Source organism: Zalophus californianus, chromosome 10 (genome assembly GCF_009762305.2).
Source record: "Zalophus californianus isolate mZalCal1 chromosome 10, mZalCal1.pri.v2, whole genome shotgun sequence".
Lineage (NCBI taxonomy): Eukaryota > Metazoa > Chordata > Mammalia > Carnivora > Otariidae > Zalophus > Zalophus californianus.
The window spans coordinates 20,819,682-20,891,770 of NC_045604.1; the positions used below are offsets into that span (position 1 = coordinate 20,819,682).

Consider the following 72,089-nt stretch of genomic DNA (forward strand, 5'->3'; position numbering starts at 1 on the left):
ACACGTGATACAAGGACAGAACTATGTACCATGTATAAAAATGTCAATTTTCTCATTTCTAAATATGTTTGTTTGTTTGTTTGTTTATTTATTTATTTATTTATTTATTTATTTATTTATTTATTTATTTTTAGAGTGGGGACGAGCAGAGGGAGAGGGAGAATCTTAAGGAGGCTCACCTCCCAGCATGGAGCTCAATACCGGGCTCGATCTCACCACCCTGAGATCATGACCTGAGCCAAAATGAAGAGTCAGATGCTTAACTGACTGAGCCACCTAGGTGCCCCTCAGTTTTCTCATTTTGATATCATGCTATAATTTTGTAAGATGCAACCACTGAGAAAGACTTAGGAATATATGGGACCTCTCTGTCCTATTTTTATGATTTCCTGTGAATCTATAATTATGTCAATATAAAAAAGCTTTAAAAAAGGTAAATAAAGCATATTGTATGGCTTAAAATATAAGTCAACATTATATCATTAATTCTGTGATAAAAATGAATTTGTTTGACATATGGCTCTTTAACACATTGTGGTTATAAAAAGATGGACTCCCTGTATATATAACACTGTCTTTGGGTCCGCATGTCCTTTGCTAAGCTAGGAAATATTTTAAGATTCATCAAAATATAGTAGAAAGCATGTTTGGATTTAGAGAGATCTGAGCTTCACTCCAAGGTCCAGAAGTTGTTAATTTAAGAAATTTACTAGCTATGTAATCATAAGTAAAAATCTTAATGCATTTTCTGAGCTTCAGTTTATCATCTTTAAAGTGAAGATAATAAATAGCGATTGTACGGGCGCCTGGGTGGCTCAGTCGTTAAGCGTCTGCGTTCAGTTCAGGCCATGATCCCAGGGTCCTGGAATCGAGGCCCGCATCAGGCTCCTTGCTTGGCGGAAAGCCTGCTTCTCCCTCTCCCACTCCCCTGCTTGTGTTCCCTCTCTCATGGTCTCTCTCTCTGTCAAATAAATAAATAAAAAATCTTTAATAAAAATAAATAAAGAGCGATTGTATAGTGTTGTGGTCAAGATAAAAGACAATTTATAAAGTGATTTCTACCAACATTCTTCCATTTTAGTTTTAGAATTGAAGTTGTCTATATTAGAAGGAACTTACATCCCTTCACAGAACAATGAGTGTAACCTACTTTTATAATTGTATCATGACAGGCCACTTAACATATTAGACATATAACATATGTCTAATTTAGAAACTTCATGAAATAAAGAGAATAAGCAATGTCTAAATTCTGCTGGAATATTTGTAGGAAACTGAGGATTCCCCAAAAATTCAGGGAAAGACAAATGCTGAAGAAGAGGAGATGGAATAAAAATGGAGTTGCAAACAGATACTAGGGAATAATAATGTGGTGCTTATGTGTGTGCATTTAGCTTGCAAAGAGATCCCATGCAATTAAGGGCATAAAGTACGTGAAATCATACTGTAAAATTTGCAAAAGAAAAAAAATTTGCAAAAGAATATGTGGTCTATCCACCCCCTCTTCACTTTGAGATATACAAGACTTGTCTCTGTCCCGGACAAGAAAATAAGACTGGCACACAGTGTCACCATAGGAAACAGGTGATTAATAACATTGCAGTGCCACTCACTGAAGGTCATTGGTAGTATGGTCCTTTGGAGAACAGCAAAGATTCCTAAGAAATAACTTTTAAGCTATGCTTTCAAGGTATTTCAGAAGACAAAAAAAAAAAAAAAAACGGGTAGAGAATTCCAAGTAGAAAAAAAAATCCATGAACAAGATAGTTCAAATAGTTTCCATACTGTCATGCTAAGGATTTTGGACATACCGACTAAACAATGGGAAACCAGTGAAGACTTTTGTTGTTCGGGAAAGTACACACTGTAAGACTATCTAGGTTAACAACTTTGTATAATATCCTTCTGTGAAAAGCATATTCCCTAAAAATCAATTGATTGAAAATTAATGTATATAAGACATTTCTGAATTTCCTGTGGCCAGTCTATAAGTCAAACCTAAGCACCGCAGATCAGAAGATTAAAAGGCTCAAATAGTCAAAGAATGACAATGATAAATTCAATGGGAGACAGTGCTTCTGTCTGCTTCCTGGCAATGCACGTATTCGATGACTTCCTGCCTTCTTTATAATGTTGAAAAGAGAGTTCTTAAAGCAGTAATCTACAAATTAAGAGAAACTCATTCAGCCTGTCAAAAAATTAAATGGTTGAATGTCCCTAAGTATCTAGCCAGATATTTTACAAATACTTGCTATAAAGAGTGAAGAGTTTTTCATTGCCTTTTTTCCTCCTCCATTCTAGAAAAATAATTTTGCAAGTTTGAGTTGCATATGTATTTATTTATTTATAATATATATGTTCATATCTATGAAAACAAAATTATTGAGCAAGGGTAAATGCCTTGTTATGAAGAAAAGAAATGAAAATAATCTTGTCATGTATTAAGGAAGAAAGGTAATTGGCTTGGTGAAAATTTTATTTGCCTTTTTTGTTTTCCATTCTGGATAACTAAAAAAGTAGAGAGGGCCAAGTTGTCCCTAGCTGGAGTTTGGATTTGGTTGAAATAATATAATTAATATTCTTTAATTTGTATCATGGCTTGGATAATTGATTCTAGTAATACATAATAAAATAAATAGAGCTATTTTTTTATAAAATAGTAAAGAATACTGTATGCTATGCTTGAAATATATTTGGGCGTAACAGAGAACTTCAATTTAGACACACATCATGTGAATTGTGTTTCATCCATTCTTTTTAGGGATTAGTGTCCTCAAATACATGGAGCACCTTAGCATCTTCTCTCTGTTGTATGTTTTAAAAACCTCCAATGTCCAGAGAACTATTCAACTCAATATTTCAAAATTCCACTCCTCAGACTGTGGTATTTATTACCTATGAAAATGTCTTGAATATTCTCCTGGGCTACAAAAAGTGAACAAAATATTTTTGGCCAAAGCTGTATATAGATTCCAGTTGCAATTGTGTTCTATAAATCATATTACTAATTTTATTAATATCTCTCATGACAGCTATGTTGCCTCACATGTTTTTGCACTGAATAGGGAATGCTACCAGATAGTAAAGCAAAGAAGTTTAGCACCGGAAAAAGGTCAAATAGTTGCTGTTTGTACAAGATAGAAACACAGAAATTTGATCGATGGGGGAGAAAAGTCAATTAAATGGTTATTTACCTCTATGTTGTTAAAAATCTCAGCTGGAGTAAAGAAAAACTGCAAGGAATCAATGAACAGATATTATGAAGACTATGAGATTATAATGTGGATTTAAATATTCTTTACTAAAAAAAAAAAGAGAGAGAAAAGCTGATCTTTTGATTTAGATAACACTTTTAGAGCCAGTCATTTCAAACTATCCAAATTTAATCCTAATTAATTAATTTAAGTATATGAATCCATTAAAATGTAAATTGGTATTTAATTTTTAAAACATAAGAAAAACATTTTTGCTTGCATCGGAAAGATTGTTAAACTTCTAAACTACTTCACTTTACTGAAGCAGATGTTTCTTTGACTATCAGTGACTTGGTATTCTAAGATAACACAAAGAAAGTACATTCAGGACATACAACATGAGATGTGACTAGCAAGTAATGTGACTGATTTGTCAACAAGCATACTAAGGCCTAACATCCAAATGAACATTATATTTCTAAGCAGACACTTTGGGAGATCAGACACATTTCAGTGGTGTTGCCATTGCTCAAAACATTTCAAACTTCTCCTTTAGAATGCTCTCAGAAATAATTTATGAACCATACAAACTCAGGCTCATTGCTTTATAAATTGCACCTCATACAGCAGTAACTTGAAGCAAAGCAGAATTGAAAAATATAATTTTCTCTTTTGTTTACAAAAAGAAACTTACGGGTGCCTGGGTGGCTTAGTTGGTTAAGAGACTGACTTCGGCTCATGTCATGATCCTGGAGTCCCAGGATCGAGTCCCGCATCGGGCTCCCTGCTCGGCAGGGAGTCTGCTTCTCCCTCTGACCTTCTTCCCTTTCATGCTCTCTCTCTACTATTCTCTCTCTCTCAATAAATAAATAAAAATCTTTAAAAAAAAAAAGAAACTTACATTGTAAAGTAGTCCCCAAAGAAACTGTTTTTATATAAATCCATAAAACAATTGGAAAAGTAATAATAATAATAATAATAATAATAATATAATTCTTCCTTTTTCCTTATAATTTGAATAGAAACATAATATGGACTAAGAATCAATGCAACTTGGGGCGCCTGGGTGGTTCTGTCGGTTAAGTGGCTGCCTTCAGCTCAGGTCATGATCTCAGGGTCCTGGGGGTCAGGCTCCCTGCTCAGCTGGGAGCCTGCTTCTCCTTCTGCCCCTCCCCCTGCTCATGTTCTCCCTCTCTTTCTCGCTCTCAAATAAATAAATCAAATTTATTTTATTAAAAAAAAAAAGAATTGGGGCGCCTGGGTGGCTCAGTCGTTAAGCGCCTGCCTTCAGCTCAGGTCATGATCCCAGGGTCCTGGGATGGAGCCCCGCATCGGGCTCCCTGCTCGGCAGGGAGCCTGCTTCTCCCTCTCCCCCTCCCTCTACTTGTGTTCCCTCTCTCGCTGCGTCTCCCTCTCTCTCTGTCAAATAAATAAATAAAATATTTTTAAAAAATAAATAAATAAATAAAATAAAAAAAGAATCAATGCAACTTTGTTGTGAAGTATCATCCATCTAATCTCAACTTTGTAGATCCTGTTTGTTTTTTCAGTGACCACCTTGGCAAATTTTCTCTTTCCTCATTCTTCTTAACCTCCCTTAGCTATTGACCCTCGGGATCAGCCTTTCTTTTTCCCAAAATGCTATGAACAGTGTTCTTAAAGGAAATTCCACACCACTCTATATCCTTAGCCTTTTCTGAACTCACTGAGCAGTCTTCTTTCCCCATTCAGGTCTAAGCATTACTCTATGTACAGAAGTTACTAACATATTTAAATACTTATTGAATAAATAAATAAGCAAACCCTTGGTTCTCTGCTCTATTTTCCTGTGCTATTTCTCTTGTTAAACTAAATATCACAGGTGTGACTATCACCAATGCTCAAATATCAAGTCCCCCCATTCCACCTCTCTCTCCCCACCACTCTCCAACTGTGCAAATGTAAGCAAGTTTAACCTCTCCGAGTTTCAAGTTTCCTCGTATGTAAAATGGTGACAAAGTTATTGTCTCTCTCATAAAATAATGCCCAGAGAGATAGTGCTTAAGAAGTTTCTCATACATTTTAAGTGTTCAATTATTGGGTTTTTTTTTTATAAAGATTTTATTTATTTGAGAGGGAGAGAAAAGAGCACCAGTGGGGGGAGGGGAAAGGGAGAAGCGGTGTACATGACACAAATGACGAGTGGGTGTTGTGTGGAAGGATGTATGAGAAAGAGCATGCTTGCAACAGCATTGAACTCAAAATAGAAATTTACAATTTTTGTTTTAAAGTTTTAATATAAAATAAGCCTACTCTTGGCTTGTATTTCTTACAGACTTAGTATGGCTTTTACCAAGAGGGTCTTTAAATTTTGACAGTTAATTTTTCTAAAATGTACATGTTCAAATATATATTTTAAAGTTAGTACTTCATTATACCCCCTCAGCAAAACAAAAAGTCTAAATATGCTTAATGATTCAGTTTTTGCATAACATAAGAACATTACTTAATGGTGCTTGAATTAACAAAATGAATTGAGCTACTTGATGACATCCCTTCTTAATGATACACTGACTTTCTGAGTCATCTCTTCTACTTCCGTCAGTCTCATTAGCCCAGGGCCACTTGCCTAGTAGGTGCCCTCTGTCATTTCTATAGATCAACTAAATGGGCCTGCTTCAGTGCTAAGTCAGGGAGAAGCAGATTTTCTGTGGTCTTCTGACTCCTTTCTTTCTCTCACCCTGAAAATCATCAATCTTTCAGGAGTGTTAAATTTGCTTTGAGGGTCATAAATATATACTGGTGGAATTTTACTACTGAAGAACTCTGTTATATTGAGATAAAAGCTTGAGGAAGCATGGGGTTACCTGTACAAAACTTTGACTCCAAATAAAAACACCAATATACAGAATTTATTTCAATAAATATATTCAAGCATTATTACCCTCAACATCAGCATTGCAAAAAGAAACATTGCCATGAGATTCATTGTTAAATAGAGAAATGTGTGTTATTAAGCTATAAAAAGTGCATACATTTTGAGAAAATATAATGTCTTGTACTAGAACATTTTTGTCCACGAGTAAAATTGTGAAAATAATTAAACACACATAGTTGTTGAAGATAAGTGTATTAACAGTAGACTTTTCCTTAGACTTTCTGAAAAATCAAAGAACAAAGGGGAAAAAATGATCTTTTAAACAGACAAAAGACCTAAAGGTGAATATTAAATTTTATATACTTTTCTTTCTGAGTTGATTTAACCTCCTGTGAACAATACTTGTCTGGTAAATGGATGTATATGAACTTTAGAAACCAAACTTTCAAAAAGAATTTATTTCAGTTATGCCACAGACTCCGAGAAATGTCACATTTATTCCAAGAGTTATTTTGTTACTTAGAAGTTTAAGTGTTTTGACCAGTGAAAAGTTAACAACAAAACGAAAAAAGCTGAGCATAGCATGATTTAAAGAATGCCAATTTGTAACCCAGGGGATAGGTATTTGCATACTAATTGTAATGTTCCTGCTGTCACATTACCTTCAGCTTGAAGATCAGTCAGAAAAAGAAATTCGGCATCATCTGTGACAGACAGTGGAAAGAAAAATGCCAGTGAAGTGAGTTGCTGTTTAAAGCTATTTTTAATCTCAGAGGATGTACAAATGAAATACTTGAGCCTTCATTAGTCTCGATGTTTTGTTTCCTTCATTTATGATAAATATGCTAATTTTTGTCTTTCTTGCTGATTATTTTTCCCCCTTTCTCTATTGATTTCTTCTTTTCTAAAATATGTCAACAATTCATGACTTGCTTTTGCAGTTAATTCTTTATATTTGCCAAGATAAAGAAAGGTTATGCAGGGGAGAAAAAAACAGTGGTGGTTTTTTTTTTATGTGAAGCTTTTCAAAATTATTAAGTGTTAAAATTTGAGACAAAATATATATATGATCCTTTTTTTTAAGATGCTTTTTTTTAACCATACATTACATCATTAGTTTTTGATGTAGTGTTCCATGATTCATTGTTTGCGTATAACACCCAGTGCCCCATGCAGAACGTGCCCTCTTTAATACCCATCACCAGGCTAACCCATCCCCCCCTCCCCCTCCCTTCTAGAACCCTCAGTTTGTTTCTGAGTCCATCGTCTCTCATGGTTGGTCTCCCCCACTGATTTCCCCCCCTTCATTTCTCCTTGCAAAATTACTCATTATTGCAATATTTATTAAGAAATTTGAAAACAGATATTGAATGCTGGGTAAGGAAGCAGCTATCATTTCCTGGGGCACATGGACCCCTTGCTTGAATTTCCCATTCTCCAGCACACTGCTAATTGAGTGTGAACAGCTAAGTTGTTGGATTCCACATTTCTTAATGCAATACAACTCGTTCTAGCTGGCACAATTAGCAAGATCACTGGTAGCTTTCATGCCGTTCCCATCTGGCCTGGCTCTTCTCCGGACACATAATATCGGGACTGCTGGCCTTAATGGCACTCGCTTAATGAAGGAAACAGAAAGGAAATCAGCCAAAACCCCATGAAACACTAAGTGCAATTTTGGCTCCAGATACATGGTGAATTTTCATGGCAAATCACACACATATGAAAAGTTCCTCTGATTATGCCTCACAATTATACAGGAAATGTACACACAGTCACAAATGAGAAGAGTCAGACAAAAGCTTTCTCAGAGTTACAACTAAAATCAAACAAAAAGAAAGAGAAAGAAATGATAGAGTGGTACATTATCCATTTACTTAAGGTAAAACATACCAGGTAAAATTTAACCAAGTCAGTACATTTTTAAGTCAGCCACCTTCTTCTCCCCCCCATTTGAATTCAGTAGTTTCTTTCTTAACATTTGTATAACTGCATTTTTTTAAAACATGAAACATATTTCTCACTCACATCTAACATGAGAAGTGTCCTATTTTTCCTTGAAAACGTATGAGATTTAAGAATCTATCTTCTGAAAACTTTCTATTGAGTACTCGATTACTGCAATTTAGCTATTATTTACAGGAAATATTTGTATGAAATGCAATAAACTCTATTACAGAAAAAGCATTTTCAAAGTATTTATTATAAATTTTCCAAAACATGAGCAAAGTATGAGCATATGTGTATTGTCTCATTCATCCTAGGAAGGATTGTAAGAAGAGTTTGGATTATAAAGAGACACACCTGTGTTTGAATTCTAACTGCCCATTAGTACTTGCAAGATATTACACCAGTCATTAGCATCTCTGAGGCTCCTTATCCACTGGTAGTGTAGAATTAAAACAGACTGTCATTTACAAGATTAAATAAGGCAAAGTAGATGACATGCCTAGCACAGTGTGGTATAGATTGTGAACATTCAATGCATTGTTGAACATTTTGATGCTGGTAAAAATATTATTTCAGCTCATTCATATATAACAATAATTTACTCTTCCACAGAATTATAAATATACAATCAACCCAGAATTTAAAAATTTACACAGCAAATTAAGAACATTATTCCTTTAAATAGTTGCATCTTGCCTAGCTCCGGAAAAGAGATTACTTATTCCCACCGGCCCTCCCATCATATTAGGTAGTCAAAATTGAACCTTTCAAGTCAAACTTGAAATTGGTTAGAAAATAGTGAGCCGAGAGCATCCTGGGATCTATCACACACCAGCAGGGGTATTTCTTCAGAGAGCTGAAGGGCAGGTTTTCCTTTTATAATAATGAGGCATTTGGTGGACCTTAAGTAATACTGGACTATCCAAGTATCTCTAATTCTATTACCTATAATATTCTCTATCCTTAGAAAATAATATTCTAGTATATCTCTCTAATTCAAAACATTAAAATTTTTCTTTTGTCCTTGGTTTTACACCATTCCTCAGACTTTGTTCTCTTCCTTTGTTTGTACAGTTTTCCTACATTAATGAAGGTAACAAGAATAGCTACCATTTATTTAAATACTTCCATTCCTCAAAGACCCCTTTACATCTGATAAGATTTTCACTGAATATTCCCTTTTGCTTTTGGCGTAAGCAAAACCTGGCTCTCCCTAAATGACATGACTAGCCTTGATGCCTTCTAGAATGGATGTTATCCATTTTCTCCAATTTCATATCCCTCAGGGATGAGAGTGAGGACAGTGGTCTGTCGCTCCCCCGTGATGCTTTCACATCATGTCTCCTCTTCCTTCCACCATTAATTACACCCTTTGAAGCTAATGCAATTCAGTTCTCACTCTCAATAGCCTTCTTATCACTATCACCTGCCAGCATCTTGAAAGCCATTGATCTGCTCCCATTGAAAGTTTTTTAATACCTGCCACTATTTAGGGTTTGGTCATTCATTCATTATTTGATTATATGTTCAACAAACATTTTTGGACCAGAAGTACTGTTCTTGGTAGTGGAAGATAACAGTATTTATTCCTATCATCAGAGACCTTACACAACAGGGAAGTGTATGTTCATCCCTGAATGCTTTTTGCCTACATTGTTTCTCGGGGGTTTTTGTTTGGTTTGGTTTTTCTGTGTGCTTTTTTTTTTTTTTTTTGGTGACTGTTCCTTATTCAAAATGGCTGTAGTGTGTAGCCAGGCTTGGGCTCAAAACTCCTCACTGCCCTGTTCACTAACATATATTTCACTCATACTAGGTGGTTTGCAATCTGAATACTCTATTAACCACCAAATATCAATCTTCAAATAGAGAAAGTTATTTAAATGTCCATTTGAATGAAAAACCACTATTTCAAAATGATTTCACAGAAAATCTTACATCCCTAAGATTTAGTACATCAAGGGAGAAAGGAAAATCAGCTGTCCACCATCAGGGAAGAAAATTTCGGACAAGAAATGTAAGTAATGGAAGAGAGTAAAATGAATCTCCAGTCACAGAGCCCCCTCTATGTATCCTCTATAAGCAGAACCATTATTATCTGAAAACACAATCACATCTGCAACAGCAGAAAGGAGCACAATCAATCCCAACACAAATAATAAAAACAACAGCAAATGACAAGAAGTAATACAATATAAAAGCATAGAGATCGCTTCACATAACACATTTAAGATCACCTTGATATGCAAAGGTAAAATTTTATAAGAATGACTAAATATGAGACTCTATTTTATCATCATTTTAATAAAAAAATTTAAATTAGCTCATCTCTTTCTGTAAGTAAGTCATTTGCATACCACAGCTACATAATCTAAGATTTTTTTTTTCCTGGGTAGCAGATGCTTTCTATGGATGGGAGCTTATCTCATCAGGATCTTAGTTTATTAAGTGGAATAATGCATGATATATTTGCATCTCAGAAACTTTATATCTTAAACCTGATTTACTATTTCTACGTCACATCCCCAAAAGTATTCTTCTTCAGACTTAAGTCTATAAATTTTTTGACTGCTTTGGAAAAGATATTACTCTGTCCTGACAGATTCCTAGATTTAAATAAATCATCCCAGAACTGGAAGCATACCAGTCTAAGGAGAAATAAAGGCTGATTCAGAGTGGGGCAAAGGCTTCTCAAAATACTATAAATAAATACTTTTAAGATCATCACATGTTAGAAATCTTTATCTGAAACTTTTTTTTAACTTTTTTGAGAAACCTAATTATGACATGGATAATTTCATATACTGTGAAAACTTAGAAAATAATTCATTCATCACTATCGCTATCATGATAACTTTTTGGGAATAGACCAGAGTAATGCCACATAAATTAACAATCAATATATTTATAGTTGAGAAGAAATTAACTATACTTCATAGAACCATGAGCAATATCTCTCTTGTGCCTTTATTAGAATGTAACAATTTGCAAATATTAATAACACTGTAAGCTAGATTAATAAATAATTGCTGATGTCAAATTATATCCCAGTCCATGTTGCTATTGCTGTGCACCGTGGAAAACATTATACAATTTTTGTTGACCTTTTGCAGTTTGATTAATGGTGCAAAACTCTTTTAAATTATGTAATTCAACAAATACGCATAACTCAAATATTACTATAGGTCATAGACGAAAAAGATCACAATGCTATTGTCAAGGGTAGATGTTGTTTTTACAGGTCACCAACAACAGAAACAATGGCGTGGTCTGAAAATATGGACACACTTTTAACCAACCAAGGTAAGATCGGACTAAGTTTAAAAATATAATGATTAAAAGTAAATCATTAAATTCTGAAAGTTGTAGTTATTATAAAATATGAGTTTGATTAATATTTGAAGCATAAGATTCCCAACAGTCACACTAATCTAAACGGAATACAGGTCCCAAATCTCAATGGAATTAGGTTGGACCTAAAATATGACATGATTATAGCAATCCAAACATTAGCACAAAAAGAAAATCCCAAACAGGAACTAAGAAATTTGTCATTTTCTTAGACTCATTATCATTTGATGTATATATATATATTGCCTATTCTTGTTACAAGTTGAAAGAAACATACAAACTATTGAAAAGTTGAAAATTTAAATAAATCACTTAAATAAATCACTTAAAACAGGTCTCCAGAGGCTGAAAACAGTTTTAAGTATTTATTTCAACTGAAATTCTAATTTTTAGTGAAAACAAAAATATATTTAAATGTATTAATATGTACATGAGTGGATATGTATTTATATTATTTAATATTAGCTCAATAAGGTAATTTGATTTTCAATAATTAAAATACCCCATAACTTGATTCAAAGTAGTCATTTGGAACTTCTGTTTCTGTTATAGACAATTCTGTTTTGCAGCAGTTTTATCTCAGTTGTATCTCATACAGGAAAAAAAATGGCTCTACAGAGACATGTATTAAACCATGTTTAATAATTAATATTGTTGGTACTAATCAAATGGAATTTCTACTTTAAATTTGTAAAATAAATATCAGAATATTAGAAAAGTTTAAAACATAATAAAGTTGGGGGAATTCTTCATAGCCGTTTATTCATATGAAAAATTAGATTGAATTAGACAAAATTATTCTGATTTCATGATTCTTAAAGAATTAATTCCTAAGGCATAGACATAAAATAATCCACATCACTCCTAGAATCCAACTAAGGACATATACTAAAGACATAAAAGACATGGAATTGCAATTTTTTAAGTTGTGAATGACATGTTTCTTTTTCTTAAGTGTATAACCAGTGGGACAGATCAGGTTTACTAGAAGCCGAGAAAGTATCTCTGCAGGTGGTGAGTTGGTTGGCTGGAGTAGGGGAGTTCTAGGGGACAGCACCACAGAACAGAGGCATGGAAGATGTTGAGCTGAAGGCAAATGCTTTCATCTGCATATCTCCTGAGATTTTCTATTTCATGCCCACATAAAGTAGAAGAGTTGTAGATTCATTTGAGCAGATGTTTGGTTTTTGCTTTTTATAATGCCAGAAAAATAACTTGGAAATAGAAAATGCTTTTTAATGTTTTAAACAGCTAAATGACTCACCAAGTTATCTGTTTTGTCAACTTGGGGACATGTCTTGCAGGTACTGTGCGTTGGCTCTCATGTAAGTTTCGACAACTAGTGTTTATTCCATTTGTCAGCCCCTGTTAAGCTTAACCAGTAGCCATTCCATTCTGTAGAGAGTGCCCTCAGAGAATATCATTTTAACTGTATGTAACATATTATTCCAAAATCACATGACATCTTTTGATCGTTCAAATTGTATGTAGAGAATAGAAGCATATTTCAGTAAAATAGTGTGTCCAAGACAGAGATAACTAGCTCATTTTAGCTCTTTATTCTGTTTCATTGTGTCCCAAACTTGAGTGTTAGGAGAGGGAAAAAAGACAATAGTTATTATCTCCGAGTAGTCCTTCATTAAAATTGCAGGATGTGAGAAAATAGTTAAGTTTCCTGATCTCTAACTTCCCATCCCTCAGGGATACATTTAGGTAATCCTCAGTGGGAGGAAGCCTCATATGCCTTTAATGACACATATATAAAATATTGCAAGACAGGAATCTACAACATTCTTTCAATATCATTAAAGTACAGTTTATCCTCCCTATAAAATAGATTTTATCATAAATTCTGTTTTGAACCCTCAGATTCATCATTGTTCAGACAAAACTCATGGAAATTTTAATTGAATGTTACTAAGAGGATTTTTATAACCTAAATTTGTGTCACAGAAGCTTCGTGGATGTATTTTTAAATGCAATAAATGTGTAGTTAATTGAATTTTTTATAGTGCTCACATATTAACGACATCCACATTCTCCAATATTTCTACTGAGAATTTTAATTGGTACCTGATAACCTTTTGCAATGACTTGTTATTTCAACTGTATTTTGAAAAATAAAAAAATATTAAATCTATTTTTAATTTCCCAATGTTTTGAGATGCTTTTGTCTTGCTCCCTGAAGCCTTTTCTATTTTCTCTCACTAAAATCACTTTGCTTCCCACCTGCAGCAACCTGCAAATAGCTGACTTTGGCCCCTTTTCCATAAACTTTCTCTTACATTTTCTTTTCCACTAGTTTATTTTTCCTTTCCCCTGATTCTCCACAAGCTTTTTCATGCCTACTTTGGCACCAGAAGGATCAGATCTCTGAGTATGCAGTCAGGGAAGAGCTGCTTTGAGCAAATGCAAAGGGTTCCTCGTGGCAGATGGAAGGGAAAGTCACCAATGTTTTGGAAGGCAAATCCTTCCTGAGGCAAAAGTGCTGATGTACATTTTCCTCCTCAGAGAGATCCACAGTCTCATTTATAAACAGATACTGACCTCAGGCAGGTACAATCTGTGAAACCAAATAATATGAACTCAAGGTACTACCTTAGTCCATTCAGCTGTGGGAATGTGATAATGACCTTTCTAACCTGCTCTCTAACTAGAAGCACAATCCTTTTTTTTAAATATGTATATTTATTGCATGCAACACTCAATATTTATGCTACCAATCCCCTCAAAATTACACTATTTTAAAAATTCCTGATATTAAGTTTAATTTTCATTAGTCAAACAAAGACTGATATATATTTTTCTTTCTCAATTCTCCCCAATACCTTTTGTGTTATAAAAATAATTAGATAACCAAATCTTTTTTTTTGTCCTTTTTTGTTGGTTTGCTTTTCTTTTTTTATTTAAATACAATTAGCCAACCCTACTCATCCCTAACTCATTTAGCAAGAATTACCTTCTTCAATGAGCTCTAGATATACTAAAGAAGAATATTTCAGGGCACATTTTGATGAGGAAAATAAAGAAAGAAACAATCTTAGTCTCAAATAGGAATAATACACATGTAAATTTGGCTGAAAGTTGGGGCACCTGGGAGGCTCAGTCGTTAAGCGTCTGCCTTTGGCTCAGGTCATGATTCCACGGTCCTGGGATCGAGCCCCGCATCGGGCTCCCCACTCGGCGGGAAGCCTGCTTCTCCCTCTCCCATTCCTCCTGCTTGTGTTCCCTGTCTCGCTGTGTCTCTCTCTGTCAAATAAATAAATAAAACCTTAAAAAAATTGGCTGAAAGTCAAGTAATGGGGAGAAGTGGGACCTATGGGAATCACAGGCTGCAAGCGCTACCTGTTGTTACTAAATTTAAAAGAAATAACATACTAATTGAGGCAAAGTAAACAAGCCTGCAAGTAAGTGGTCTAAAGCTTCTGGAGAAATGCATGCTCAGGAGAATACCTGGGAGCAGAAGAAAAATACCATGCACAGGCTAAGTAAGAGCAGGTACCATGAGGGAGAATGGGGACATCAATGTTTTACTTAAGGCAACACTGGGGAAAAGCTCATTCATTTGCTTTATTGACTTAAAATTGCCTAATACCACATAAAGCGAAGAAATACCAAGTCACACCAAGTATCTTGCTCGTTATTTTCTTGGTTTAGAGATTTGAATTGGCCAATATATTCACTCAAGATTAACAAATGCCAGTCCTTCCTTCTTTGTCTTGAGCCCAAACCCACACAATCTAACCCCTCAGCATCAAATTGTTTCCTCACCAAGTCATAGCAACAAAGATATTCTTACTCTGAAGTTAGTATAACATAATTACTTGATTTGGGTTTATTTTATTGAGTGTAGAAAACTAAGTCCATGGATTTCCCATGAAGTAACTGCCATGAAGACTTTCCTCTAAACACAACTCCTTGATGTTTCAGATCTAGAAAGAAAAAGTACAGGTTAATGTGTTAATGGAGCTAATTGGAGAAATAGAGACAAGAATATCTTATGTTTATGATTACAGATCCAAAATAAGGTTTCTAAACCTAAAAACAAAAACATATAACTATATAGAGAGGGATGATAAATATTTACACTGAATACTCAATGAATGCTTATATATATATAGCATTATATATATAGTAATCTAAATATATATATATATTTATATAGAGATAGATTTTATTTGACAGAGCGGGAACACAAGCAGGGGGAGTGGGAGAGGGAGAAGCAGGCTTCCCATGGAACAGGGACCCCGATGCGGGGCTGGATCCCAGAACCCCAGGATCATGACCTGAGCCGAAGGCAGATGTTTAATGACTGAGCCACCCAGGTTCCCCAGTAAATGCTTATATTATACAATGTATTCATGTTGGTTATTTATACTGCACTGTATGATATACAAAAGTTTTTCTTTTATATTTAATAGCTGGTTTGGATGCTTTTCGAACATTTCTAAAATCAGAGTTTAGTGAAGAAAATGTTGAGTTCTGGCTTGCCTGTGAAGACTTCAAAAAAACAGAAAGTGCAGAAAAAATTGCTTCTAAAGCCAAGATGATTTATTCTGAATTCATTGAAGCTGATGCCCCTAAAGAGGTGAGTAAAATATTCCAGGATAGTGAATATTCATCTCCTAGCAAATTTGCTCCCAATTATAAGACACTTAATACATCTAAAGGGAAACTAAATTGTCGCTATGTATTCAAATAGAAATGTCTGTAAACTCCAATAGAAGTGCCTTAAGATGATCCTATTTTTTATTGACTCAACAAATCTTTTCAACGCCTACTATGTGCCAGATATGACCAATATTTTTGTTTCCTTAGCACAACATGCATACTCTTGAAAAATAGTGTCCGTTATCTTAGATTAAATCACTCTAAAATTTACCCTATAGAAATGTTACTTAAATGTGTTCTTGCATTTCAAGTTCACTTTTGTTTTCCTTTTTGTAAATCACGGTGGTCAAGATGGAATAGAATTCTAGATTAGAATAATTTATTTAAAAATTAAGAATAATATGTGGGGGGAAATAGGACTTCTAACCAACAGTATGAATTCTTCATTTTTAATATTTTGGATGTCCACATTATGGCATGTATTGTCTTAACTTTCCAAAAAAAGAGTTTGCTTACCTTTATTTCTTTGCGGGTAAAAATAGCCAAAGGTGTGAGACAATGTTTCAGGTAATCAGGATCCGCCTATGCTGCTTTAAGATCAGGAAAGGAGAAAGGGCCTTAGAGAGAAACCCAGAATGACTGATAATAGCCCCCCCTCAAAAAAAGTGTTCAATGTATTTAACAATTCATTTCTATTTGATTGCATTTCCAGAACCAAAATCATGATCAATTCCATATACCCTTTAATATTTAAAGTTTGAGGAATTTATAATTTAAAACAATTTCAGCCATGAGAGACTGTGGACTCTGAAAAACAAATTGAGGGTTTAGGGGGGAGGTGGTAGGGGGATGGGTTAGCCCGGTGATGGATATTAAGGAGGGCACATATTGCATGGAACACTGGGTGTTATACATACACAATGAATCATGGAACACTACATCAAAAACTGATGATGTATGTATGGTGACTAACATAACACAATAAAATAAAATTTAAAAATAAATAGATAAATAAAATGATTTCAGTTCCTCACTGAATATATCATATAAGCAAAGAATTTTAATGCATAAGTAATAAACAGAAAGCTACATTGAATTACTAGAACCAAACATAAACTACTAGTACAAGTCATCTTTCCTATGGAGGCAAAACACCAATTTCCTCCTAGGGGATAGTTATCATATTTTCTGATCCAAAATTAGGAGTCATGGTGTGAGAAGGGTTATTACACTTATGGGGACAAAGAACAGAATAGGTGAAATGAAAACACTTTCAGAAAATCTAGGACATAAAGTGGCTGTATCAATAGTTCAAGTTTTAATTGGACATTAATTACTACAGTGTACATTGGCTGGTATAACTTTACAGACATATGAGCTACTAAAGCATAGCCTGGAATTCATGGGGGGTGGTGAAGAGGGTGAAGAATTTTAACTGCTGTGGAGCTATTTCAACATTCATTTCCCAGTCACCATCTAAGAATCAATAAATAATTCTGGAAAATTGAAAATATAGTGTACAAGATTTGTCAAGTTGATTAATGTGTCATTCCCTAAAAGGGCTTGAAATCAGCTCTAAAGATATCCTATTTATTGTGATATTGATTTGAAAGCCAGATTTTTTTCTTCTTTATGAATTCAGCTAATTAACAGTGATTGTTTTAGAATAACATTCTCAAATATTTTGCATGAGAAGTCTTCTAATGAGAAATGCCATCTCTTAATTATAGCTAAATTCAATCTTACAATATATAATAAATTATCAATTTTGACAAAACAGTTTTGTTTACTTTCCTAATCTTTTCTTCTAAAATAAATTTGTATGGTAATAATTTATTATTTTTATTTTTATTGTTATGTTAATCACCATACATTACATCATTAATTTTTGATGTAGTGTTCTATGATTCATTGTTTGTCCATAACACCCAGTGCTCCATGCAGAACGTGCCCTCCCCAATACCCACCACCAGGCTAACCCATCTTCCCACCCCCCTCCCCTCTAGAACCCTCAGTTTGCCCCTCAGAGTCCATCGTCTCTCATGGTTCGTCTCCCCCTCCGATTTCCCCCCCTTCATTCTTCCCCTCCTGCTATCTTCTTTTTTTTTCTTAACATATATTGCATTATTTGTTTCAGAGGTACAGATCTGTGATTCAAGAGTCTTGCACAATTCACAGCGTTCACCATAGCACATACCCTCCCCAATGTCTATCACCCAGCCACCCCATCCCTCTCCCCCCACTCTAGCAACCCTCAGTTTGTTTCCTGAGATTAAGAATTCCTCATATCAGTGAGGTCATATGATACATGTCTTTCTCTGATTGACTTATTTCACTCAGCATAACACGCTCCAGTTCCATCCACGTCGTTGCAAATGGCAAGATCTCATTCCTTTTGATGGCTGCGTAATATTCCATTGTGTATATACACCACATCTTCTTTATCCATTCATCTGTTGATGGACATCTTGGCTCTTTCCACAGTTTGGCTATTGTGGACATTGCTGCTATAAACATCGGGGTGCATGTACCCCTTCGGATCCCTACATTTGTATCTTTGGGGTAAATACCCAGTAGTGCAATTGCTGGATCATATGGCAGCTCTATTTTCAACTTTTTGAGGAACCTCCATACTCCTTTCCAGAGTGGTTGCACCAGCTTGCATTCCCATATATGGTAATAATTTAAATAAATAGCACAGTTAAGCATATAAAACTTGTATGACTTTTTATACTTTGTCCATCTAATTAATTTGACTAAATAAAATATAATTAAATTTATGGCTGCTTTTCAGGTAATAATTATATTTTCTCCTTGAAGTATCTAAAAATGTTATCATCAAATATGACAAAATTCACTGAAAACAAGAAACTATATAGATATACATTTGAAAGTCATTATCTTTCTTATTATTTGCCATTAGTTGTTTCTAGTTCAACAGATTACTAAATTTCACTTCCCAAATTACTAAAGGGCATTTGCCTCTTATTATATATCAGTTACAGTTTTCAAGGTATTTCTCTGTAGTCCATCGGTTGTATGTTAAATATAATACAACTGGGAGTATGTTGACTCATTAAACTGATTTTTTGAGTGCCTGCCACCACAATGAAGTCACAAAGCAAGAGAGACTGACATGTATAAAACCAGTCAAATGCACAATAACAATATAATAATAAAGCCACATTTAAAGTTCATTATTAGCACACTGGAAAAGTGATTAAATCTGGAGAGTTAAGGGACACATTTTCAGGGTGATTCACACATGAAAAATGTATGTCATGAAAAGAGTAATATCAAGATGCAAATGAAGAAAGAATATTTCAGACTGAGGGCACAGTGATATAACATGGAGGCACAAAGCTCCCTAGTGTTTCCTAAAATTACAAACACTTTGATATTGCTAATGAGAAGTGGGGGATGAGGTTGGATAAGCAGTAGTAAAGATAAAAAGGGGTGGGAAGTATTCTAGATTTATCTAGTAGGCAGACTTAATAAGACAAGGTCATATCTTTGATATGAAAGCTGGAAAACATGATTTTCACAAGTAAAAAAATTAATTCAAGAATGAGATTTATATGAAAATATTCTCTATTTTTCCATATTCAATTATAGTTGTACAAGTGACTCATAAAGAATCAAAATTACAACTTATTTTCTTGGTAGAAAATCCTAAAGTAAAGAACAATGGCAAAGTCATGCTCTGTAGATGTCTATTAACTCATATTTATTTTCTTTTCAATTTCTCATGTCTCTATTTCCTCATCTATAAAATTGCTAGTATAACTTAATTTTTAATTGATGCAATTAGACAATTTATAATTAGACTGTACTAAATTTACTAAACAATCCCTGTTTATAAATTGGCACACTAATGGTTCTCCATTTCCTGTTCTAACAGGCAAAGACAGCACACTGAACAAAACAACAAAAATTGAAATTTTAGGTCTCGACGAGAAATGATAATAATTGTGACTAGACTTTATGCCCTCTCCCTTACAGCATTATCTTTTCTCTGGTTTCTACACTAATAGAGAGTCGATGTGATATAGTAGATAACTGGAAATTTAGAGATACCTAGACCTAAATTCAAATCCTGTAGTAATCTTGTGGTAAGCTGTTTTATCTCTCTGAGCCTCAGTTTCCCTCTAATAATTCATCTAAAAAGCAAGCACATAACAACCACAGGACACGTGAGAATGATGAATGAGATCACATGGCTATGGTTTATATCATGCAGAACAGCTTTTAGGAAACTGTAATCCTTTTAGTTTTTTTAAACAAGTCACTATAAGGGCTATAGTTTCAAACTGACAACAACCATTATAAAAAAACGTTAGCAAAGCACTAGTTTCAGATAAAAAGAGCTACTCATTGAATGGACTATACCTAGGTAGTTTCAGAAGAAAATACTGAGGGGAAAAAAAAGTATATATATAGCCAGGTATTTTAACTAAGTGATTTGAAAAAGAAAATTTTAGACAAGCAATATTTTTTACTTTTTATTTTTTTTAATTTTTAAAAATATTTTACTTATCAGCAAAAGAGAGAGATAGAACACAAGCAGAGGGAGCAGCAGGATGAGGGAGAAGCAGGCTACCTGCTGAGCAAGGAGCCCGATGCAGGGCTCCATCCCAGGACCCTGGGATCATGACCTGAGCAGAGAGCAGATGCTTAATGACTGAGCCACCCAGGCATGCTGACAAGCAATATTTTTTAAAGTGCCTCTACTTTGCACACAATAAGAACTTATAAGTGTAAAAGAAATTCTTAAACTTTTATTTATTCATCCTTCAATTTGGACCACTCATTTCATAATATTTGGAAATTTTAAGAAAATAATATTACTGGGTTTCAACAGAATGGAACTCTTCAAAATACTTCAAATAATATTTTCATATTACTGAAAACACTGACAGATTTTAAATATTCATGTTTTATTTATATCACTTATATATATTATATTTCTGTCATTCTTTTTATTGAAAAGGAAATTACTCAGAATGGAAAATATGTGATTAGAGAGAAAAATGTTTATGTTTATGTTGATTGTCATTCTGAGATAGTAGAAAATGTTCCAAATCATACAACAGTGTAATGTTTAAAATTATGTAAATTCAACTGCATATTATCACATTGGCAGTTTTTTAAGTCAAAGAATATTAGTATGAAATATTTAATTCTTAAATATATTTATTAAATGGGGCACCTGGGTGGCTCAGTCAGTTAAGCATCTGCCTTCCGCTCAGGTCATGATCCCAGAGTCCTGGGATAGAGCCCAACGTTGCTGTCATTTGGCTCCCTGCTCAGCGGGAAGTCTGCTTCTCCCTCTTCTTTTGCCTCTCCCCCCAGGCTTGTGAGTGCTCTCTCTCTCTATCTACCCAAATAGGTAAATAAAATCTTTATAAAAAAATAAAATAAAAAAGTATTTATTAAATATGAAGACACCATAACTCATAAAACAAAGAAGAAACTATAGTCATAGAGGAGAAGGTATCTTAATGGGTGTGTGCAGGACACTTTTTAAAATATCTATGTCTGTTTTTTGCTTTTATTTTTAAGTCAGTATAATGTTTTTTATTGACATATTTTATTTTACATCAGCAAATGCTTATTCTGTGTCTACTATTCACCTCCTTATAAGATAAAGTACCTCCATGAAAGGGCAGCTCAGTTTAGGCAGGAGAACAGATTAAAAAAACACTGAAGTATAATGCAATATGTTGTGTGAACTAGGCAGCTTGATAAGGAAATGCAAGAAAGTAAAATAGGTTGAAACTATGGTTTGGCTCAAAAGAAACTTTGAAGCTAGTTGGGTTAAAAAATGAAATTTATGGAATTAGGGAAAAAGAGCAAAACAACAAATGATTAAGTGCAAAAAAAAAAAATTCCAGAGGAAACTTTGCATTATACCTAGAAGGATATAATGATTGGATAGTAGTGAGACAAGATATTGAGATAAGGTCTTTATTTTAAATAAGGTTAGCTTTAAACAGAACATCAAGGAAAGGAAATAGATATATGAATTATTGGTAGAGAGAAGCCCCTGAAAATGGGCATTTGGAAGGATGTCTTGATATTACCCTCATGCCAATTTTGTATTCTCCATCTTAGATTCAAATGTTTTCTTTGCATTTTTAATGCCACTTTCCCAACATGTGGATGTTTTTGTCCGGCCCCACAAGTTGCTGCTTATCAACAGTGTCCCCCAACTCTAGAATCATCTCCAGATATAATGAGTTTGCTTATTTATTAATTTCCTAACTTTTGGTTCACTGACCACTAAGTGTCTAGTATATGCCAGGAAGCATGCTGGTGCAGATAAGAAAAAAGACAGAGTCCCTGGGTAGGTAAAGCTAACCATTTTGAGGGAAGGACTCCAGTTAAAAAGTAATTACAATAAACTTTCATGAGAGTCATGGTAGGAAACACAGGTGATGTGCAGCATGCAACAGGAAAATCCAATTCTAGGGGGATGAGAAAACGTATCTCGAAAGAAGGATTTTGTGAGCTTTGACCGGAAATGGGAGTATAGAGGGAATTAGACATAATGGGAGAGAAGGATTTGAAAGGAAGATGAAGAGGAAGTCAAGCAAAGGACCAGCCAGCACCTAGGAGGCTAGTCCCATCGTGAAGGAAGCCTAGAACGGTATGTCTCAGAAGGGAAACTGAGGTAACTGCACTTCCTGTATCCCAATAATTTCCTCCTCCTTATTTATTTCATCTTAAAATAAAGGGCCTCTGAAAACATAAGAGAGAGAGAGAGGAGAAAAGGGAGGAGATCGAGGAGGACGAGAAGGAGAAGGGGTAGGAAGAAGGGAGGTAAAAGAAGGAAAACAGAGCTAAAGAAACTGTAAGTGACATCTCTGCACAATGCTTTTACGTGGACAATCTCATCTGATCATCATGGCCGCTATCTTGGGGAGGTACTGCAATCATCCACATTGCAACTGCAATCATCCACATTGCACAGGTGAAAATGAAACTGAGCCCTAGAGAAAAAATAATGAGTCCTGCAGTCATAAAGATACAACGGGTCATAAGAGGAGAGACCCACAGCCCATGCTCTCAGGTTTCAAACTCCTTTCTCCAGATCTACTATTTATTTTAAATGTTTGTAATCTAGCCTGGGAAACTTGATGTTTATGCTAAAGGCAAAAGCATAAGATTATCTTGGCACATAGAGTCTATCTTCCTTTCTATCAAAAGCTTTATTTCTCGGGGATGGTTAAGCGTCTGCCTTCGGCTCAGGTCATGATCCCGGAGTCCTGGGACCGAGTCCCGCGTCGGGCTCCCTGCTCCTTGGGAGCCTGCTTCTCCCTCTGCCTCTCTCTCCCTCTCTCTCTCTCTGTCTTTCATGAATAAATAAATAAAATCTTTTTTAAAAAAAGCTTTATTTCTCTTCTCACATTCTCTTTGTATAACTTCTTAAACCATGAAGTTTAGATTCAGCTATGGCATTAAGATGGGAAAGAGTTGCAGGAGTACTTCTAAATAATCTGCAGTAGCATTTTTGCCCTCTGAAAAACTGGGGGCTGCATTTTAACTTGAAAAGAAAACACTTGGGTGTTTTTTGAACTTCTGTGGGTCTCTGTGCTACTGAAATTAATCTGGGATTAGCATGTTTGCGTTGGTGAATGAAACCATTCGATCAGACTCCTTCTCAGCTATTCCAGATAGCTTTTGCTCACGTACATCTATTTTTACTAATCCACATACATTATCCATCTACATTATGTCCATCTATTTTTATCAACTTATGTGATTGCATGTGTTATAATTTCTTCTGTTTCTTTTGCCCGATTTGAGATGTTAATACTAGCCCCCAACATGTGTCACTGATTTCTGTCTCTAAAACCAGTAAGAGCAAAACGATGAAGTCCTGTGCAGGGATGGATTCCTTCAAGATGTGACAGACTTTGCCATTCTCAACTTTAATAGCCACCCTTGAGAAGATATTTCAGGATATTCGTTTTCCTTTAATGATGCCAAAAATGAAGTAATACAAGAGATGTTGGTGGTGATTAAATAGAATTATGCCACCAAAACATGATTATAGGCGGCTTTAATTTGAATAGTAATTTTTAAGTTTTGTTGTGAATGAGGTCTAAAAGGCTGCCTGCTCCATTTTAGTAAGGTGTTTTACATATGCATGCACACACCCTGGGCATAATGACAGTCTCTTGCTCCACTATACATTCTAGATGAGGAAAAGGCTATCTAATTTGAATGTGAGAACACAATTGAAAACGTTTCATTCAAATTATGTAAAAATATAGAAAGCAGAGTGGAGGGTCACAGGAAAACCAGCAGGTACCCTTTAAAATGTATTCCTCCTGATAAAATAATTTGTTGAAAACCAAAAGGATTTAAAACTGCTGGTGAAGTAAAGAGGAATTTGGCTGCCATACCTTGTAGTTAACAATATCCCATGAGTATCAAAATATTCTGGGTCTTTAGAATAAAATTGTTTTTAAACAACTACCCCAAACATCATTCGGAAGGCAGTCATTTTAATGCAATGGATTGTTGTCAATGTTAACTTTGTCAAGGCCTTTTCAAAACTGACAGAATTTAAAAGCCTCTAGGTAGTTGTGATGACATCTCCACTGTCAGAGATTCGGTAAGAATCACAATTCTCCTTTTCTGAGACTGACAATGCGGTGGGCTCAGATATCTAAGAAAATTCATAATCTTTTGAAAAAATAAGCAAAGAAAATATTATATTTCTCAGAATCCTTGAAACTAAAGTGTGTATCCATACAAATAAAACGTACAGTAGCTATCATATTAGTAAGTAATGTAACTCTGTTTATTTCATTAACCGATACACTGTTCAGCCCAGGCTCTGGACCTAAGAGTTTGACTGCTCAGCGAAGTCTAAGCTTCCCTGTAACTCCCAAGACTCAACATCACACCACTGGAAAGGCTGCATATTTAGAAGGTCACTTCCTCATGAGATCTTAACCTTTGGTCTACTCCAAGCTCAATATCTCTTGTCTTACTTTTTGAGTTAGAAATTTATCCATGTATCTTCTGGTAGAATCCAGCCAAAAATCATAGTTGAGATTTACGCAAAGTTGAAGATGCAGCTCACAGACATGGCCCCAGGAGTGATTCTTTTAAAGATATCTATCTATCTCTCTACATATATTAGGCCTAACATTTTCACTTTTTTTCCGGTTACTGAAATTTCAAGGGATTTGAGAAGAAAAGAGAAGACACTTTTGATAGCCTAATTCTAATACTTCACCCAAATTGACTTCTCAGGGGGCATTTAACAAAATTGATCACTCTTTCTTAATTGAAATACTATCTTCAATTGATTTCTAGTACTTGATTTCCTCCTTCCTTACTGACTGCTATTTAGCAATTTCTTTTACTGTTCTGACTCATAACCCAACAGACACTATAATGAGGGAAGGCAATCCCCTTCATTTTCTGCTTACATTCATTCTCCCAATGATTTTCTCTGGTCCCATATTTTTATTTTTTTAAAGATTGTATTTATTTATTGGAGAGAGAGAGAGAGCACACATGAGTGGGGCAGGGTCGGGGGGAAAGCAGGCTCCCTGCAGAGCAGGGGATCATGACCTGAGCCAAAGGAAGACTTATGACCAACTGAGCCACCCAGGTGCCCAAAGTCCCATATTTTTAAAAGGGCAGCTCAAACCTAACAAATTCAAATATGAGTCCTGATTTGCTGTTCAAACCTTTCTTCTACCAGAGTCTCCTCATCTCAGTTAATGGCAGTTCTGTTCTTCTATTTGCTCTGGATAAGTAATTGGTAGTCATCCATGATTTTCTTCCACTTACGCCCCATGTCCAATCCATCAGCATTTTCTGTCGTCTCATTCTTCAGAATATTGTGAAAAGCCAGCCATTCCTCAAGATTTTGTCCCTCATCCTAGCACACTATTCAATCACAAGTTCCACGCATTCTACTTTCTAGGTATCTTTAAAATCTATGCACTTCCCATAATTCCCTATGACATTTCACAGCCAAATTCACCATCACTGCCCACCTGAATTTTTGGTAAGGTTTTCTCATTTTTCTTCCTCTTATCCACACCCAGCTAGGAGACCACATGGCATCCAGTGATACGGTGTTTTTTCAAACATGTGTTTACAACATGCCCTTACTAAAAATTCTTCCCATTGCTCTCAGGTTAAGTAAAAATTCCTTAACAAGAACTACACAAGGTCCCACATGACCTGGTTCCCTGATTCCTCTCCAGGTTCTTGCCTTTCCTCCTCTCAAAACCCACTGGGCTTCTTTTGGTTTATCCGCCCATGTGCAAGTTCCATTCTTAATCTATCTCTTCATGATAATAATTCAAAGATCTGCTTAAGATCTCATTTCCTTCAGAAAGCCTATTTTTTCCTTTGGATTACTTTTCCAAAATCTGTCTTCTGGATTGATTTTTCACTTTAATCACCTTTGTATCGTCAAATCCTTCACACAATTCCTAAGCATCTACTCAATATGATGTTTCAAAAAAATAAATTCTAGGAATGACTACAAATAAAATGCTTACTTTCTCAGATATATGTTAGCTTTTTCCCAGAAAAATGGGAATAATAATACTGTATATCATATAGTTGTGTATAGGTAACATAAAGTAACCATAGAAAGACAGTATATCAATACTAATAGTTAATAAATAATAACAATTATTATTTTCAGTTAAAATAATCATACCTAAATATCATTATGATTATTTTAGAGATAATACGAGTGTTCAGATATTTTGCCAGGGAAGAAGACAGGGTAACCAATGGAGAAAAATCTAGGATGAGACTTGGGATAGAACTGAGAGAATGCATAGCTGCTTTGCTCATATTTGAGGGGCGTGCAGAGAAAAAGGGAATTAGCAAAAGAAATAGGGAAAAGACAACAGATTAAAAACAAGTTAATTCCATGTCATGAACTATTGAATTCCCTTTGCAGTGACAAATCTTCCTTCGCTGATAATCAGATTGAGTAATTAATGCTAGCAGCAGCCTTTGTATCTAAATTTATTTAAGCAAGAAATCAAATTTCTTGATTTCTAAATCAAAATAATGTATAATGATAAGGAAATTATAGTGACTTTCTTTCTGTGGCCAAGGAAGGCTTCTCAGAGGATATTCAACTTAAGCTAAATGATAAAGGATAAGGAAAATCTGTACAGAATGAAACTGTGGGGGTGAAAGGGATTTTAGATGGTAAAAACAACATAAACAAGCTTTAGGTACAAGATTTGCTCTAGGAACAGAGAGTAGACCAGTTTTATATATACTGCTAAGGAAAGTAGAAGATTTTGAAACAACACATTGAAGTCAGAGTGTGAGGAAGCTCAAATGCCAAGGTAAGATATTGACAGTTTATGTTATAAAGAATAATGGATTTTCAGCTGAATATTCATATGCTGTATTGGTGAAATTGATACAGTTATACTTTCACATGTGCAGAAGGGAAAGACATTGTAAGAAGAGGTATCAAACTAGAAGTAAATTTCAGAATTTGGGATAGAGATTCCATTATAAAAGGCTGAACTGGAGAAATAGGAGTGAGAATGAAAAAAGCCATTGTGAAACTACAAAATAAAAGGCAAATGAGGGAAAAAATAGAGATCAGAGGAAAAAGAGGTGTCAGAGATGATTCCTATGATTCGAGCTTGAAGAACTTGGAGAAAAATAATGACATTTACACAAACATGTGGGTGTGATGTTTTGTCACTGACATTAAGCTGAATTGCCAAGACACAGCCTCATAAGACTACTAATTATCTCCTGGGATTAGTATATCTGCTCATCACTCAGCTATCATGGCTGATGTTGGCAGTTCCTTGGTCGGAAAACAGACAAGTCAGAAAAATGAGAGGGATAAATCAGAAATACAAGCTTCATCTATTTTAATAAATAACATTAATTACCGGTATATGTTGAAATGGAATAGTTCCCTTTAAAATTTAAACAACATTTTTAACAAATGTAGAAACACTTTTTCACTTTATTTATGCAGTCTATATTCATTGAATCTTTACATGGCACAAGGCATAGAGAAGGAAGCACAAAATGTAAATATGGTCTAAGTAACACAAAGTCATTTGGCGGATCCAAAAAGGAAAGAATCCACGAGTAAACTTCACAGGGTAAATATTACTTGAATGTAGCCTCAGGGCATCAAAGAATGTGAAAGACTTGGTGAGAGGAGTGACTTTCAGGTAGATAAGGATGGTATGAAAAAGATGTTCATAGGTGGGAAAAAACCAGGAACTGGAGGGGAAGTGTCTAGCTTGGTAAAAATACAGGTCACACATAGAGGAGAAAAAAAATGTGTAAGTTAGGACTCTGTTGTAAAGGCCATGAATGCCAAAATCAAGGCTTTGGACTTTTTAAATAGGAAATGGGGAGTTGTTGCAGGTGTTCAGTTCTGATTAAAATAATAATAAGCCAACACCATGGACCAGGCACACACCAGCCCTGCTGTCAGTGAATACTCCCCCGACGAATGAATGCCTCAATGAGATAAATTGCTGTATTTACTATTATGGGGGATACAAAGTTAAGCAAATTACAGATGATGCCACTTAGTAATTAACGGCACAGCTAAAGGAGAAAACAGGCAACATTTATTCTCATATCCCCACAACATAGGATAGGATTTATGAAACAGGCTACCCTAGATGTTTAAAAAACTCTGCAAGGGCTTGACAACAGCCACTATTCACTGATCCCCACTACGAGTCAGGCAATATTCTAGGTCCATACAATGTCATCATGCCACTTCCCTCCTCAAAAACCCTTCAGGGTCTTCCTATTGCTTGTAGTAGAAAAATAAGAACGCCTTCCACTGCACATAAGCCCTACAAGACTTGCAGGCAAATCTCATTACAGGTACTTTATCATACTCTATATTCCAGCCATCCAGGCATAGTGGCTCTTCAGAACATAACGAATTCTTTCTTGCATCTTTGCATTTGTTGTTTTTTCTGCTAGAAATGCTTTTCTCCCAGAGTCTTAGAGGACCAGCTTCTTCTCATCCTTCAAGTTTATTTCTAGAATAATGCTATTTATTCAGTTGTTGGTTATCATTTCCCAAGTATAGAAAGCATTTGGTACATAATACATCATCATAACTATTTGCGGAATCCATGAATGCAAGGATCATTTTATTTTAATTCTTATAAAAACTCAGTCGGGAACTACCTAGCTTAATAATGAGGAAGGATGGCTCAGAAATATTAAAGTAATTCAAGCCAGATCACCAAGGTACTAAGTGTTAGAACACAGATTAGAAAATTATCCCAAAGTCTTTCCACTGCCCTCCACCATCTTCCTTTATAAAGAAGGAGAAATTGATTCCAGATTTTGAGGCCTTCAGAGAGCTGTAGCATTTGGCCTGGAACTTTGATGGAGGAGATAAGAGGATGATCAGAGAAATAAAGGTGCAGATGTGGGATCACTGAGTAGCTGAAATCCCTTAAGAAGGAAAACATCTGTGAACAAATAGTGGCCTTTATCTGATTCTTTTCCAATTAGAAGTTTTTTCTTCTTCTCTTCTTCCTAGAATAATAATATTAAAATACTTTGATATTAAACCTCTCTCATTTAGTCCTTGAAACACTTTAAGATAGATGCTATTACTCTTCCCTATTATACCGTGGAAATCAATGATTAAAAGAAATTATAGAACTTGCTTCACCCATATGAATAGCAAGTAAATAGCTGAGGAAAAGTTTGATTATAGGTCTGCCTGCCTCTTTTAACCTCAATTCAATAAGCACGAATTGTCATTTATAGTCTTTCTTTTACCAGACCCCCAAATTATGGCATTTTTACAATTTCCCCATTTTGCCAAGAGACATTTTAATTCTCTTCAACAAATATTTATTGATTGCCTATTATGTGGCAAATACTCTGCTAAGTGCCAGAAAAGGATGAAGAAGACGTATATAGCACCTGCCTTTCTTGAGTTTTTAATTCTAAGATTCAAATCTCTTTTGCACTTCATGAATATTTTCAATTTAAATGAGACAACTTGGATGTGAAATTTTCTGCTTCGCAGAATATATCCTGGAATATGTATAGAGTTAGACAAGCATCTTCCCAAGGTTTGGGGCATTTTACAGATTTGCAGATGAATGGTGTGTTCCAATGTAATAGATCTCTCTTAGACCTTGCTGAGGATATTCGTGTATGGTAGTGGTTTGGGGTGTATACACACCTACGTGCACACACATGCACACACATATAGGTATATTCTGCGGAAGGCATGGGAGTCAGTGAAGAGGGGGATGTTATTTGGTTTATTTTGGCAAACAAAAAGAAATACAAACTAGAACAAAAAGCAATGTTGTGTGGGAAACAACATGGGGAAGTAGAGAGAATGGGAATGTGTTGGTAGAAGCCAACCTAATAAATTCCAGTTTTTGTTCTGACTTTGGAAAATATGCTATTGGTATTAGGGCTAAAGTACTAGAAAAAAGGGATTTATGGGAAAATAAATTTAAAATCATGAAATATCTTGTTTTTCACCTTTGCCATTTTTTTTATAATCTCAAAATAAGGCTTTACCTCTGTTTTCTGTCAATGCCAGCCCTCTCTACCTAGGAAAAATAATTATTTTTTAAAGAGGTTATTTATTTATTTGAAAAAGAGAGGGAGCGCAGGAGAGAGAGATAGAGATAGATAGAGCAAGGACCAGCGAGGGGAGAGGGAGAAGCAGGCTCCGCTCTGAGCAGGGAGCCCGATGTGGGACTTGATCTCAGGACCCTGGGATCATGACCTGAGCAAAAAGCAGACACTTAACCTACTGAGCCACCCAGGTTAATTTTTAGTCTCTGGTTGGTCTCTTCACATCCAGCATGCCTTAGTTTGCTGTTGGCTGCTTCCCCAAATGAGCACCTTTTTACTGTCCTCCCATTAAAAATATGAAAAGATCACAAAAAAAAAAGAAAAAGAAAAATAATTAAACCAAATACATGTTCTACATTACAGGAAAAAAAATGTATGACCTTTTCTGCTGTTGTGCATCAGATTAACTTTGTGTTTAGAAAAAGAATTCAAATAATATGTGTATCTACTAACTGTATAAACCATGTATTCCTTGACTAAACTAATGTAATGATATGCAAACTTATTTCCACAGATCAACATTGACTTCAGTACCAGAGACCTCATCTCAAAGAATATTGCAGAACCAACTCTCAAATGTTTTGATGAGGCTCAGAAGTTAATCTATAGTCTTATGGCCAAGGATTCTTTTCCTCGATTTCTAAAGTCAGAGATTTATAAGAAACTGGTAAATAGCAAACAGGTTGGAAATCATAAGAAATGGCTCCCTTTTTTGTAAGAAGTAAATGGTAAACAATAATCAGGTTGTAATTTGGGGAAAAACAAGTGACAGGAGAAATCAACTTTTAATCACTATACTCAAGGCTAAAATGTTTTAAATATACAAAAACAATATAATTTTTTAAGATTTAGAAAATATTTTTTTACTCCAGCAGAATACCTTTTTATATATATGAAGTTTGAATTTTTAAGTCTTTTGTTTAGAATTATTCATTTTATCTTTTTTAAGAGAATTTTGAGCATATATATATTATATGTATAATATATATTTTTTATTTTTTTAATTTTATTTTATTATGTTAATCACCATACTTTACATCATTAGTTTTGATGTAGTGTTCCGTGATTCATTGTTTACATATAACACCCAGGGCTCCATTCAATACGTGCCCTCTTTAATACCCATCACCAGGCTAACCCATCCCCCCACTCCCCTCCCCTCTAGAACCCTCAGTTTGCTTCTCAGAGTCCATAGTTTATCAAGTACTTAGAAATTTCCTACTGGGAGAGTACAAGGGAGTTAATAGAGATGTAATACACTCTTAAATCGTAAGTGGATATTCTCATGACATTATGAATTCAAGAAATATATATCTTCATGTTGCTGAGTGGGAGCCTGTTTAGCACTATATACATGATTTTAAATGCCATTTACATTATTCAAACCTTACTTCTGTAAAAAAAAGAAATTCTGAACCAAAACACAGCCTTCCTTTTAGTGTATTCAGCTATGTCCTTTTAATCAGGATCTGCCACATAATAATGTGGTGATTATCTAAATTGCCATGGCCCTCAGATTAATTAAAAAGAAAATTGCAAGAATGTGTGTGTGTGTGTGTGTGTGTGTGTGTGTGTGTGTGTGTGTGTGTATAATAACACCATGGATCAAAGTTTTTCAAAATATATCTCTTGGTTCAATTCAATGGCATTCAATTCTAGGCATATGCATAGAAAGGGCTCTAAGGGTGCAGAGGACTGATTTTCTTGGATTTATAAGAATGTAAGGACAGAGGAGGAATAAAATGGATAAATGGATGAATGGATGGCTAAGTCCTTATATAATGAACTGCATAGCAGTAATTGTCCCACAAAATAAAAAATTATTGCAGCATATCTACTTGAATTGGGGAGTTAAGTATCTATTCACTATTCAGTACTGGAACTTGTTTATGGAACTCAAAGAAATGTTCAAGCTGCATTTTTGAGATGTTCCTAAAATTGTTTCTTTCTATATATAAGTATGAATAATTCCATGTCAATATGAGAAGCTATAAAGATTTAACAGATCTTCCATGTTTTCATTTTATTTGTAAACATTTATTTATTTTTGTTAGTATCTCCAATTTGGGGATTAATTCAATATTTAAAAATAGAGGACAAATAACGTGGCTTACTTTGTGTTTCCACAAAGTGTTCATTTGATAGGCAAAATTTTGTCTCCCCTTTGTCATGAAAAATAAACACTTAAGCACATGCAAATGGAATATTCCCCGTACATTTGCAAATTCTTTAAAGGAAGGCATCATACCCACTGTTTGTGAAGTATTCAGTGCCACCTTAAAGGGGCACGTAGCTACATACTTTTCACCATTTACTCTAAAAGTTCCAACCTTAAGTTAGTCTCTCTTTCAATATGAAATTTAAAAATTATTCCCAGGGGGGAAAAAGGATGATTCCCAGGGATGAAAAAGAATGAAAAAGGCTTTACAAGTTAGAAGGAGACTTAGAAATTAAAATTACATCCCTCCTCTTAGGCACACAATACACGAGCTCTCAGTTCTTCCCTCCACTCTCACAGCTGGTAAGCAGCTTCCCAAGGTGCCACACTACCAAGAAGCTGGAAACCTTCTTCCAAGGTGCCACACTGCCTCTTCCCACAGCTGCTGTGTAGACTCCTTCCCAGCTAGAACCGGGCTGGACGCCTGGCAAGCTCAAGTCCTACTGATCCTCAAATACCCAGGCACTGCTCCTTTCACTGAGTATTCCGACTGATTTTTTTAATACTCCGTGTGCGGCTTTCTTCTTGGTATCCCAGAGTAAGACTTGATGTTTAATGCCTGTCTCTCAGGCTTTCTCTTAACAATGCAGGGGAAGCCACAAGTCAAACTTACACTACCTAGGAGAAGGAGATGGTTGGTAATGAGTAAAAATATGGTAGGTGTCAAAACAACTTGTTGAAAAATTGGAAGCTGGATGACCCCTAATTAAATAGCCATGCTTTCCTCCCACTTCCCTGACTCCTTTCCCCTCCCAGGCTATAGTTGTAGGTTTTCTGATTTAATAGGGCAGAAAAAAGAACAATTGCGATTTGGGGGATAAAAAAAATCAGGTTTTTGGAATACTTGGTAGTAAGGATTTTCAGTAAAATACCAGATGTATAATATACACATGTGGCTTTATTTACGTCTCTTTCACTCCATATGCTATTTGATTTTATCAGTTTTCACTGATGAGCAATCTTATGAATGGAATTTTTAAATAAAAGAGATTAGCTTGCAAAAAAATGAATAACAACATTAACATCCTTGGTAAAATATTTAAATATTCAATGAGTGTATAATGGCGTTTTCTAAAAATATGTCATTAGCTTTAAGAAATGAAGTGCTTATATTAAAAGCTAAGCTAAGCAGTAGAATAGTAATAAAATTACAAGATATTGTTGTAGATATAACCTTCAAATTATGAGTTTTTTTCAAAAATGATGTTTTCTGTTTTCTGACGGTTCCTACAGAATATATTTTAAACCAATTTGTTTGACCTCCATTAGATCAGACCTAAACAAGTTAAATTATATATTCCTTAAAAAATCTTAGCTTTTTTAACCATCCAATGAGGAACTAGGATCCATGAATTTATTCAAAACCCTTTTGAATTTATTTGAATATCAAATAGCAATAATCCATCAATAGTGATTACTTATTCTTGTAAGTTTATGCAAATATGGTTTCTTGTATTTGCCTAGAAAGGACCTATTTCAGCCTCAAAATAAAATCAACACTTTTTTTTTTTTTTACTAATACTATATTGTAAAACTCTAAGACCTTTAGGGCATTGCAAACTTTACCTTCCCAAAACTTTTTTTTTTAGTTTGTCTATATATAGAATTCACTCTACTCACCTTCAGTGTTTTACTTTTCTCTAGAGTTTTCCTAATTTTTTGTGGTGCAGTAACTATGTGTGTCTGATGAGAGTACCATTGATACAGTAAAGGCAGAGAAAATTTTTTTCTTTTTTTTCTTATATCCTTTCTTAGAAACTTAGTATCATCTTGGCTTTTAAACAACAGTAGCATCTGGCCCATAACTTTGGAGAACAGGCTAGATTTCTTTCCTGGAATTTCAAGAAAAGTTCAGATCTATTATCTTGAACTTGAAATTTAGCTTGAATTGACTTTCCTTTTGTTTAAGTGGGTGTTGGTCAGTTCATCTTCCCAATCATATATTTCCTAACATAAGCAATCAATATGAATCGTTGCAAAACCTAAAAAAAGAAAAAAGAAAAAAGGCATTCTAAAAAAAAAGATTCTTTTTGTCTTGAAAGACAAAAACAGACTATTTGGTCTCAGTATCACTAGCACATTTATGTGCTATGCAAAAATTCTATCTCTAGCTTTCCCCCACACAATTTCTATATAACAGTTTCACCCCAATTATGTCTAATGTGGTCCTGATTTGCTTCCCAACCAAACGGTCATGCAATTTATTTCATGGTGATGCCAATTAATTTAAAGTGAACACTTTTCACAACCATGTGAAAAAGGTTGGATGTTGTCACAATAGCAATCAATTATTATGACTAAAGAGTCGTTCATTCTATGTTCCTCTTATTGTTTTGTCAGACCTGCCATTTCATTTTAATGGGACATCATCGGGAAGGAATATCAAATGACAACTATTTACTTTAGCTATGTCATTTCAGAAGAATTTTTATAGTTATATACAATTACTATTTATAGTGTATGTTCGACTATAAATTGCATATATGTAATTAACTCTAACAATAAATGAACAGACATTGTTGTGTTTCCAAGTATAACAGAGGTGGGAAAATAACATTTTTTAAATGACCTCATTTCTTTAAGAAACCACATTATTTTTTCTCCTTATTTTAAGACGCAAAAACAGGATTGGATGTCTGGTAGAAGAAGAAAGAAGAACAACAAAGTTTAACCAGGTTATTGTTTAGCCATTAAATATTTATGCCTTGTGTTATGTGTTATATCTAGATTAAAACCAGCTATGAATATTTCTGAGAAAAGAAAACTGTCTTGTTCTTTTCATATTCTTTTCTTGAGTAATGATTGTGTAATTAACTATTCCTGGATATCTCACATAAAACCTTATTGCATTGACTTATATTTTTACAAATAAGAATTTTGAAGCAGTTAGTTCCTTACAAATATGATGTATTTTTTTGTTCTAATACTTTTAAATTTTTGTGCATTTAGGAAAATAAATTGTAATATTTGGATCATTAATTTTGCAAATAATGATGGCTCAGATACAAAATATGATAAATATCTGGCTCTGTTTAAAAACTGATTTAAAAAGTTAAAGTTTTCATAATGTAGATATATTAAATATTCTTGCATCTATTTCATATAGATTTTCATCACTATGTCTTATTTTTAAATTATTCTCTTAGTACTTTAAAAAGTAAATATTTTTGTTCATGATGCCTTTGAATTATTGTTTTTGGTCTACTTTCCAAAAATGTCGTGTTTACCATGAAGACATTATCATGAATTCAAAATCATAAGACTCACTTTCCTTACTTCTTATAAACAGAAAACACAGGGGGAATTCTTATTATTTAGTAGGAAAAGTGGATTTTAAAATTAATCATTCAAAGCAGCGTTTGTTTCATATCTGAACATAAATCTTTCATGGGATCATAACAAAATCTGTAATTAAAAACCAAGAGCAATTCAAGGGAGATTTAAATGTGGAATTTATGATTGATTACAAATTTGCTTTTAAAGTATTGTTTATTGTCCAACAATTCTATAGATTCTTTTAAAGTATTTTCTTTTTGCTAGAAGCCGTCTTTTAAAATGAGTAAATAAACCCTCACACTGGAAGGTTAAAGATTGATTGGAAACGTCAAACCATGAGCCCTAATTGTGTTTTAAGCCAGATAAAAAGCCATTTTCCCAAATGTTGTTTGTATATTAAGTGGTAGAAGCCAATGGAGGTAAAAAGTATCACTAGGTAGTGATTTTAAGTACATTTAGAACGTCATTGAGAAATCGAAGATTATATGACTATGTGAACATATGCATATATCCACTAAAGGAACTCTCTTTAAGTTTCTGTCCTTTGAAAGCATTAATTGCTTACTTCAATTGGTTATTTTTAAGTCCATATAAATTGTGTTTCATAATATCTCCATTTCAAATAGGAGTAAAGACTTGAAAAAAGAAAATGAAAGCAAGTGTTAATGAATTTAGAAGATTTATTTTCAAAATCAGTTACTTGGAAAAAAAGCTAAATATAAGCAAAATACATTTACTTTCTCATTCTGTAATCAATTAAAATGAAATCACTAGCCCTGAAATATGGATGAACATTTCTTAAGTCAATGTTGAAAAACTATAATTGTATATTCATGTGTTTTAATAACTATCATCTCATCGGTTGAGTTTTAAGAACTTCTCCCTGAGTTAAAAATTTTGAAGTGAGCAGTGTAGAAGACAAAAAAAATTTTAAGTCTTCAAAAAATGTGCCATAAACTGGAAAGACAGCAGATTTGTACAGCGACTCACAAAGTACTTTCACAGAGAAAAGTAATTTTTACTTTTTGTAAATTGTATAAAAGTAATTTATACAATTTGTATAATTTTGTAAATTTTATAAATTTATAATTTTATAAATTTATAAAATTTTATAAATTTTACAAATTTTGTAAATTGTATAGAAGTAATTTATACAATTAAAAGAACTACAGCATACAAGATAATTGCAGGATAACATATGTGTCTATAAATATTGATAATTAATATCATTACATATAAAATATATACAGACAAGGCTAGTTAAAATGGGGTAAGCCAAGACTTAGAAATGGAGAATCAATGTGTGAGAGATGCAGTGGCCATCCACCAGAGAAGAGCCAGAGAAAACATGAACAAAGCAGGCAACAGCATATCAAAACCATAGGTAGAGGGCCCAGTCTGACAGGGAAAGAAACTGCAAAGGAACTCCTTGGAGTGGTTCCTTGGGCCTTGGAAGAATGGAAGAATAATGCTAAAACTAATAGAAATATCTTGTTAAAAAATCAGAATCACTGAGGGAAGATCACGACTTGGGTTCACGTTAAAGGTATTCAATGTAACAATAGAGTTGTAGGGCTGCCTACGTATGCCCTGTGGTTTTGAGGAATAGAAAGGAAGTCCATGTTCCTCCTCAAGTAGCTAAAACCTCTTCCTCCCAGCTTCCAGGAACAGTTATAAACGCTCAGGTCTTCCACTTTTCATGAAAAAGCTGTCTCCACACTTAGTCCCTGCTCTGTTTCTCCCATGATGTATCCTCTTCACAACCAAGCATCAGGAAAATTTTGTCTGCGCCTCGTCTTCACCCATCCTAAAGTCATTATTTAACTTTGTACAAGTGGGGCTTTTCTTTTTGGCTCTCACTTTTCACTGAAACTGCCAGGGCTGTTTGAGACTAAATCTAGAGACCAATTTTCAGGGCTCTCATTACGGTCATGCTGAGGTATTGAACACCCTTAACCGCTTCCTTCTTAAAATCGACTCATGTGGTTTCTGTGATGCCCTTCATTCCATGGCTGCTTTTTCCAGCAGCGTCATGGACTCCTCTTTCTCTGCCTGCTCCCTTATTTTCCCAAACCAGGTTTCTGTTCTTGTTCTTGTTTTCCTGTCCCTCAGTACACTCTTCCCGGGGTATCCACACTCCCCAGTCTCCACCACGATGAGTATTTTGACTCCTGGAGTGACTCAAGACCCATGGGGTCTGACGCTTAGACAATGGAGGGAACACAGAATTCTGCATACAAAATTAGGTTTAAAAAAGTAAATACATACTTAAAACAAACAAAAAAATCATAAGGTTTGAAACGTTGAACAAGACCACAGCATTATAGAAACCAAAAAACTAATACATTTTCCTTAATTAACTGTCTGGCATGACTCTATAGTTTACTCCATTTCCATTATTTTGTAACATTATAGAAAGAATGGAAAGATACACCAGTCTTTCATCTAGCATGGTTCATCAGATGTAGTTTTTTATTGCTCATACATGGAATGCAAAATACTTGAGACTTCTCACACAGATAAACTCGTTCTATGTGGTGTTGCTATAAATTTATGTCTGACAAAGGAATTTATTTGTTTTGTTTTGTTCTTTAAGATTTAATTGATTTATTTGAGAGAGACAGAGAGAGTGTGCGTGAGAAGGAACAGAGGGGGAACAGAGGCGGAGCAGAGGGGGAGGGACAAGCAGACTCCATGCTGAGCACAGAGCCTGGCACAGGCCTCGATCCCAAGACCCCAAGACCATGACCTGAGCCAAAACCAAGAGTCGGAGGCTTAACCGACTGAGCCACCCAGGCGCCCCTCAGACAAAGTTTATTTCTTGCAATTCCTTCCCCAAAAATGAGGCATTTATAATTCTATATTTCATTATCAAATACAATCATGAAAGAAAAGAACTTCTGTTTGACCAAGCATTAGTAAGAGCCAAATTCTCCACTGAAAGTTTTATACATCTGGAAGATTAGAAGAATTTCCCACAGAACAACTTGCGGTTCCGGACATTCAGACTTTGTTTCTATTCCATGACCCACATTATTCTATACCAGGCCCCTTGGGACTCTTGGCCCTGTCTCTTCACATTATATCAGATGAGTCAGCACATGGGGAGTAGATGTGTTTCTAAAAGCCTTTCCTGATTCAGGATGGATAGCAATAACTCAGTTGTGTGGGGACATGATTATAAACATCCTAACTACTTTATCCTCAACCTAAACTATTGTATCATCATCACTTCTCAGTTGGATCCCCAAAACTCACCCAGCCATTGTCGAAGGGGGAAGAATGTGTGTGTGGGAGGGGGGAGGGAGCCAGAGTGGAAAGGAACATTAGTCTTAGAAAATTGTGGTTAAGATACCTCATTTTTGCAAATTTTACAAAAGGATATGACCATGTAAGCCTGTTATTAGGGTCCTTCCCAGAGCCATGCTAGTGAAAGGCCTAAAGTTTATCTAATCCAGATGGACCTCTCCTCCTAGCTGTTACACAAATATCTCAGCTTGCACACACTCAAAAATGATTTGGCAATCTTACCTCCAGACAACAGCACCTCTCATATCGTGTGCTATTCCTTCAGTTATCAGTCACCCATCACCTAGGTGCCTGAGTCGAACATCAGGGAATCATTTTTACAATTCTCCTTCAATCTCATATCTAAATATTTGCTAACTGGGCACCTGGCTGGCTCAATCGGAGGAACGTATGACTCTTGATCTCAGGGTCTTGAGTTCAAGCCCTACACTGGGTGTAGAGATTACTTAACTACATAAAATACAAAAACTTTAGACAATAAATAAATAATTAACTGCAACTGATTCAACTTATTTCCATCAACACCGCCATAGTTATGCCACTAGCCTAGTTCAGAGCCTCACCATTTCTTCTGCTTTTCCGACAGCCACCTAATTGGCACCCTCTGTGCCAGGCTTACCACACTGTGATTCACGTTTATATTTTGCCAGACAGAAAAAGCTTTCTGAACTGAAAATCGTATGACGTCCCTCTCTTGCCTAAACCCTAACGGACACTCATTATGCTCAACACAATTTCCAAACTTCTTAGTCTGGCATATAAAACCCTTCATAGCATAGTTTCTGCTTTTTTTTTTTTTTTTTGATCCACACCTCTCACCTATTCTCTATCTCTTGTCTCTGCACCATCCTATAGTCCGATAATATTAAAATACTGTCGTTGGTACACCATTGTCAAATATTTACATCCGTTGCTCCTTCTGCCTAAAATATCACCACCTAAAGAACTGCTTAAATTCCTCTGGTCTTTTGGAACTCTTTCCATGATGTCTTCTTTGACCACTGCTGCTCCTTCCCAGGTAAACCCATTCTGAGCCTTTATTAGGGTAAGAACAGGTATTATAACTGATGTCATTTTCATACTAAAAAATGCATTAATTGGGGCACCAGCCTGGCTCAGCTGGTAGAGCACGCAAATCTTAATCTCAGGGTCCGAAGTTCAAGCCCCACACTGGGCGTGGAGCCTGCTTAAAATAAACAGACAAATAAAAATGTCGAAGGCTTCATGATCACGGGGGAAGTGCTTAAGTGAAAAACACAGGATACAAACATTACATATAGAATTATCTCTGCTATTTAAAAAAAATGCATTAATTTGGGGGACAAGACTTTGACACCTGAAGGGTACTGTAGTGGTTTTTAGGTTTGCCATATTTGTATATGACATGTTGATATTCTGTTAAATGTTCCATGAGAGTTGAAAATAATTTAAATTTCCCACTAAGGCAGAAGCTATTAACTGTCATAAAAACTGAGATTTTTTACTCTCAGGAATCATCAAAATATCTACTCTAATATCCTTATGGGTTTGAAGTAGTACACTCTTATTTGATCATAAATCATCTTATTCAACATGATCAAGACCAATTAAAGTGAAGAATCATAAAAATAAGTAAATATATAAGAAAATAGGTATTAACTTAAGATATTTTTTTCTCTGAGTATGAATCTATTTTTTGGTTTCAGCTTTTTTACCTTTGTCTCTTGACTCCATACCCACAATCCAAATTCTTCAATTTATAGTTCCAGTTTCTTTAAAGTGAATGAGAACTTAAAGAAATAGTCTGAGTGCAGATATTCTTCCAGATTTTTATTTTCCAAATGTGGGAGCCCAGTGTAATTGTGGGGTCAGCAGTCAGACTATTTATAGTATTGCCTTACATTTTCTTAACTTGGACAAAGAGAAGAAAGAGTTCAGCTATTTAGAACAAAAGGTATACCTGCTCCTCCATGACTTCCACGTGTCTCACCAAGTGCACGCTGGGTTATAAGAGAAGAGTCTCTCTGTGACTGGGCTTTTAACCTCAATTAGCCCCAACCAACACCTAAGAAAACGTGACTACCCTGTTATCATATTAAAAAGTAGTAAACTTTCAAGTTGTTACTGTGCCACGAGGCATAAAGCTATAAAAGAGGGGCTTTACATATAGCACAGAAATTTTCAAAACTAGGCACTTCCCAACAGAGGCCTGATCATAGTCAAGCACACCAAACTTTTGCTGCTGATTCACTTACACCTAATTGCATGGCAATTATTTAGCAATTCACCCTTGTCTGGGCTTTTCAGAGCATTCAGTTTGGACTTCATCGAATCAACTCTCTCTTTCTGCACTGATTTTATTTGTGTATTATTTAATTAAATCATGTATTAACAATAATGAGTAAAACTTACATAAAGAGAAAAAGAAAAAAAAATTTCCCTGTCTTTTGATAAACATACTATTCTACTGGTAGGAGGAGATGAGCACTAGCTACGAGGATTCAATGTTGCAAAACTCAAACAGTATGTTAAAAAAAAACATGGAGGGGGCACCCGGGTGGCTCAGTCAGTTACGTGTCTGCCTTCGGCTCAAGTCATGATGCCAGGGTCCTGGGATCGAGTCCCACACTGGGCTCTTTGCTCAGCAGGGAGCCTGCTTCTCCCTCAGCCTGTGAGCTCTCTCTGGCTCTCTCTCTCTCTCTCTGTCTCTCTGACAAATAAATAAATCTTAAAAAAAAAAAGAAAAGAAACTGGTTAATGTCCTAGAGAGTAATATAGCCATAATCTTAGGATATCTTTTCTGCCAGACATAAATCTATTGCTTCTCTAATGGACAAAAGTCATTTACAACTTATCAATTTATAAGCTATCATCTACCTTCATGGAGTCTGAATCCTGATCAATAATAGTAAATAGTAAATCAAACAATGGTTCATTCACCTAGAGCAGGAGTTGGCAAATATTTTCTATAAAGTGTCAGATAGTAAATATTTTAGTATGTATGGGCCACTGTAAAGTCTCTGTCACATACTAATCTTTGTTTCATTTTTTAATAACTCTTTAAAAATGTAAAATCCATACTTGGCTCAAGGACTGAACAAACATAGGCCTTGGGCCAGATGTTACCTGTGGGCCATAATTTGCCAAACCACTGCCCTAGACAATAAAATAATACTTGGATGAGCCTGTTGCCCAAGGTCCTAGCATGACTCTGAAAAAACTTGCAGTCTTCCCTTTTTTCCAGGTTTGGGGTAACTTTTTAGCCATACAAATGAAGAAGCAGAAACAAAGAGAGTAAATTGGCTCAAAATTCTAAAGCAAGATCTGTAACTGGGACTTCAGTTTGATTTCAATGCCTTGTTCTCTCATCTCTTTTAATCACATATATGTATCCAGATACAGACACAGACACACACACACACACACACACACAGTTGTTACACAGTTTTCATGAACTATTTTAAAAAGAATTTATTGAGCTGCCTGGGTGACTCCGTCGGTTAAGTGTCAGACCCTTGATTTTAACTTGGGACATGATCTCTGGGTTAAGAGATCGAGCCCAAGTTGGGTTCCACACTCAGCGTGGAATCTGTTTGGGATTTTCGTCTTGCCTTCTCACTCAGGTGCTCTCTCTTGCTCGCTCTCATTCTCCCTCTCTCAAATAAATGAATAAAATCTTTTTAAAAAGAATTTATTTTACTTACGTATTCCTTTTATATTGTCATACATAAGATGTGTAATAAGAAATCCAGTCAACATTGCTTTCCATATTGTTATGTTGGGTAGTTGTAATCATAGCCTGTTCTATCTGCAAAAAAGTCAATGTCAGTCGAGGAGTAAAAAGTTAAAAGAGAAGAGAGAAGAACCTAGAAGGAAGGAGTAAAAGAAAATGAAGAAACTGACTAGTAAGGGCAATAAAGATCTTTATCACTTTAAGAGAGTTGTCGGGGTCCAGTAGGGAAAACAAAAGGATGGTGATGAAATGCAGAGATTAACATCAGCAGGAAGCCACTTTTGCTTTTTTGGCTGGAAGCACACCAAGAGGAGGGGGTGTTAGTGGCCTTCAAAAGCCAGAAGTGCCTGTTGTGGCCAGAACACCATGGTGGTGATTGACTGGCAGGAGCTGGAACCACAGAAGGAGGGCTATGTTTAGAGCATTGGAGAAGACACAGTCACTGTTGGAGGCACTACCCAAGACAGAGAGGAGGGAAAACACTGTGGATTCTGCCTTCCCCACGCCATTCACCAATTCTTGTCTATTCTCAAGACTAAGCTTTCATTTCTGCACAATAAAAGTTGTCAGTCCCTGAGAAAGCACCCAAGTTAATTTATGAAAGGTAACGTGTTAAAAAAGGGGGGAAAAAAACCCTATGAAATATATATAACTCCTTAATCTCAAACATATTTATCACTATTAACATTATAATTATCAAACATTGACTATTTTAAAAACCTGCTAAATTTGCATAATGAAAAAGGACACTATTATCTCTCTGAATTTGCATTTTTCAGATAATTCTAAATCTTAAATATAATAACATAGTTATTATGCTGAATTATTTTTATTACCTCTGCAGTATGAAATTAAAAATGTATTTAAATCTTTGTGTAAGTACTTAATGAAAATTTCTATCTTATGAAATATATGTATTATGAAGCTATATTTGAGTTATTTAAAACTGTTGTTTAAATTAGGCTTTTTAAAATTTTTGAAAATGCTACCAAACTTATAAACAATTATGATGTACCATGAATTTAAGATAGTATCTAGTAGTAATTAAATATTTGCAAGTTTTAAAATACAACCATATTTGAATGTGAACAAACATAAACATTTTTATTAAGCCTGAATATTTCAGAAACATGTCTTGAGAAAAATACGATTTCTTGGGGACATGAAATGTAAGAAAATAATTGAAGAATCTTATGGTAGAAACTATTTGGAATTTTTTAAATGTAAAACTTTTAATTTAAGATTATTTTTCCCCCAAGAATAAAATGTTAAGCTTAGAAAGTTGCAACTTTTCAACGAAACATGCAGTGTACTGGCTGTCAAAAGCAACACAATACATTATGCAAATGTAATTTTGCCCTCACTGTAACACTGAATAAGTGCACATACTGTATCATAATGAAACATGTCTTCTTAGTACTATTCTAAACTTACCACACAACAATTTAGCTATCAGTGAAGGGTTAGTTAGCATATGTTACATGTATTTGTTAAAACCTAAGCTATAATTAATTCTATATCACAATGCTTAAAATAATATATCTTACCTTACTAGTCTCACTTACTGTGAAGGGTATGAGATATTATCTCACTTTTAAGCTAACAAGTTAGCCTGCTAAAATTCCATAAATGCTAGCAGAAGACACAAGACTCCTGAATCTGAGACTAAAAAATGTTATTACTCATAGCAATAGCAGTAGCCAGACTATCAGAATCCTTGAGTCTTACTTCCCACAGGGCAGTATGCAAAGGGACAGGTGAAGCTGCTTGCTCAGTGGTTTGTTATAAGAGAGAAAGCCTGAGTTTAGGGATCTGAATCTTTTATAATGAGCAGTAAATATGGCTATCCTTTGTTCTGAAGAGAGACAATATTTCCTAAGGCTGTTTGCTACAAAAACATCCTTGAAAAATTAGTCCGCAACAAAAGTGGTCATTGCCTCTGTATTGTTGGATGGAGGTTTCTGTGATTTGTCCTGTATAACTGACAACCTGGACCTGCACGGGCGCAGGCAGGCTCAAGAATGTGTGCAGGGCACCTGCGTGGCTCAGTCCTATAAGTGTCTGCCTTCAGCTGAGGTCATGATCTTGGGGTCCTGGAATCTAGCCCTGAGTTGCTCTTCCTGCTTAGCAGGGAGTCTGCTTCTCCCTCTCCCTCCGCCCCTCCCCCCTCCTTGTGCACACTCTCTCTCAAATAAATAAATAAAATCTTAAAAAAAAAAAAAAGAATGTTGTTTGTGAGACTTGTGTGCATGAGTGATCTCGGGAGCTGATTAGTTGACATTAGCTGGCCTCCAGGTCGGAATTGGCCCTTCTGGTATGGATGCTAAGAGATATAAATTTTGCCTAACATCCTCTCTGGCTCCAGGCTGGCTGCTCCCCCCTCCCCCAATGGAATGGGCAGGGGGAGGCAAGCACACCTAGCCCAGGCTCCTTGAAGATGTAAAGACACTGGGAGGAAAAAAAAAAAAAAAAAGATGTAAAGACATAATAACATAGGAATGCAGTTCACTCCAAACTACACGTAGGTTTAACTTCAGACCCCCCATCATTTGCCCTACGGGGATGGCCAGTTGGAAGTCTGAGCTGAGGCGAGTTTGCTCTGCCCAGGCCTCTCAACTGAGACTCCAGCCTGACTGTCTCCACAGGGCTTTCCCAGCTGATGAGGTTGGATGTTTTAAGTACCTGATTTGATGTAACTCTGTCTTATTCTCCTTTACTACTTACTATTGTCCTCATCTATGCATAAATTTCCCTTTTCGTCTTTCTGTTTCTATTAGATTTTTATAATAGCAATAAAGTGGTTTTTCCCCCTTCGAAACTGAGAGTACAGCTGCTGTGAATCTTTTCCTCAAAACAGCCTCTACTTTCAACATGGGCAGAAATGTGAGGGGTTCGTGGAAAACTGTTTCCCAACAACCACCCAAAGACTAGAAAAAATTACTCTTATTATAAGGAATATGGGGGAAATGCTCAGACATCTTTGTTCCATTGACTGCGACTACAGAGCTACATCTGAACTTGCAGGAAACCATTCCCTGAGAGAAGGAGGGAAAAATCAAGAGAAGAGGTAAGAGTCATCCTTTGCTAGAGAAGCACAGTATGTCAAAGTACATTAGTTAGTAAGAGATGGGATTTTTCTCTTCGGAAACTCTTCAAGAAGCTGCCTACAGATGGATAAGAGAAATGCCTGGGGAAAGAGGCCTATATTTTTTAAAGATGGTAATACTTTGAGTTAACAGATTGCATTTAAAATAAGTGTCACAAGTGAGATGACTCAACTGAAACTTCACTGCTCCCAGATCTGCTGTTTGCCGTCTTCTAAAAAGAAGTCATCATTTCAAATCCTAAATTAACCATATATAGATTTCGTTGTGTCACACCTTGTGGCTCCATATTACGGTTATGCAATATTGCAGCTGAGCAATGTTGCCCACTTGAAAGTCAGCTTCATTTACTGTGTTGCTTTAGTTTGGAAAGCCCTCTGCTGTAGACATCAATCCATTTCCATTTCTGCATAAATCAATTTGTGTGTATTGGGAGGGATACTAAATTCTGGTGTTACAGAAGTTTTTAAAATAATTAAACACAATTCCCACTATGAGTGGCACAGGACAACTCCTTATCAACTCACTATTCCTCAAGTACATAGATATAATTCATGCATGCATTAAATCAACTACAGTATGTTTTCTTTTCTCTTTTGGGGTGGTGGTGGTCTATTTTGTAAAACTTAAGCTCTCTTTATGCCAACCCTAACACAAATCTCCACAAAATAGGGAAACGTCTTAAGTAACTTGATGTACTGTTGTATAATATAAATGTCTAAGACTGTGCACCAGACTGCTTGCAATATGTTCTTTAATGTATTTTATTTTGTTTATTATTTTGCTCTTAATTTCTTCCTGCAGAGTTTTTATACTCATCTACCTAATTTATTATTGGAACATAAAAATAATTCAAGTTGACAAGATAATGGAAAAAAGCAGTTACTGCTACAATCCCTCTTTCCATCATCCATCCATCTATCCATCTGTCCTCCATCCATTTGTTCCGTCATCTATGTAATCCTTCCAATCATTAATACAACAAATAATTCACTGTTGAGCTGCTTCATAATTGTGGTTGATAGAAAAGTGAATGAGAAGCAGGGACTTCTCTCAATGGGTTAAATAACATGTTATTTTCACCGATCAAGTTATAGGACAATTGTTATAAGAATGCGATGATACAAGGCCCTGTATTAAGTCAGATCAGATGGAGTAGAGAGCTTAAGAAAGAGTATATGTGCCTGAGTGTGTGTCTGTTTGCCTGTTTGGAACAGAGGCTCAAGAGAAATCTGAGGAATAAGTTAGGTTTAAACCAGTCCTCAAAACCTACCAGATAGGGTGAGAGGATATGAGAAAGAGAGAGAGAGAACCATGAGTTAAGGAAACCTCAGTGCCCAGCCAGCTTCATGCTTGTCCTATGTCAATTAGCATTCATTGATCTCCTTTCTGTAACTGAATGTGAAAGTGGAGACATGTGGCACCCCTAGAAATTCTACCACTCCTCTCCCCAACCAAAACCTAATGAACCAAGATTGTAGGTGTCCAAACAAAAGAGGAATGAACTTCTCTTGGCTTTGCTTTGTTTCCTGCTGATGTGCCACAAATTAAAGGTGTTAATTCACACATTCCAGAAATCTTTATTGAATACTTGCTATGAGGTATGCAATGTGCTAGTTTCTAGAGATGCAAAAATGAATAGAATAGATAGGATACCTGCCTCTATGGAAAGTACAATTTAGCAGCAAAATTAAACAAACCCAATGATATTTTATATTCAAGAGAAATGACAGGGTTCATGGAAGAATATATCAAAGTCTGACAGGGACGGAAAGCTCAGATAAGGTGCCTTTTCGAAAGGCACCTTAGATTCTGTGTGTTGGAGTGAGAAGCAAACTATGGTAGAAGTGTAAGCAACGAAGTAACAACCAAAATTTTGTTTTAGAAAGATAAATGTCTGTAGTGTTGAAAAGCCTTGGAAATGAACAAAATTTCTGCTTCTAAATGTTAAATGTTTATGTATCATCTTGTAAATGTAGGAATGTTTATCAAAATAGTCTATTTCCTCTACCTCCTTTCCACATACAAGTTACAGGCAACTTCAGGGCAAGAAGCTTCCTTTCACAAAGCAGTGGGACAGTGCTTCATTCTGTGTTTAGGAAATCAGTAAACACATTTTACATACTCTTGTAATATCTAATCTAGAACCAGAAAATACAACAAACTGAAGCTGGCAGTGTTTGCTTTCTGTAAACTATAAATAAACTGTAACCTTAATAGTGGGTAAATATAGTAGACATGATTATAAACACCGTGATTTTGTAAGCTTTTCATGTTCTGCATGGCATTGAATTAAAAAATTATGTCAAAGTTTGCCTAAAGTTCTGTAACCAGTTCTTTAAAAATATCAACTAGCCCCTCTGTTGCCTATTCCCTTTGTCTACACCCTAGAAGTGTGGGGTCCTGGGTGGGGAAACAACGGAAACTTTTCATTGACTGAACTCTTCCCTGAATCCCTCCACCTAATCTTCAGAGGAAATTCCCAGTGGGACCCACATATGTATTTCAGAATGAGATCACCTTCCTACCTGATCATTTCACATCAAAATTCATACTATTGGGGGAAAAATTCACAACTAAACTTTCATCCAGTTCAAACTCTAAATAGGGAGGAAGTGAAAGACCACCCTGGTGGAAAAATTAACTGCTTGTTGCTAATTAGGTGCTTCCACAATCCCCCAAGGAAGGCCAGCTAGCTAATTAAGCTTAATTGCTGAGCGCCAGGGCCTAGGGGTCTAGCCCCTACAGAACTCACAGCTGGAGCTGCAGGGACTTCTTCACCCAGAGCAGGGTTTCAGCCCCATGCTTCCCAAACTGACCTCAGTGACACTTTACCCTAATGCCAAGTCAAGAAAGAGGACATATCTCAAATGTACAATGTTGCTGTATTTAAGATGGACTTCCAATCAGTTTTCTTTTTATGAGCTTCAACATATTCCCCAGTCTTTGCCACTTACTTAGTTTGTGATAATCCAGAGAAGTCCTGTAGAAAAATACACCTGTGAGAAAAGATTGCAAAATTATCGTTATATAACTCAAGACACACAATTTAATAAAAATCAGAACTCACTAGATATATATTTCTTTAATTTCACACACACAAAATTATTCATTGCCTCTAATTTAGAAACTATTCCAAAAATTGTAGTTGTAGGAATCTCAAGTAACCTGCAGATGAATAGATTGCATATATCCACCTTCGTAAAGGTATGGTTTTCTGTTATTAATCTTTCTCTAAAGCTTTTTTCAGGATCTTGATAACTAAGACTATTCAGGATACATTCTCCATCTAACCTTGACAGGAGTAAAGTCGCAAACCTGTGCCTGACTCACTCTCTTTTCAGATTCATTTTTATAAATAAGTTGCTATGCCTCCTAGTCACCATGACAGCTTTCTACAATGCCTGAAAACACACCCTTTCACACTGACACTCCTGTCCTACTCAGATTCCACTATTTGCATTTAAAATGAACGAATGCTGAATTATATTCTTATTCAAGGCCTTCTGCAAATGGGTTTGCATGAGGTTGCTGCTGGAGTGTGAATAATTTCCATACTGCATTCATTAGTCATAGAAACAAGCAAAGACGATTTATAGGAAATGATTGAATCTGGAGGTTAATTTTTTTTCTTTCTGGTGGCATTATTGATTTCTTGACTCCCTCCCATTTTTCTCCAGTTCTAAGAACATAAGTGATAGGCAAGAAGTTTACTAAAACATATCGTCTTCCAAGAAAAAAATTTTTATATGAATTAAGAAGTGTATGTACGTAAGAGAAATCTAGAAAAAAAAAGCATCAGTGCTTACATAGGAGGGAAGGATGAAAAAAAGAAGAGGCCAAAAAAGAGAAAGTCACATTACATAAGTCCTATACCAATTATGATTATAAAGAATGTAATGGATTTTACTTTGCGATTTTGATACAAGTGTCACTACAATCTAGTTATACATCATATTCACGCATGCTATACCTTGACAGTTTTCTCTATGATGGTCAATTGGTCCTAAGGTTTTTGATTCTCTAAAATTGCATGAATGTGTCGAAAGAGAAAAGTGGGCAGAAAAGGAAGTGAAATTATTTAAAATCAGATCTTTCCAAGCTCTAGTTTAATTGAATAAATAACATTATAAGTAAATTCATGGGACAATTCGGAAGAGGTTTAAAAATAGATACAGATGAAAAATTATTTTCTACTAAGCAATTAATCATGTTAGAAAGTTTCAAGCACTGAAAAAATGTACAGAGAATAAAGCTACATATTTTCATAACTTCAGTCAGATGTTGTATTAGTTTGCTAGGGTTTCCATAACAAAGTACTACAGAGTAGGTGGATTAAGAGAGATTTATTTTCTTATAGTTCTGGAAGCTAGAAGTCTGAAATCAAGATATGGGCAGGATTAGTTCCTTCTGACCCATGAGAAGAACATCTATTCCAAGCTTCCAAGCATCTCTCCTTGGCTTGTAGATGGCCATCTTCAGGTTCACGGGGAGTTCTTTCTGGGTCCAAATTTCCCTCCTTTTATAAGGACACCAGTTATATTGGGTTAGAAACCCATCCTGCTCTATTATGACCTTATTTTAACTAAATACATCTGCAACAACCCTACTTCCACATAAAGTCACATTCTGAGGTGCTAAGGTTTAGGACTACAACCTGTGAAATTTGGTGGGGATACAAAATTCAACTTATAGCAGATATGAACCTCTTCTAAAAGGAAAAAATATGCTAGCAGATAACCAACACTGATGAATGATTTTTATTTTAATGTTACCTGAATAAGTAACAAAATAAATCTGTATATTATAATTTACATAATAGTAAACGGTCAAAAACAAAATTTTAAAATTATATACAAATAAAATTAATTTAAATTAACAACACTAATTTACCAGAACAGAAATGCGATTTTGTTGCAGCCAAACCATACTTCAGAAAATGAATGTGCTTTGGGCAGCTACAACAGTAGTTCTTTTGATTTCAATTTGTGCCATGGATAATTCCATTTTTCCACTAAATTTTTCTATTTGAACCTCCAAAAGCAGAAGTGGTCTCAATAATACATGGTTTCCCCCTTTTGGACATCTAGTATAATTGAATTAAGAGATAATATTATCTCTTGCTCTGAATCTCTTTCCAGGTATCAGTGTAATATTGTATCAAATGTATCAAAATAGTAGTTTTCTCTTTACATAATCCATTTATTCATTCCTATACCCTCAATTACTATTCCTACTTCTCTTTATTTGTGCCCAACTTTTCCACCTTTGGAAGGGACACTAGGTTCAGCCTCTATGCTGGTCTAGATTGCTAGTAAATATTTCCACTCAGTCCCCTCCCATTCATGTTAGGGTAAGTTTATACGGGTACAGAACTAGTGGGCTCTCTTGACCAGCAAGCAACACAGCTGCATTCACTGTTAGTCCCAACTTTGCCAGATGGGTAAAGGCACAGCCCACCTCATCAGGCCCTTGGGAAGTCTGACATAAAGTATTAAAAATATCATTACAGTTTCTTACTTGGGCATCATCCCTGTTTCCAGCACTTACTTTTGCAACCCTGGTCCTATCTATGTCCACTGCATCAGGTAGGAAAAAGAAAGTTGAGTGATGTGGGAAGAAAGGAAGAAAGAAGGAAAGAAAGAAAGAAGAAAGAAGAAAGAAAGAGAGAGAGAGAGAGAGAGAGAGAGAGAGAGAAAGAAAGAAAGAAAGAAAGAAAGAAAGAAAGAAAGAAAGAAAAGAGAGAAAGAGAGAAAGAGAGAAAGAGAGAAAGAGAGAAAGAAAGAAAGAAAGAAAGAAAGAAAGAAAGAAAGAAAGAAAGAAAGAAAGAAAGAAAGAGAAAGAAAGAAAGAAAAAGGAAGGAAGGAAGGAAGGAAGGAAGGAAACTATAGTCATACCTGTGTCCTTTTCTACCCCCTCTGCTCCAGACCCACCAGAAAAACAGAGGAATCTATCCAGTGGGGACACTCCTTTGGCCCCCGTCATGTCGAAGGTGAACACACACCTGTGAGGATGTACAAGCCAGCCCTTCATGCCAATATCTCTTCCTGTTTTAGACAGCCAATGTTCCAATTGTCCATTCCAGTTTTCTATCAAACTATTATTCTGAGAAGGTCTCTCTGCCCATTGTTGGCCACTATGGGCTGTAAAGTGTGTTTCTTGTTCTGAAGAAATCACAGAACCTGCAGCTGCAGTGCATTTTATGGCAAAGAAATAACTGTGGAACTGCACTAGTAGAATTTGCTGGAAATATGTCCTTTAGAATGCTAGGTAAAGCTGTTCGTGAGGAGACGTCTCACCAGACCCATTTTGCTATAAAACCACCCATGATGTTACCAAGGGGAAGGGGCTGGCCGCCATGCACTATAGGAACGAGGCATTGAAGCAAGTGTGCACCCTCTGCTGGCAGAGATTCAGTGCAAGGAGGCAAAGGAAAAATACTTAAAGGGCCCCTGTCCATTTTCACAGATCAGACAAGAAGGATTAATTGAGAGCTTAGAGGCAATAAATCAACAAACAACACACACACTTTATCACTACCATCTTTGAGTGCACAGATCATTTGTATACTAAGATCACTCCATTTTTTTCTTATTTGCCAATGACAACAAAGTACCACTGGTTTACAATTGTTATCCTCACTTTCCACTCTTGAAATGATTTGAAAACCAAATGATTATCATAATTCATGTGATGGCAAATCTGACCTGACCTAATAGGAAGAGAATATTTATGGTCTTTACCTTCTACTTAGTTGAATATGCAAATCTGTCATTGTTGAAATGTGATTGTGTTGATTTCAGGGTTCTGCTCCTCGTTCTCTGGGGAAATTACAAGGCACAGCATTACCTTTCTCAAATCTAAAATTATGAAAAACAACTGGCCCCAAGGATTTCAGGTAAGGGATTGTATACCTTACTACTTAGAACCAATTTGATCTTAAATACAAAAGCAGATATGGAGAGGTGACTTCAATAAGATGGCAAAATAGGAAGTCCCTAATCTCATTCTCCAACAGAAACATCAATTCAAAAACATATAGTCCAAGAAGCTTTTTGGAGAACTCCAGAAACCAGTCAGGAAGTTGCAATACCCTAGGTAAGCTCAAAGTCAAGGCCAGTTACACTGAAATGGGCAAGAAAAGCCATTTCCTGTCAACTACATAGGCACCCAAGCAGGTGCAGCTTGAGATCGGGAGGAAAAGCCACACTCTCAGCTTCTCCCTTCGGAGGGAGAGAAGAGTGGACTGTGGGTCTAACATTTCAGCTTTTGGTGCAGAGGGCTACCCTAAGGAATGGTTTCTGTCTTTCCTGACCCAGAGCACTGATGAACTCGGCGTGGCTGGAAGTCTGGGGGTCGCAGAGAACGGGAGAGCTGACCAGCTTGTTGCACCACGGAGCCTGCAGTACCACAGAGAGACACCAGAGAGAGCAAGATGCCACAAACTCGGGAAAAATAACCAATCTCTCTGAGGGGAAAATCACAAAACAAGTCCAGTGAGGACATATACCCATAAAATGTTTGAGAGGCCCCCAGAATCTCTAGCAGACTGATCGGTGAAGGTTTTCCCCTATATGAGGCCAGTCTATAAGGACTAGAAGTGTCTGGTGTTTTTTTTTTTTTTCAAATGCAAAACTCACAACAACAATGAAAATAAGGCATGCGAAAAAACAAAGAAACATGGTCCAAAGAAACAAACTAAATCTCCTAGAGAAAACTGAGATCTATGAATTATGTGACAAAGAATTCAAAACAACCATTTTAAAGAAGCTCAAGTACTACAACACAGGTAGCTAACTAAATGAAATCAGTACAATGCATGTACAAAAAATGAGAATTTCTTCACAGAGATAAAGACTATAAAAAAGAACAAAACAGAAGTTCTAGAGCTGAAGAATTCAGTAGCTGAACTGAAAAATTCACTAAAATGGGTTAAAAACAGACTTGATGAAGGAGAAAAATCATCGACCTTGAAGAGAAGTCAACATGCTACAACATGGATGAAACTTGAGGACATTTATATGTTAAGTTAAATCAGCCAGTCACAAAAGACAATACTGCCTGATTCCACTGACATGAGCTATCTAAAAGGGTCAAACTCTCACAAATAGGAAGTAGAAGGTGTTTGACAGGAGCTCTGGGGAGAGGGAAAGGAGAGTTTCTCAATGGATACAGGGTTTCAGTTTTGCAAGATGAAAAAGTTATAGAAATGTTGTACAATGTGCAAATTGTTAACACTACTTTACCCTACATTTAAAAATTGTTAAGATGATAAATTTTATGTTCTGTGTTTTTGAGCACAATAAAAAATAAAACAGATATGAGCTCTGAGATGGTCTAACTGTGCTCAGTTACAACGTGGTCATTCAGGTGATTCAGAATATGCTTACATGATTTTGTAGGTACCTGTACAAATAAAATTTTTAAAATTTTTAATTTCCTCATGTAGAGCCAGAGTCCCTTCTGGAATAGTGTCAGAATGTGGGGAGTGGGGGAGAGGGAGTGTACAGGAGATGGAGGGGGTAACTTCATACCCCAATTTGAGAAACCCAGTGCATGTGATTAATTCATACCTCATATATGAAAGAGTAAATAAAGCTTTAGACATTGCTTCATCGTCCTTGCAAATGTCACATCACCAGGAGGAAACAAAATATAGGGTGCCAACTTCCATAGTTAACCCTAACCCTGAACCTAACCTTCGTTTCAGCAAATTCTTATGTTTTGGGTAGTAATAAGCTTTATTTTCAAATGATGACCTTGCTGTACATGGGAGCAATGATAAATAAAGCCATTCTAATAAAAAGAAATTTGACCACTCTTAGTTTAAATTTCCACCATATCTAAAAATTTCTAAGCATCAGTCTGGTAATAGTTTCTGTGTTTTCTTTTCTTAGGTTGCCACTCTTTTTTTTTTTTTTTTTTTGAAATATAGTCAATGCCAATATGTTTACTTCATAAATTCCATGAATTTTAATTGAAATTAAAAGTATAAAGCAATCCCATACAGTTGTCCTAAGTTCAGAGTACCACCATTTTAACACCAAACTTGGTGCGGAGCAGACATTGTTCATTTCCTTTATATGTATTTTATCAAGTCCATGGCTCCAATCTTTACTGTAACTGCTATTGTAGAAAAATATAACATCAGGTGTAACTTCTTGTGCTAAGGAAATCTGAGTGATCAATTCAACACCAAAATCATTCAAGTCATATCAGACATTCACTGTATAATTGGCATGCAACTTGATACCCCACAACAGTAATTTAATAATAAAATACCACACAAAATAAAATAGTGGCCACAAACTTGGAAATAATGGAACATTAAAGCAAAGATTTAACCACCATCTAAATCAAGAATTTCTCTATTGCACATTTGGCAGGCAAATGAAGACCGTGACATCCCCAGCTAATGCTCAGATATCAGCATTATTAGCACATTGATTCTTGCAAAGATAGCTCAGATAATTGTTATAAACCACTGAGAGTACATACTGTCAAGCATTCATGTACTTGATCCCAAGCAATTAAAATGATTTTCTGCACTTTGAAAATGTAACTGGTTAAGAATGTGTCCCCTTGTAACAGAAATACAAGTGTGCTATTTGGAAATTAAAACACAGGCCCACCCATTGCTGTAAATTAATTTTGTTAATGTGTTTCATGAGAAAGTTTGAAATAATGGCAACCTCAAATAACTTTATAGTTCAGTTGATAATGATAAATTTGCAAAGTTGGCAGGCCAAATGGATTCTAAAGTCTGCTTAAGCCTATGCCTCCCATGGAGGTAGCACATTTTCTGGTAAACAGAAATATCCACTTCTAAACTTTTACAGTATCTTGTGATCCAAGCTGTTGTCTATACACATAGGAACTTTTACAGGTGGTTTTGATTACCACTGTGCTCTTATTTTAATATAAAATAACATAATTTAAAAAAAAATTCTAATAATCTCATGTAAGCATTCATTAAGCATCCAGATCAGTAACTTTGGAATGCAAGTTAATATTGAAAAAAAGAAAATACGATGAGGCTAGCCAAAGAGCCAGCACGGCTTACTGTGCTGTTAACTTGGAAAATTGCATTCCGTGATATTTTAGAGATAAAGCTGAGAAAATAAACATACCATTAAGACAGGCACACCTTTAAGCTAGCCAGAATCACATTCCGGCAAGAAAAATAGGAAAAAGGCAAGCAAATTGTTGGCAACATGGTTGTAAGATGAGCCTTTCATTATAAAGTGCCCTTAAGTTTATTCCTAAGAGAAATTAAAACATGTTTGGTGACCAAATGGGCCTTAACATTCCCCTCACCTTGACTTAACTTTAGACTCTAGGCCCCTGACCTCCCTTTTCTTAGAGCTTTTACTTGAGAAATCTTGTAATTATAAATCCAGTCTCTGCTTCTATGAGAAGTAACTGTCTTTTAAAAGCCTCTTGTCAGTTTTACAACCAGGAATGTCTTTCTCAAGAACCTGAGAGTCATTCTTTTGCAATGTAATCATCATGGAAGATTGCACCCTGATCTCCTAGTCTCATGGGAAGATAGGAGACTAACTTCAGTGGACCTCTTGCTTTAAGTTCTGATGCAACATCCCATCATGATGATGGGAGAAAGTGTATTTTCCTTTGGCTAAGGTCAACTAGCAGACACAGATGGCCTGCATGCCTTCACCCCAGCCCTTTGTTTCAGTGGAGCTGTTATTCAGACCTGGTCTTGCTCTCTCACCTCTTGCTGGAAATAGTGTGGGGGGGAAAAAACAACTTCTGCCTGCTCATCTTGTCCAGTTCAATCTTTTCCTTTAGCAGGAGAGTTTTGAGGAATGCTCTTCCTCCACAGAATGTGGCCTCTCTATACTGTAGTAACGGGACCTGGCAGCAGAACAGAGAAAACAAAGGCTCAGGAAGTGGTTCCAGAAGAGAGTAGAATGTCTCTGCTCTCCGATTCTCAAGGGTTGCACTGTCAGCCCTAGAACGTAAAAAAAAAAAAAAAAAAAAAAAGTGGGACAGGTTGGTGGTGTGTACTTAGGGAAAGTTGTGGCAGAAATGTTCCAGTTCCATGATTCTGGAAGCTAGAAGTTCTCCACACTCCTCAGGAGAAGAAGCATATTCGAAGGTAATAGGATTTAAATATCAAGAGGGGAGAAAGAGCACAGAAGACAAGAGGAACAGAGTTTCATTCTTTGGGAGTTCCAAGTCTTTAAGCCTTGCATGGAGGGTGTTAGCAGAACAGAGGGAATGAGACGGACCTCAGGGCAGACTATGCACATGACAACTTTTTGGTTTTATTAAAAGGAAAGGTGGGGGAAGAAATTGCTTTTCTCATTAGTAGATATTGGATACTTCTTAGTTTTTGTCCAATATGAGGAATTAATAGTATATGTTAATGTGAATCAGATGTTCTTTGAAGTCAAAGAGTAGAAAATGTAGAGAATAAGATAGCATGCTTGTTCCAGGTAAATAGCTCTCCTCAAGCTTTGTTGAGTTTTAGAATTCCAGCAGATTTCCCCCACATTGAGGGCAACATCACCAGCACATCTTGGACCTGGTGAGGGGACTAGTGGTCCTTCTGGGCAGCTTCCCTGTGTCCTTTGGAAAAGGAAGAGGTCATAGAGATCTGATGAAGCTTATTTTTCTCTTTTATTCAATGGTGCTGCTTCTCGGTGGACAAGAGGTAATTTATAGCTCAAAACTTTTGTTAAGAATCCTATACAGAAATCTGAATTCACAAGCATCAGATTTTTAATTTATTCCTTGTTGACTAGAATCACAAGCTGGCTGCATTCTACACTGACTCTGAGTGGGAAAACTTAAATTGGGTCTCTCGACAAACTAAGCAAGGGCGAGAAGAGGAGGAAGAGAAGTAGTAGTTAGCTTTCAACTCTCAGTTGAGAGAAAAATGTCCTCAGAATATCCTGAAGAAATCTGTAACTTCCAGTCGAAATGGTGAGAGATTAATGTTTGCACAGAGGAGGGAGCCTTCCCCACAACTTAGACAATGCGAATGTAACATCACAGCCCACTTACATTAGAAATGTATTCATCCAGCAAATATTTCCTGGGCACCTAGTATGCCTAAGCACCTGAGTAGGTAGAGAAGATACAGAAGTGAAGATTAACCAAGGGGGAAACAATCAATACAACAAACAAGAAAATACAAGACAGTAATAATTGCTAGAGGAAAATTAAAACAAGGTGATTTGGTAGGAAATGTTTTTATGATTTTATAATTAGACTGGCTGCTCAGGAAGCCTAACAGAGGGGGGAGATATTTAAGGTAAAAACACAAGAGATCACTCATTTGAAGATGAAGAAAGCAGCTAGTATAAAGACCCCAAGGTAAAGAACTTGATTGCAGGAGGAATGGAAGTATCAGTGGGCTAATCTATTGGGCATGAAGTAAGGAATAGTATAAAATGGGGCGATGGAGGAACATGGGAGGGTTTCAAGGATGGGAAGAACCTCGATTTGAAGCATCTGTACTGGGAAGTAAGTCTAGAAAGCCAGCTCCTGGAGTGCTGGGTCCCTGGGAGACCCGGCTAAATAACAGTTAACAACAACCATTAATTGGTCAAGTCACCTTTGTGTCTACTTTTATAAATGGTTTTGCTAGGTTTGTAATTACCCAACAATTTACATTTAATCCCATTTTACAGCTTGAAAACCAAAACCTAGGTTACATGACCTTATCAAGGCCTCAAAGCTAGTAATCAGCAGAATCAGAATTTGCAATGTGTTATCAATTTACTGGATTTGATTCCTTGATGAAAATATGGGGAGACACAAGAAGGGTTTAGGAGACATTTCCTGCTTCCTTCACTTCTTCTCTGTCTCTCCTCCTGCCCCACGGATGAGCTCCCGTTCCAGACTCCTCGACGCTTTGTTCCCCGACTCTGCTCTCTTATGCTTTAGCAACTGCACAAGTTGAGCAATAACTCAGGGTGAGGCATCTGCTCCTTCAAACAATGGTTGGTGTACGGATACTACCCCAGGGAAATCATCCTCAGAGGGGCCACTCATAAGTTTACTCTCTGAAATTTGCTCCATACTCATTAATTTGCACATATCAAAAGGAATAGAAACTTCAAACCTAAGTGCATTTTTGGTGTAATATAAATCTACGGCATGTAATATTTTGTATATAAATACAGTAAAAAAATTAACCAGAATATTTAATCAGAACATCCTAACATCCTCAGTTTACTGGAGAGCCTTTTAGTAGCATAAACTATCCCATTCGTCCACTTATCCATCCAGGTCATTACTGCTTTTCCTACTAAATACAGAATGTTACTTCATAAATGCTATAGGACACAGTAAAAGCAAGACTGCAAGTTTAGCACATTAAAGTTTGAAAACATTGCAAAGTAACTTTCAAACTGCAAGAGTTTCTTTAAAACCAAAGCAAGCTTATTAAAGTAAACTCCTACTTGTGATGAGACTGTATAAGAAAAAAATAAATTGCTCTACTTTCCTTCTGAATAGGAAAAACTCATTTTATAAAAGGAACATTCCACAGAGTTTTATTTAACCACACGCATTCGACTGAGTGTGTTTGAAGTACTTCAGCACCTCTTGGTATGTCATCATTCTGAACTCGTTTAGAATTCAGTGAAACATTACAAAGCATAATATATTCATTTGGTAACCATTTGGATGTCACATTTATTTCTATAGGTGTTCAATTGTAATTTGATGTTACTGGGCACTCAGGGAAAGCGTAGCCTTAATTTCTATAGTTGCCCCACTGTTAGAATTCATCCTCTGCATCCAAATCAGCATATTTGCATGTACAATTTATTCTTAATCTGAGTTTTATATTTTAAAGAATCTCTTTTTCCTGATTATCACGTTTAAATGCAAATTGTTTGATACACAGCTAGTCTGTTACAGCTGTGAAGAAATCTTATAAAGCAAGATTCCATAGGTTAGATAAAGCTGCAAAAGTTATATAAGCATGTGTTATTTTCTTATTTAAAAAAAAAATTGCATTGTAGCTAAATAGTATGAACATATTTTTGCCAGTTCTCTCCCAGCTAAACCCAACCAGGCCATGTTAAAAAATAAATATCCCGTAGGAATTGGTCTTAAATTTTGTGAGTTTTGAGGAATGATATCCCTCACATAGAATAAGACCTCTTTTTATTTTAGTGAAGGGAGCTGAGCAATAATCCAAGGGTCAGAAAATGTTTCTGGAAGGGTAAAATTCCTCTACTCTCTGATTCTCAGAGGTTGAGCTGCCAGCCAAGAACTGAAAAGTGAGAGTGAGAAAGATGTGAATAAAAATGCTTTCATTTTAAAGATAAATGTAAAGATAGAGATAGCCAATCAAAATTGCAATTATAATCTGTCGAACTAATTCTACAGGGTCATGGTAAAATATAAATACGTGGGTATATGAGATTTAAAAAAATGTCCATTATCCACCATGTAGCAATATTTTAAAAAAATCATAATCACAAGTTATTGTTAATGACAATGTAAATTATAATCTACATAAACTCAAAAATATATATAATATATATATAAAATATGTATATATGTGTGTGTTTTATGTAGCTAGCATGGAATTATTTATTATCAGTTATATAGCAACATTATGCTTAATTATAATATAATTAACTGTAACTAAGACCTAAAATAAAGTGTCAAAAATAAAATAAAAAAATGAAATCTCAAAAATAAAATGAAATCTCAAATAGCACTTCAATACAATACCTCTTCAAAGATGTTAGATGAAGTTTAAGCCCCATTCCATAGAAGACAAGTAGAAGCAGATTTGGGGGTTTGTAATAAGGTAAGCTCATAGTGAATAAGAAAGGGCTGACCCTCATCACATATTTTTCTATGGGTTTTAAATATGTTCAATCATCTTCAATTCTCAAAGCCAGTATATTCTCTACTGAGAAAACAAGATGAAAGGCAGTAAATCATTGCTGAATCAAATTAATTTATTCATATTTTTGTTGGCTTTGTAAAGGCTGAATCATAAATGAATGACCAAAGCGCAAACAAATCGATGCATAGGTAATCACAGAGCCCAACTTTGGGATTCTGGCACAGTCCTCAGAACATATGTAGACACGCCCACCGTGCCCTGGCTGACACTTGGCCATTCCCTTGGGGGGGAGCATCACCTCTGCTTCACTGACCCTCCCCTTAAAATTGAGAAACACTACTTCCTGAGAATACTAAAAAGGTCTGAACTCAGAAGTAACCCAAGTGGCAAATTGTCCCTTTTAAATAGCATATCAGTCACATAATATAGGAAACAAATGTATGATCGTTTAGCATGTATAATTATACCAGCTGAGACAAAATATTTTTAAAAAGAAAGTTTGATTTAAAAGAAGTGGTAAGAGTAGACTTTTAAAGAATCACGGATTCTTTTTACGTCTACTATTCCTAACCAAAATGTCTGTTTTACCATATGTTTGCAGATCTAATTTTTAATTCTCTTAGACTGTAAATCCACCAAATGGCATACAGTTATCACAAGTTCACATCATTCAATACATGAAAGAAAATTTTCTGTTTCACATTTTTTGATTAGAGATGTTCAAGATTTGGCAATGCAGTTTTTCATTTGGAATTTTTCTTGACAAACACTATCCCACAGTATTCCTAAGTAAACAGAAGAAGACATACATTTCAATGATTTTATGTCACTTTAAAAACGTAGAACTTCGGGTGCCTGGGTGGTTCAGTTGCCTAAGCGACTGCCTTCGGCTCAGGTCATGATCCTGGAGTCCCGGGATCGAGTCCCACATCGGGCTCCCTTCTCGGCAAGGAGCCTGCTTCTCCCTCAGACCCTCCCCCCTCTCATGCTCTCTCTCTCTATCTCATTCTCTCTCTCAAATAAATAAATAAAATCTTTAAAAAAAATGGTAAAACTTGTTATGACATATAGGTATCCCTGAGTAACTAAATAATAAGTCAACCATACGAAATAAAACATTTTTTCTTGTCTTTCAAGGATGAATTTTGTTCTTTGACCTTGAGATGATTGTCATACCATACTAAAATTTCTGACTTTATCAGATATCATGTTATTGGCCTTAGGTGCTATTTAAAACCACTAAAATTTCCTTCAGGTGGTAGAAGAAACAACATTTCCAGCAAACAGATATTAACCCCTTGCCTAATGAGATTAATTTGTTCCCCTGGGGGTTGGAGATATCTATCCAGAACAATTTCTTTTCAGAGGATTTCTGCTTTATCAGACAAACATTTAATCACCCCCTCATCTCTCTCCTTTTTCCTGACCTGTTTCCTAAGAGGGAAGGACTGGTTGCTGAGCAACAGACCTCTCTGAAAAGCATACGGCTCTCTACCTCCCTTAGTTGGTAAAATGCAGGCAGCTGAAACCTAACTGAGGATTGGACACCAGGAAGGGGTTTTGGCTGAGCCACCTTCCCTAGGCTGCAACAACGCCGCAATCAGTCCTGGAGTCTGGCAGCCACATAATTTCACAGCTGCAGAATATCAAATGTCTTGTAATAACAGTTCCTAAATTAGAGTGAACTAAACATTTAAGAACTAAAAAGAATCAGCCTAAGTCAGAACATTTAATCAATCAAAAAAGTATTGTTTAGTTGCAAGACAGTAACTTTTGTGCTCTCATGTGGGTTAACTGGAAAAGAGTGACCTCTAATTTATACATTCTATTTATTTACTTATGTATCTATGTGCCTATTTATATATTTATTCATCTATGTGAGGGAGGATATTTTGGTTTGTTAATAAGTACTCATAACAAATTTCATCTAAGGTTATTCATTAGATTTTCCCTGACTTCAGTTGTGCTGTCCTGTAGTTTATATAATTGATTTTAATTTTTTTAAGTTTTTTAAATTTTATTTTATTATGTTATGTTAGTCACCATACAATACATCATTAGTTTTTGATGTAGGGATCCACGATTCATTTTTTGCGTATAACACACAGTGCTCCATGCAGTACGTGCCCTCCTTAATACCCATCACTGGGCTAACCCATCCCCCTACCCCCTCCCCTCTAAAACCCTCAGTTTCTTTCTCAGAGTCCATAGTCTCTCATGGTTCGTCTCTCCCTCCGATTTTCCCCCCTTCGTTTTTCCCTTCCTTCTCCTAATGTCCTCTGTACTATTCCTTATGTTCCACAAATAAGTGAATCCATATGATAATTGACTTTCTCTGCTTGACTTATTTCACTTAGCATAATCTCCTCCAGTCCCATCCATGTTGATGTAAAAGTTGGGTATTCATCCTTTCTGATGGCTGAGTAATATTCCATTGTATATATGGACCACATCTTCTTTATCCATTCATCTGTTGAAGGGCATCTCGGTTCTGTCCACAGTTTGGTTATTGTGGACATTGCTGCTATGAACATTGGGGTTCATATGGTCCTTCTTTTCACTACATCTGTGTCTTTGGGGTAAATTCTCAAGTAGTGCAATTGCTGGGTCATAGGGTAGCTCTATTTTTAATTTTTTGAGGCATCTCCACACTGTTTTCCAAAGTGGCTGTACCAACTTGTATTCCCACCAATAGTGTAAGAGGGTTCCCCTTTCTCCACAACCTCTCCAACATTTGTTGTTTCTTGCCTTGTCAGTTTTTGCCATTCTAACTTGTGAAGGTGGTATCTCAATGTGGTTTTGATTTGAATTTCCCTGATGGCTAATGATGATGAACACTTTTTCATGTGTCTGTTAGCCATTTGTATGTCTTCTTTGGAAAAGTGTCTGTTCATGTCTTCTGCCAATTTTTTGACTTGATTATTTGTTTTTTGGGTGTTGAGTTTGAGAAGTTCTTTATAGATCTTGGATACCAGCCCTTTATCTGTAGTGTCATTTGCAAATATCTTCTCCCATTCTGTGGGTTGCCTCTTTGTTTTGTGACTGTTTCCTTTGCTGTGCAGAAGCTTTTTATCTTGATGAGGTCCCAATAGTTCATTTTGCTTTTGTTTCACTAGGCTTTGGAGATGTATCTTGAAAGCAGTTACTGTGGCCAATGTCAAAGAGATTACTGCTTATGTTCTCCTCTAGGATTTTGATGGATTTCTGTCTCACATTGAGGTCTTTCATTCATTTTGAGTTTATCTTTGTGTATGGTGTTAGAGAATGGTCGAGTTTCATTCTTCTGCATGTGGCTGTCCAATTTTCCCAGCACCATTTATTGAAGAGACTGTTTTTTTTCCATTGCATATTTTTTCCTGCTTTGTCGAAGATTATTTGACCATAGAGTTGAGGGTCCATATCTGGGCTCTCTATTCTGTTCCATTGGTCTATATGTCTGTTTTTGTGCCAGTACCATACTGTCTTGGTGATCACAGCTTTGTAATATAGCTTGAAATCGGGCAACGTGATGTCCCCAGCTTTGTTTCTCTTTTTCAACATTTCCTTGGCGATTCAGGGTGTTTTCTGATTCCATACAAATTTTAGGATTGTTTGTTCCAGCACTTTGAAAAATGTCATTGGAATTTTGATCAGGATGGCATTGAAGGTATAGATTGCTCTGGGTAGCATAGACATTTTAACAATGTTTATTCTTCCCCGATCCATGAGCATGGAATATTTTTCCATCTTTTTGTGTCTTCTTCAATTTCTTTCATGAGTCTTCTGTAGTTCCTAGAGTATAGATCCTTTACAACTCTTTGGTTAGGTTTATTCCAATTTTAAATTGAAAATTCACTTAGTGTTCCAGTAATTAAGACATTTTTTGTTGCTATCTGTGAACAGGAGAATAGCCATATCTATATAATTCCTAAATTGCTTAGAATTTTGGCATTTTTTTTTTTTTTTTTTGTCATCAGAAGTGAGTTCCCAATTCTTACTTCTTTGGTAATGTTGCTGCTTGACTCAAACTATAAAACAAATCAACAAGACTCAATAAACTTGTTTTTACTCTATTTCAGGACTTAAATAAGTCAAAATTTTATTTAAAAAATAGATTTAGTTTCTTTGTTGAAAGTAAAATATATGATGAGAACCTTGCAAAAGTGCTAAATTAAAATACCGAAAAGAGTGAATTCTTTCCACCACTATTTGCTGAGGTAGGAAGCGTTTCTCTGAATCACTGGAATCAACATGACGGAAACTGGCACAATCTCGCTTTCATGGATCATATAGTCTAGTAATGCCGATGGACATTTTAAAAAAATTATTGTGTGCCTATTATGTCTCCTGCATTGTCTCAGGAGTTACAACTAAAGCTGGAAAAGGCAAATAAACAAAGACACACTCATACATCAGACTGTGACCAGTTCCATGAAAAGGAAGGAAGGACAGAGGGAAGGAAGGAAGGGAGGAAGGAAGGAAGAAAGGTGAAAGAGATAGATGTCAGTGCAGGTGGAGATGAGGGGACATTATAAGGGCCTGGTTTAAAAAGGTAGTTTTCACTGCTGTTGTAACCAAGAGCTTGACCCCAGTTTTGGTGTTTAACCACTGACAGCTTCTAGGCTCCATAGTTTTCTCTTTCCTTCTTGCCCCACATCTGGGGCAACCAACAAGAAAGCCCTGTGCATTCCTAGAGACAGTGAAAAGTTCAAGCAAAGTCCCTACCTCCCGCACCCTCCCACCACAATCATCTCACCTAGCCTCTCACCCCCAAAAAACCAAAGCCATTTGCCTCTCCCTTCCCTCAATTCATTTTCAGACCACTTTCAGAACATGCCCTGCTCTCCCCCAAATCCTCTTTGTGTAACTCATACATGTCTTTATTATAGTGTTTGTGTGTATAGTATAATGTGTGGTACCAACAGTCATAGTGTTTGTGTGGTACCAACAGCCTCCACATCTAGACCAAATTTTCAGTGGTGAGGTAGGTCCCACCCTCCGTGGGCAACAATAGATGAGCTACTCAGATTTTTCAATTAGCTATAGGAATTTATAACATTTAGAGAAATGATTTGATCATTGTACACAAACTAATCCAGTCATTAATTGTTTAGGAGTTACTAGTTTTTTAGTAGTCACCAAAATATTAACATTAAACAAAAAGACAGACCCAGACAGGTCTAGAATTTCATCTAAGAACAGCTAGTATGTCCTAAATTCTACCCGCAGGTCTTCACATTTGTTGTACTAGTTTCTTGTAAGCCTCTTAAAGTTTTTGTGAAATGAGACTAAGTAAATAAATAATTCTCCTGGCTTATTCAAACAAAACATTCCTATAGAATATTTACCCCAGGGACAGGAGATACCTGAAAAGAGGGAACAAAACTGCAAATATTTATTACAGACGTGGAACGTTTCAGACAAGTACCCACTGTCCGTGTTTTGTTTTTCTCTCCAAAGTTTTCTTTTCTGAATTTTAATTCTTCTGATTACGTAAAGAAGGAAGCCTAATATAGGTGCTAACCTAACTTTAGCATCGCTCTATAAAGTGTGTGAATCTCACGTTCACAAGGAAGGCATGCTGCCCAGCCCACTTGGGAGTTGAGAGTAGTGAGCAGGAGCACTGACAATTCGGCAGGAAGATGGAAAAGCAAGTGGGAGAAATGGTGAGCAGGGGGCCAGACGCACTCATGGCTCCAGGAATAGTTGGTCGTGAAATCCATAGCACCTTCTTAGGTAAAGAGCAAATATTTGAAACCTCAAGTCCTGAATCTAAAAAGCAAGGGTATTTCCTGAATAATATCCCATTACATAAAACAAACTGACCTCTTTATCTATAGAAGCTGTAAATTGCAGCTATTTCAATAGAAGACACATGGGGTGAGAGAGTTTGCCCTGAGGTAGGCATTTCATGCATTTTTTTAAAGCAAAATCAAAGTTCTAAAATAAGAACTATAATAGGAGAGAAATGTGGCAGAGCCACTGGGAATTTTTCATGATCCCGCATGTAATTGAAGAGCATGAATACAAAACCAGCTGCGTATTAGTTGTCCTGACATGACTGTCTTAGCACCTTTCAAAACAAAGTGAATATTCTCTATTATTACTTTACCTCTTTCTGCTGGTTTTATTCTGATTCAACACTTCCGCAGTTTTTTTTTTTTCAAGCATCTTACCTGTATTCGGAGATTTTCTCTTAACTTCAAAGCAAGCTCTGAGCAGTACAGTGTTCTAAGGAGGTTTCAATATTGAAAACAGCTGTGTAAAAAAAAAAAACTGTGTCCCAAACCATAATTATTTAATGTATGATAACTGTAAAAACAGAAATTTTCTATTAAAATTGTAATCTCCCGCTTGACCTGATAAGGGTGAATTTATTCTCTTTTTTCCCCATACTCATGAACAAAAAGTAACCTCCAAATTATATTAACTCCAGAGAGTCTTTTTCTTTAAGATTTTATTTATTTATTTGATAGAGAGAGACACAGAAAGAGAGGGAACACTAGCAGAAGGAGTGGGAGAGGGAGAAGCAGGCTTCCTGCTGAGCGGGGAGCCTGATGTGAGACTCGATCCCAGGATCCTGGGACTATGACCTGAGCCAAAGGCAGACGCTTAACAACTGAGCCACCCAGGGGCCCTCAACTCCAGAGCGTCTTAAAGGACCTAGAAACAGAACAGACGTTGGATCTCATTATTATTGTATTACCCGAAAGTAAGAATTATGAAGCAAGATTATGAACTTGTAATTTCTTTTTTTTTAGGATTTTATTTATTTATTTATTTGAGAGAGAGAGAGTGAGCAAGAGAGAGAGCACAAGCCAGGGAGAGAGGCAGAGGGAGAAGCAAACTCCCCACTGAACAGGGAGCCCAATTCTGGGCTCAATCTCAGGACCCTGGGATCATGACTGGAGCGGAGAGAAGACACCTAACCAACTGAGCCACCCAGGTGCTTCTGAACTTGTAATTTCTTATTTGAACCAAGATACTATGCTCCTATACATACCACTTCAAACACTTCAACCTCGGGGTTTTTTTTGTCAAACAAGATAAAAGAAGCACAGTAAAAACAATTAGTTTAGTATATGAAATCACAACAAAGAAAAAACTACTGAAACTTCCCTCTCACCTTTATCAGACCAGGGCACATAGCTGGACATACAAGGTAATTAAAGTCTAAATGGGGATGTTGATATTATGAGGAATTATCCCCTTCTCCACAGAGAAGCCACTAGGATATGTTTGTCTTATTGTTATATTTTTTTAACTCTGAAAATCCTCTTGTAGGTACTTATTTGTCACAACGCCTTTTTCGTTGAACATAGTGCCTTTCAAGGAAATAATTAGAATTTGTGTTGAAACTTTAATTTGCCACTCTTATTTTTTTTTAAGATGTATTTATTTAATTTTAGGGAGAGAGCAGAGGAGAGGGGTAGGCAGGGAGGGGTGTTGCAGAGAAGCATGAGCCAGGGGAGGGGCAGAGGGGAAGAATCCTAAGCAGACTCTGCACTCAGCGTCTGCATCCAATTCAGGGTTGATCCCCACGACCCCAAGATCATGACCTGAACTGATACCAAGAATGCTGAACTGACTGAGCCACCCAGGCACCCCTTGCCACTCTTATTTTGACCTCAAAGAATAACCTATTTTGCTTCCTTTGTTTCATATAAATATCATTCTCAATATTGTGCAGTCTGATTCCTTGACCATACAATCTCTCAAGAGATTCAGGGGGAAGTTTTTCCTCTTAATGTTGGAGAATAAAAATATGAATAAAAAAACTAAATTAGGCAAGTATCTTCAGAGCTAAGAGTAGAAATTAACTTCCAGGTAGTTTTCAGTGAGTCTCACAAGTCTTTTGATACTCCTCCCCTAAGCACCTGAGTCATCAATAAACACTGAATAAGTTATCATGAAATCAGTCGTATCTGTAAAATAAGGCATATAAATATTTCTATAAAACTATGAATGGAGATATAAATATGTCTTGATAATTATTGCTATGACTTCTATTAGTACTACTATTATAAACCCTCGAATTTTCTAATAATTTACATATTGAATTGTAAATGACTACCTTATACCACTCCAAATACAGTCTTTTCAGATAGAAAGCTCCCACAGCATTTACACAATACAAATATACCTATATTTGGCTCCATTTGGTTTTCAATAACCCTCTCAAGCACTTCTTATACACATTAAATTTGACAACTGCATAAAAGATTATTACAAATGAGATACACAAAAGGAAACTGTAACACCACAGAACACTAACTAATATATGGGTTAACATCTTTTTCAAAACAACCTATTTAAGGAGAATAGTGGTCGATTAATGAAGTATGGAAAACTGAGCCAATGTGAGTTTGTGCCAGTAAGGGTTCAAGGACTTGATCCTGCTCCCTATTACCATTTAATGTGCTGAATTACCATGAATTTCTTTTACCTTGCACTTTCTTAGAATGCATTCTAAGAATAAAGTGAGATCACTAAATAAAACTGTGATGCTTGTTAAATAATTAAACATTTTGAGACAAGGTTGTTCTCCATAAGGTTAGGTACTACTACTGAGGTGGCTGACTAAGCATTGTTATGGCCTTGAACTGTAAGAATATTAAGATCCAGAGGTTTTTCCTATAATACAAAGATCTCTCAAGTAGAAATTCAGAATGGTATTTTAAAAAATTCTCTTTTTTTTCTTAAGCTGAGAATTACATAACAACAACAACAAATCTGAATTTGGCCGAAAATGAATTTTTGACTAGCAGTATATTAGGGCAAGACTTTGGTCACAGTGTGTAGGCATAGGGCACCCATTATCAATAGTTGTCTCTCCGGCATGATCACAGTCAGCATTTAACAGTCATTAAACAATTAGTTAAAACTACTTTTGGAAATTAAAATTAGAAGGGTAACATCCCAAGTCATCATTTCTCTCATTCTGATACCTATTGCACTTTAAACAAATACAATATTACTGTCTTAGTATTTTAGAGTTTTGCATTTGTGTTTGAATTTCCTGTAATAGAAAAATATGCCATCTATAAATGTATTCAACTCTAACAAATCATACCCATTCACCCTCACACACTCCAAAGTTTTTATATTGTATATAGGAAAAAGAAATGGGACGTCTCTAATGGAATATCTACCTACTCTCAGTTATTTTTATACACACACACACACACACACACACACACACACACACCCCACACATAAATACACAAATTAGGATGTCAGAAAAAGCAACATTTTTTAATGTGAAAAACTGGAACGTTGTTAATAGCAAAACCATTTTCCCAGACCTTTTAGAATTCCTCTAGGACAATTTTGACAGAGATTTAATCTTAATGACATAAACAAAGTTGCTACTCAATAATTCATTTCATAAAACCAGAGGGAAAAAGAGTAACTGCATGACACTAAATCACTGCTTGGATCTTGAGTACTATTCACAATAACTAGCCCGGCCATTCTTTATGAGTGAGTGGTTTCCTTTGAGAGATACGAATTTCAATTTCACTAGCCTGGCTGTCCTTTTTTTATAAATCTGCAGGTTCCTTGGAAAGAAACACATTTTAATTTTAGATGCATGCAGAAAGAAAAATGTGTACACATTTACTCAAACTCTTAAAGACTTGTAAAACCTTTTAGAACAAGCTCTTTTAATTCCAAATATATGGTACCCTGGATAGAGAATAAACTGAAATTCATGTATATTCCATCTAGAAAGAAAAAAAATGTTGAATAAATTATATATGAATAAAATTTAGCCAATTGATGGATTCAATTGTTTTCTAAAACCTTTAAGCATTTACATTTCATATTCAATTCATTTCACACGACATTAGTAGTGATCCCAATTCATATGTGAATATCAGACCTAAAGATTAATAATCATTCTTGGCTAACATATTAATGATGTTAGTTTTAGTTATGAAATACACATAAAATAATATTTCCTCTGGCTCATTGTTTATAGCACTCATTTCACAATTAATCATATGCCATTGTGGCATCTTTTAAAAAAAATTTATTCCTAACAAAATTTTCTGTTATTTTTTAACTTGTATTACTTCTTGAGGGAGGAACTAGTTTTCTAAATTTTAACAAGGAACTAATTTTTGTATGTACACCCCACAACACTCACAAAGAACAAATGTTTATTGATTTGAATTTGTTTCCTTCAGTTTTATTAAAATATGTAAAAATATAATAATTACAATTTAATTTTTATAATTATTATTTGGCTAATCACATTGTTATGGATCTAGAGGGCTTTTTTCTATACATACCAAATAAACACGGTTAACTACATATACAATGACTTACCAGAGTTAATTTTTCTCATAAAAAAATTGAAGAGTATCTTGACTATTTAATTTGTAAATGGAAAGTATATAATGACCAAATGGACTTTCACTGCCTGCTAACTGACTTTCATTGCTAACTGAACTCCATTTTAAGTGGAAAGATGGTGCCTGTTAAGCTAAGAGCCCAGTGCCGGCAAAATCAGGAGCCGAACATAACCCTTCCATTGAGTCCATTTCCTGTATGGTTGTTCTCCAAACTGACAATAAGCATGTGACAGTTTCCGTTGTTTATGCCTTGCACCAGAGCAAATCAACAATGTTGACAATTTAAAGTCATTTACAGCCATATTACATATAAATAAAATAACCAGTCCTACTAATGTTGATAATGAACTCTAATTTTTCAGACAAGCAGTTAATTGCTTACTTCTGGCTTTCTATATTTCTCAACATGTGCAGCAAAAGGAAACTTCGGGTCTGATTGGCAACAACCTCGCCAGTTGCATAGCAGTTTTCTCACTATCAAGCAGTGATGGTGCCAATAAAACATGGGCAATGCCTGTTTACATTTGCATCAAGATAATCTCTTGGTTTGTTTCATGAAAAATGACCCAAACCAATAACCAGTCAGGTTCTCTCTACATTAGAAAAACCAGGTATAATTTGAGATTCATCTAAAACTAGATTCTGTCTACAGCACAGTAAAATTAACGAGAAGCAATTTTAATGAAATAATTACAAATTTTCAAATATA

At 35.7% G+C, this 72,089-nt stretch overlaps 1 protein-coding gene across 1 annotated transcript; it reads left to right on the forward strand.

Moving 5' to 3' along the window:
• The first annotated feature begins 6,779 nt into the window (after positions 1-6,779).
• Positions 6,780-31,300, forward strand: RGS21 (regulator of G protein signaling 21). Its single transcript, XM_027613717.1, has 4 exons — positions 6,780-6,790; positions 11,225-11,301; positions 15,771-15,937; positions 31,097-31,300. The coding sequence occupies exons 1-4, from the start codon at positions 6,780-6,782 to the stop codon at positions 31,298-31,300; spliced, it is 459 nt and encodes a 152-aa protein (XP_027469518.1).
• The last annotated feature ends 40,789 nt before the right edge of the window (positions 31,301-72,089 follow it).

Bases quoted from the DNA above. Each gene is read 5' to 3' on its own strand.
- RGS21 (XM_027613717.1), top strand. The intron at 11,302-15,770 runs GTAAGATCGGAC...TATATTTAATAG, and splicing joins CACACTTTTAACCAACCAAG to CTGGTTTGGATGCTTTTCGA. The intron at 15,938-31,096 runs GTGAGTAAAATA...TTATTTCCACAG, and splicing joins AAGCTGATGCCCCTAAAGAG to ATCAACATTGACTTCAGTAC.